This window comes from Typopeltis vanoorti, chromosome 3 (genome assembly GCF_054136105.1).
Source record: "Typopeltis vanoorti isolate ZY-2024b chromosome 3, IOZ_Tvanoo_1.0, whole genome shotgun sequence".
Lineage (NCBI taxonomy): Eukaryota > Metazoa > Arthropoda > Arachnida > Uropygi > Thelyphonidae > Typopeltis > Typopeltis vanoorti.
This window is the reverse complement of record NC_143551.1, coordinates 88,728,450-88,800,538: the sequence shown is the minus strand read 5'-3', so window position 1 is coordinate 88,800,538 and position 72,089 is coordinate 88,728,450. Positions and strand designations below refer to the sequence as shown.

General features: G+C 35.0%; 1 pseudogene; it reads right to left on the bottom strand.

Moving 5' to 3' along the window:
- Window positions 1-51,885: 51,885 nt before the first annotated feature.
- On the bottom strand, window positions 51,886-56,801 carry LOC150108363 (metabotropic glutamate receptor 3 pseudogene; annotated as a pseudogene).
- Between the last annotated feature and the right edge of the window lie 15,288 nt (window positions 56,802-72,089).

Below are 72,089 nucleotides of genomic sequence, written 5' to 3'. Positions count from 1 at the left end.
GGCGCTATTAAATAAAAATATTATTAATAAATATTAGCACTGCAGCAAAATATATTGGGGGTCATTTCTAAAGATTCGCAGGTTTGTGTCTTCCCACCGATCCTCTACCTGATATTCAACGTCAGTACCAATTTGTATAATCAGATCGCATAGTTAACGAAACTACCGTCAGGTGGCGCTAGCACCAAATCCCAAAATTCATCATCGCAAATAATTTACGGAAACCACGTCTATTAACAAATGCAGAGAGAGCAAAGTTCAAGGGTACCTCCACTGCTACACCGTCATCCAAATTTGCATCTTTAATCTCTCCGGCAGCTTTTCCATTTTCTGTGACGCATTTAACGTATGCCGTCCCTTATCGAAAGTCCCCCGAGTGAAAATTTCGTTAAAAGAAGAAAAACGATGCTCGCACAAGCGTAACACCAGGAGTCGCTAGTTAAGCTCTCACCAGGAATGTAATCTGGAAAACTCATTTTCGGTAAATTGTGGTGTGTGCTATCAGATCAGCTTCTTGGTGTTCACTGAAAAGGCCGTTACCGAAACTTAAGCGAGAAACAAGAGTCGGCATTAAACTGCGCTTTCGAATAGTTGCTCGGCAGGTGGTCCGTATGGAGTTGCACTGTCATTTAATCATAGAGAACTGAAATGGTGACGTCATTAAACTCTATCCTCTTCCCCTTAATCGCTTCAGAAATTTCTGGTGTCACAGACGCAGAAGTAGCTTATTAAAGACGGCAGAAATGGAAGTAACAAATGGAAGAATCACTGGGTGTAAAAAAAAAAGTATGGTGTTTTACCCAAATTATTTTGACACTAGGCTCTTAAAATAGTAAGACGACCACGTTTAGCAGCTATGCAAAATATCATGTTTCTAATGCACTAGAATTGACTTTCTATAAACAATTGCGAGACTTTCAAGTTAAAAAAATATTGTGTCATTGCATGAACTATGATGTAATCATAGTTCAACAATGATCCAACAATAAAAGTTGATTTTATATAAGTACATTGTTTAAAAAAAATGAAATGAACAACGAATGCGAGAAGTGGTCACGTGAACCATTGTTATCAAATGCATACTAAAAAGTCTATTTCAAACAAATAACATGCAACAGATTTACGTCAAACTTCATATCACACCTGCTCCCTCCAATTACGCTACTTTGTTAATTTTTTTTTATTATTATTCTACCGATAGAAATCCAATTACAAGAACGGTTTTAGAAATTTTTTTTATGAGGTACAAAATCTTACAACAATGCAGATGATTAAACGAACTTAATATCATATTTCAGCGTCATAGTAAAAAACATCGATCGACTTAATTAAAGAAAACTAACTAACGTACTACAGATATAAAAAAAAAAACGGTAGAAGTCGATTATCTGGAGTGTTTTTTTTATTGGTGCGATGTCTTTGACGCTGTCGAGTATCGAATATTTTTATACAGTTTGTTGCATCGATCCAAAAAAAAAAAAAAAAAAAAACGAAGAAGAGTGTCTGAAGTGGCAGAAGTTTTTCCTGCCTCTGATGAACATAAGTAGCACTTAGATCGTCTTGCAACTCATATCGAAGGAAGGGGGGGGGGGTTCCGCTTTCTATTATAAAGGTCAAAGCGAAAGAGAGAGACAGAGAGCTAAAGTATAATCAAGTGGTTTATCTCTGATAGTTTCGCATATTGATAGGAGTACCCGGATAAAATGACCCTTAAATTATTATCTACAGAACAATAATTCTTAACATATTATTCTGTAGATAATTCTGTGGATTAATCTACAGAATATGTAGTTAGATACCAGTTATGGTCTAAAATGAATAAAATGCTGTCAACAATATTTTGGTTAAATGTCAGTATGGTTAGAAGAAGTTCCTACGAAGCTTTCTTTATCTTTCACTCACTCTTTCTCTGCTCTCTGATCACTTATCTATATATAGATATACTTACACGTATAGAGAGAGAGAGAAAGAGAGAGCATCATAGCTCTGAGACAATTGGTAATATGCTCAATCTACCATTGACGTGCAAAAATCAGAGATGCGTGAAAAAAGTCGGAAAAAAGAAAGATGGCGCACCTCTCCATGCATTGTCTGTTCGGAGATAAAATCCTGTGATCACGCTTTGATGGAGAAAATCAATTGGTTGGATAATTCATATCCTGGTTTTTTTTTTTTTTTTTTGGTTCCAAAGATAGTCGAATTCATAGTATAAACGTTAATAATGAAAGGACATATTTAGTGATACAAGACGAAACATTTCTATTGATAAAACAAAATCAACAAATAGAAAAATAAAAGAAATTAGACTCAAAATACAACTCTTTTTTTATTGAGTTCACTTTCAGTTATCTAGGATTACGCTCAAGTGAGGATATTTTTGTTCAGAAAGGGAATACACGTAATATCTATTTTTATTATCGAAAAACTGCCTTAAGACAGACAGTGAGAGAGAGATTTCGATCCGCTTGGAGGCTCACACTCGTAGTTCTACGAGTATGAAGAGCAGTCCTTTATGCGGAGAATTAACTTTCACCAAGGACATAAGAGAAGTCAACCTACAAGAAAAATCCCGAGATGTCTTAGAATGTGAGAGTCAAGTAGTATTTACACTGAGGTAATTGGTGAAGTGAGAAGGAACATATCGCGTCACCTCGTCTCTCTCTCGTCAATGATTTATAGATTTAGGACCCTTTTTTTTCCTGCTCCCCCCCCCATAGCCTTTTGTCTCCTCTTTCATCCGTTATGAGCATGTCTGAATTCGGGCATGAGTGTGTGTGTGTGTGTGTGTGTGTGTGTGTGTGTGTGTGTGTGTGTGTGTGTGTGTGTGAGGGAGGGGGGGGGTGAAAAGATCAATGACTATAGACAGGAGCGCTACATAGCATAGATCACAGCGGTAAACACAATGTCCAAAGAAAGAGAATTCTGGAGATGGAACTCCGCAGTAAATCCATAACAAATGCCTAAGGTTACGTACATCGCCAAACCACATACATTACTTACCTATAGATCGATGCAAGTAAGGCAAAATCGAAAGTAATTTCTCCTTGCAATAGATATCGGTAATAATTGAGTGGAATGGTGGCAGTTATCACTGTAACGTTGTTTATCTCAGCGATAGTTTATCCTTATTAAATTACTAGTTACAAAACTAACCTTTTGTCGCCATGGGAACAATGGTTTGGTAATTCTGAATCAACGAAACGTATAATCTAGACCCTACAGGGGGGGGGGGACAATTTGAATATTTTGGGAGGCAATTAGAAAATGATGTTACATTCGTCACCTCATCACTGATACACTTAAAACATTCACCATTGTCGGCGAGAGGGGACATCAAAATCTTTGAGGTGGGACATGATCCAAAAAACGTTGGGAAATACTGGTCTAGACATTTTGTCCAAAATAAGTTTATATGTAAGTGAGGTAATTGTTCATAATTTTCAATGCTATAAATACGAGGGTGTGCAGTAAAGTTGTTGCTGATCAGCACGAAGGGTTCGAAGTAGAAACATGTTCTAGATTTTTATCCGAACTTTCTGACCCCCCCGCCATCTGATGCTTTAGCTCAACTTTACGTCAACACGTTCTCTACACTCTACTTGAAAAATCCACCTTGCTACTAGAATAGATAACAACAAATAAAGTTCTTAAAAGCACTAGGAGATGGACTGAGTCCTTGACTCTTTATCCCTTCATCTGAATGAAGAAGATCTGTCTGGATGGAGTGTTATTGAGCTAATAGCTGTAGTCATGGCTGGGTAACAGCAATAGCCGAGCCTCAGTTAAAACTTCATTGATAAACATGACGGGATAAAGAGTCAAGGGCTCTTTTTCAATGCTATTTAATTCCTAAAAAGATGCCTAAAAAGATAAGTCCTAAAAACGACATATCTTTCCCATATCACAACAAATAAACTTTCCAATGTGAAATCTATTAACCTGATCTTAATTTAAAATTAAAAGGTGTTTGAAGTAATTTTCTAGTTTAAAAATGAATTTTTGAAAAATTATACTTTTTTATCTATTTTTACGAATGAAATTAAATGTATAATATTTTTGTATAAGATAATTTAAAAGATAGAGCGAAATTTTTTTTCAATCAGATTTTGCTTTCATTTTTCACAGTCTATGAGAATGAGGTAGATATTCACATCTAGCATAGTAATATTCTAAAAAAAATTACTTACCAGAATAGTGTTTTCTTTTAATGTCTTTTATTAGAATTTGGATTTATCAAATAAAATTTGTCTTGATCAGAATGTGGATTTATTATTTTTTTACAGTGATTCCAAAAATTTATATTAAAAAAAATATATATATATATATATATATATGTATATATATATATTAGGTATATAATCGCAAGAGGAATTCTGCTCATCAATGCTTGTAACCATTTGGTCATAATGCAATGTTTTGCATCAATTAAAATGTTAGACAAGTCTTTAAATAAAGTTACATCACAGAAAAATTCTGTAACGTTCTTCATCTACATAAATTTTCCCGCATAATTTAAGTGACTTTTATTATACGTTCGACACTTCTTTTTTTTTTTTTTATGAAGAAAGATGCTTTAAAGGCATTTCTTTTAAAACACTTATCCATAACGCATTTCTAATGTTTTATAAAAACAGAATTTACAAACAAAATGGAAGGAAAACCATCTAATAAAAACTACAATGTCGATGTTATTTCAATACGCATGCGTAGTTACTCAATATGGTCAATAGTAAATGACAACATAATATCAAAAAGTTTGATTTTGATAAAAGTTTGATTGTCGATGTCGACTGAGCTATGCTGGTTGACATCGACAATGACCGATGTCGGACTTTAATTGGAAAGGTTTCGCTTCGAATCCCTTTTAAGATGCGAAGAACGTTTATTACGACTGTTCAACTGAAGGCAAGTCAGCTAATCTTACAAATGGAATGACAAGGTTTTTCCTCCAAGAAACTCCAGATTTTCATTCGGTTTTTTTTCACTTACTTCTAAGTATACTTAGGGGAGTATGAGGGAGATATTTTCAAAAGCATGCGGTTTTCTAAGGTATTAGAGAAGGTAATCTACGTATTCGTTTCTAATGAAATTAATATTGGTAACATTTGCTTCCATCTGGTGGTAGAATTGAAAAATTCAAATCAAGAGAAATTCAGATAGTAAACATGGTCAGTGGGACAAATGTTGAAAGACATTGTGATCCAAGTTTGCCTTAGAAGACTAGAAATTTATCAAGAAAGCTTCTACTCTTGCCCCCCCCCCCCTTCTCTCTCTCTCTCTCTCTCTCTCTCTCTCTCTCTCTCTCTCTCTCTCTCTCTCTCTCGTGGAACGTCCAGAGAAGAAAGAGGAAAAATGTGTTCAATATCTTTGGAAATGCTTGACGTATTTAGAATTACCTCTAACTGCAAAAAAAAAAAAGTTTTCCTGTAAGAGTTTATTTCAGATACTTCGTGTCATAGCTTATCCTCTGTAGTTGTGTAGGAAGTTCATCATGTTTGGTCGAAATATTTCGTTTTTTTTTTTTTTTAAGGCTTTTTTTTTTTTTAGTTCCATGTTAAATCTCTGTAATGCACCCATTTCTTGTAAGTATAACTGGAGGTCTTAGATGAAGCTCAAGTATCTCCAGGAGAATATCCGAAGTTTGTTATTCTGAAGAGAAATGAAGACCAGCAAGATCGGTTTTTGTAAGGACTAGTTCTTTCATTATTCCTAGAGAGAGAGAGAGAGGAAGGATAAAAGTATGCCTTGAAGAGATCTTTCTTTGCAACCTGCAAGATATCTTTAGAAATCTTGCTGGCTAAGAAATTTCAGTGAATAAAAAAATTCTCTTCGGAACTTCTTCCCCACACAAAAGTTAAATCTTTTTGTTGGATACGTGCAGACTTTTCTATATGAATTTAATAGAAGGAGCATTTTAAATAAAACATATTTTAAGTCATCGTTATTTTTACAAGGAATACATTGGTTTTAAATGGTATGCCTTTTAAGCGAATGATAGATTCATGAACTTAGAGCAAAAGTGGTTCCATCTTGCTTTACACAGTGATATACATAGGCAATGGCACTTTTAGGATCCGAGTATGTGCAGTTATGTATACAAGTAGTCAATATTTTTCTAGGTTCAGTCAGCATGCTTTGCAACGATAATGAAACCGTACGCGGAGAAAAATTCTGTATCACTACCACTTAAACCACTATTGTTGTTGGGAACCGAATAAATATTGGTCTAAACAATGCAAAACTCACTGAATTTTTTATCCATTGTTTAAATAAATGTATTTTTTTACAAAGATGATATCTAATGTCATTACGTTTGTTATCCAAATGTTTTTCTTTTTTTATTAACAATAAATCAAATGTAAATGCCGAGAGAAACTTGATCATAATTTTCTTATTATCCATGTTTTAATGTTAAGTATACAATCCGATTTTTTATTATTAAAATTTAGAATCCAAGTGTTTTAAGTTAAATCTGGGATCCAAGTTTTTAATGTTCAAATCTACAATCCAGGTTTTTTATGTTAAAATATAGAATCCAAGGTTTTAATGTTAAATCAAGAACTCAGTTTAGGTCTTTAGTGTTAAATCAAAGTTTTCATTGTACAGGAAAAGGAAGTTTATTAATTAATAGAAATATTTTGTCATCTTATCTTTTAATTTAAATTCTTCTATTAAATCAGTTAATGGAATAAATAAATTCAATTCCATTCATGTTTAGCCTTCATCAAGATGAAATTTTCATGTATTTCTTTTGATTTGTTCTAGTGGACCCTTATTTCTTTCCGTGGATGCTTAATGTCTTGTCTTTTTTTTTTTTTTGGTACATTCTGGTCAGGAAATGTCTCTGATTTTCTACTCACGTACTAAGTCTAAACGTTATCCAAAAGTTTGAAGTTAGTTAAACAATGAAAAAAAAAATCAAAGTTTTTTCGTTTGCTTCTCACGTGTTCATTGTTGATAAATCGAACAGACGAAATCCAGATAGAAAATTTAACATTAATTAAGCTCGAAGAAGGAAGTTTTTTAATACCCAACAAAAACAAGAGAAGGGAATTTTTACTTAATGTAGTAATAAAAAAAGAGTACTGATTAATGCACTAGACACGTAGATTAAATGAGAGCAAACAAGAAAAAAAATGAACAAAAATAATATGAGAAGATGGCAAAAAAAGTGAGATATTCATCAATGCTGAAACTAGAAAAGAAACATAATATTAGTTATAAAAAAACATGCAGATTAGCAAAACTACGCATTCTACAGTTAGCAGAAACAATTATGGGTTTTTGATGCAAACTAATCCTATCATAAGACGTCAACAATCAATGACGTACAGAAAAGACCTTTGACATTTTAACTTTTAACTCGTATTTTAAGGAAAGTAGTATATAAAAGCCCTTTTTTTTCGCAAAATTGAAAATCCACAAAAAGGGGAAAAACGAGAAGAATTCGGCACATGCGTGATACTTTTTTTTTTTTTTTTTTTTTTTTTGAATAGAGTGATCTTGGCCCCATTGTATGTAGCAATCGAATTCTCTGAGAATGTCGATCTCAAATATCCCGCAAAGTGGCTTCATTCTCTTCTTCCTGATGAAAAAGCTTCCACGAAAGCTGTAGATGAATTCAGCTTCTAATGTTACCAAAGGAATCGATTTCTTCTATGTTTTCAACAGAAAAGTAAGGTGAAATCGGTCGGATGGATGTGGAATATTGGCGGTGAGGAATTCTCGTAGAAGTGATACGGAAACAAAAAAAAAGGAACTTCATATAACTGGGTAGGAGGAAATGACACTAACGGTGAAGAATTTTGGTACTTTTTTATTTCATTTATTTATTTTTTTCTTTTGAGAGATAAAGAACAAGAACATAAAAAGGTTCTTTTTTGTTGTTTTTAATGATCTGTCATATCAAAGATGGTGTCATGCATCATCATCACTTATATAGGAAGTAGTTTTCTTGTATTAGTCTGTGATTCAATGGTCAAAACTTTCAAAAGATATTATGTTAAAATTTCTGAGCGTTTCGAGTCTAATGTACCTTTTACTATCTTATAACAGTAGCTGGAGAAAGGAAGAATGTGTGGATTCGTCTTCAAATTAGTCCAATTAGGTTCCCTATGTTCGGTGGCTTTTTTTTTTTGTTGTTGACTCACATCCAGGATAAAGACTGACGATATCCATCCAAAGCATAATTGGAAATTCGATGCATTAACCCAAGGGGGAATTGTGATAATAATTCAGTAATTTTTAAGCATTATTATTATATTATCTGTAGTACTTGCTTCTAAGAAATCGTATAGTGTCAGTAAAATATTTATTATTGATTTCCTAACTTATGTATTTTAGTAGTCTACACAAGTATTTTACTTTGTATCTGGATAAGTTAGTATGCCATGCATGAAAACATTGCATAACATTTTTATTTTTATTTATTTATTATTATTATTATTTTGAACACGAAAGTCACATGATATTTAAATAGCATGATCTTGTTAATCATTTTAAACAATATGCATTCCTTTCCTTTAATTTAATATTATATGCATTTTTCTTTAATTTTATGATATTTATTATAAAAATCAAGTGGATATTAAATTCAGCATTATTTCAAAGCCGAATGTAGAAACAATAAAAGTTTCGCATGAAATTTGACCCGAGAGGGTTACCGGAATACACACGCAGGTGTTTACGAGATGCCCTAACCGGACAATAGAGTAAGCACCGGCGAGTGTATTCCCTTAAGCTCCCTGGTCAAACTTCATACGAAACTTTTATAGTTTCTGTATTCGGCTTTGAAATAATGCTGGATTTAATATCCGCTTGACTTATATAATTTTGCATAGCCGAAGTGAAGCTTTTTGGCTCTTTATTTTAGTAAATTATTATTATTATTAAGAGAGACCTCCAGGGAGTCAGAGACTCATCGAGGGAGGCCACATATTACACACACACCAGCTATCATACTTATTCTTGAATTCATTCACACTGCTTGCACTCATAACATTCAAAGGCAACCCGTTCCAATCAGGCACCACCCTATGAGAGAAAAATCTAGCCCTCACCCCCTTCGTAGCGTTATTCTTTCTTAGTTTCCAAGGATGCCCTCTCGTCCTTTCCACACTCTCCATAAAATGAAAAACTCCATCAACTGAAATCCTGTATGACCCTTTCAGAAGTTTGTAAGGCTCAATCACATCACCCCCCCCATCTTTCTCCTGTTTTGCTAACGTCTGCATTCTACAAATTCTCAATCTTCATAATCAGTATTCCACAATCCTGATATCATTCATTTTTAACACTCTCCTTTGCACTCTCTCCACTGTATCAGAATCCCAACAGAAACCAGGAGATCACACTTGCGCACAATAGTCCAAGTGAGATATTATCAAGGCCGATAGTTGGATTCATCGGTCTTTACACCTTCCTTGTGCAATGGAATTACCATACATTCTTTCCCCTCCTGTGGAATCTTCCCTGTTCTGAGACTCATACTAAACAGCCTGGTCAAAAGAATGGCCAGTTCAACTGAATACTCTTTTAGAACATATGCTGATATCCTATTAGTCCCTATTGCCGAATTCTTATTCAGTTCCCTGAATAAGAATTCAGCAATAGGGAGTAACAGCTCTAATACTTCGTCCTCATACACCTGAGTTTCTTCATCCAGTGAAGAAGTAGCAGTGAGCTCAATTTCGAGCGAGTACACCAGATTGATAGCTTTTAACAAAATGGGCACTCATTAACAGGACAACCTCTTCTGCATCTGTAACACTCACACCATCTGCATTTAGAAGAGTTATTCTTTCATATTCATTCTTTCTTTTATTTATAATATATCGATAGAACTTGCCTATAACTTATAACGTTCATAACGGACGTCATCCTTATGCAAACTGTATTCCTTCCACATCGTCCTTTTCTTACGAATCTCTTGCTTAATAAGATTACACAGTCCTCTCCTACTCTATTTATTCTTCGAACTCTCGGGACGCATTCTGATTTCTCATCATTTAAGTATTGTTTATATGCTTCCCATGCACTGTCGATATTCTTTCCATCCAGCAACCGATCCCATTCCATTGGCCTCAGTATACTCCTCAGTTGGTCATAATTTCCTGCTTTGTAGTTCAGCATGTAACCTTTTCTGAATGGAACATTCATAAACTTAGTCACCTCCCAAGTGAGTACCGCATGATGATCACCATCACCAACCAGAGGTAGAATAGTTACATCTTTAACTGAAACTTCCTCTGACATTATAATCAAATCTAGCACTCTTTGATCTCGAGTTCCTTCTGTCACATGCTGCTTGTGGAAGTTGGCCCGCAACAGCTCAATAAATGCATTTTCATTCTTCTCATGAGATTCTACTGCTACCCATTCAATATTTGGATAATTAAAATATCCCATTATGATTACTCTTTTGGCGCTCATCTTTTCTAGCAACCGATCCGCCAGGTCTGTAACAACACCCCACTATGTAATTTTTCTTGTTAGATTCCACCTCACACCAGATGGCTTCCAACTCACTGCCACGTGAAATATTGTCAGTAGTATTACTACAATCATAGTCTCAACTCTAACTGGATTCAAGTCATTCGGTATCATTAGCAGTACACGTCTCCCTCCTCTCATGTTCTCTCTATCCTTCCTAAAAAATACTTGACACTCGATACCAGTTAGTAGGTCTGATTCTGATAGCCAGGTCTCAATAATGGCTACGATCTTAGGTCGCAACATTGACCAAGGCTATCCCTTTGTTTCTGATACTCCTAGCATTCTTCTACAGACATAATAATCTACCTGTTTGTTCTTTTGTATATTCTTGCCTGCAGTCTGCATGACACCGTTGGACAACTTGCAGATCTCTATTCTTCTCTAATGCCTTAGACATCTTTGCACACATTTGATGAGGATGAACAAAACCCGAAATAGTTCTCTCCTCATCCACATTTTCATGACAAAGCCTATTCCCGTCATTAATATTGTCGTTCTTATACTTACTTCTTATAATACAACTTCTTATGGTTGTATTATTATTATTATTATTATTATTAATACAACCAAAGTACTCTATATATAAAGCTATAAACTACAAAAATAGAAATTATTTTTTTAAAACAAACAAATAAAAGAGAACAACTGAAAAATGTTATAGATACAGCAAACATCCCTTTATTACTTTTTCATCATTGTTTTACTTTTTCCCATAGTTAATGAAATTAAAACAAAACAAACTTCTACGAAGCTTTTGGGAGTTTGTCCTCCTAGAAGCTTTCTTAATTATATTTAAATCTAGATTATCAATATCACTGATAGAGTAGTTCATATAATCACCAGCAGCATGACAATGTTTCGATTGGGCCATGCGCAGATTAACCCCCCCACACACACACACCAGTTTCCTCTAAACGGTACAACTGTTTAATGCTGTACCGTTCCATGCAAGTATAAAATCTGTAAGAGTTTTTCTATTTCTCTAATATTATATAATTAATTGAAATTAATTCCTCAGTCGGAAGAACAATATACATGAGCTTTACTATTATAAAGATGTTAGAGTGAACCCTGTGTGGGATTTAAGAAACTTTTATAAGTCCCTTAAAACACATCTCCTAGGAGATGTGTTTTACATTATGGGTAATACTACGAATAGTGATCAGAACTCACCACCTTTGCTACGAGTTGCCCTGGTATTGAACCATGTGTTTTAGCTTACGCTGCAATCCGCCGAAACTTTTATAGTTTGCTATATTGAAACTCTTTGATTCCTATCTTTGAGTTTCTTATTCGGCTTTGAAATAATGTGAGATTTAATATCCCCTTTATTTAAATAAAGAGACATAACATTCTCTGTTTCTGAGGTGGCGCTGTACCCAGGTTTAGGCAAGTAAATGCAGCGATTTCTTGAATGTTTCAATATTAGCCGCCTACTAATCACAAAAAAAAAGGGAAAAAAAAAAGAAAAAAATTGCCAAACACCTCTAAGACGCAATTTAAATTTAACTAATTGCCTTTTGGATTACAGCGTCAAACGAAATTGTAAAACGTAGATATGAACGTCATCGTCTTTAAGGTTGTTAAAATAATCTCTGTGCTTCTGCGTGCAAATGATTATGGCTTCGTGGGAATTGGAAAGGATTTATTCTTGTAACCATGGTAAAAATTAATTTGATTAACGTGAGTGCGCACCTTTTCTCCCCCCCCCCCACCACTTTTTTTTTTTTTTTTTTTTTTTTTAAAGTGGCAACAAACCTTAAATAATGTGCCTGTTTTGATAGTGTTTTTACTTGAAAAAAAAAAAAAGATTTTAAGGCTGACTCTTTTAGCACGGCAAACACATCCGGGCAATTTTAAACAGTACTTGAATAAGTAATCAGGAAGGAGAGAGTTGGAGACCTATTTAAAATAATTTGTTTTTATTTAAGCACGAAACAAATGAGGCAGTTGATGTAGGTGAGCGTGCGTGTTACGATAAGAATCAGAAGAAAGTAGATGGGTTTGTGGAAAGAACCGTTAATGGAAATCTCCTGTAACACTTTCGAAAAGTCCGAACAGCTTAACACTATGATTTTTGTTTCAACGTAATATATCGAAGAGCTCAGAACAAACCGATGCACAAAAACAACGTAATCCCAATGACAATTATTCCGACCGAATAACTAATCAACAGCATAACATTTGTATTATATTATATTACATTTTTTGGCTAGATGGATGAAGCAATGCTTTTCATAATCCCCGTTATCTGTAGAAGAAAATTTATGAATGGGTGTTATTGAGCTATAAGCTCTGGTCATGACAGGGTAACTATAGCAATAGCCGAGCCTCAGTTAAAACTTCACTGGCTACAGCATTGCCATCTGTTATCCTTTGGAATTTTAGTACTATAGTATATATTTATTTTAGTGTGTATATATATATATATATATATAGAAGGTACTATATATATATTATATGCATTATATATTACACGTCCTTATAATAAGGACTGGCTTAAAGGGGCGAAGCAAGAATGCTTTTCATCTTCCCCGTTATATGTAGAGGACAGTGTAGGGATAAGGTGTTATTGAGCTATTAAGGCTCTGATTATGGCAGGAGGATAACAGCAATATCCTAGCCTCAGTTAGAACTTCCTTGGCGATGTGTAAGTAAAGCCAATCTCTAAAAATTCGGACGATCCCCTAGACCACTCAATAGTGGTCGAAAGACCGTCCATCTCAGCGTTGGCTCCACTCAGTGATGGCCTTCCACCCAAACACCACCACCGAGCAGAACCGCTCATATTTATTTTCAGAAGAAAAGCATTCACCGACAAGGCCCCACAGCGGGCCGTGCCGGAGAGCACTTTCTCCGGAGACTCAAATTGCTCCCTTAAGGCAAAAACCCTAAGAGAGCGAACTCAAAACTCTCGAATCTCTGCGCCCCAAGGGGTAACAGCAACAGCCGAACCTCAGTTAAACTTCATTGGCTACAGCATTGCCATCATAAAAATATTTATGGTGTTTCATAAAAGAAATCCACTTTAAAAAAAAAATGAAAAGATATTTTAAGCGTTTTAATAATTGTTTCAAAGTTGAATCTTTCTAGAAATAAATTAAAATATATGATAAACTAACTAATTTACTTAAAATTACCTTATTTATTTGCTCTTTGTAAGGTAAAAATTAAAATTCCCGTGTAGAAAGAACTGTTAATGGAAATCTGTAAAACCTGTAGAGTTCCATTGTGAATGATTTTTTTTGTTACGACTGTCTAACTGACCAACCATGTGACGCATTGTACTGTCTTCTTTTTTTTTTTTTTTGGCTAGATGGGAGAAGCAAGAATGCTTTTCATATTCATATTCCTCGTTATCTGTAGAAGAGAATGTATGGATCGGGTAATATACAGAGCCATAAGCTCTGAAAATGGCAGGAGAGTAACAGCAATAGTTGAGCCTCAGTTAAAACTTCATTGGCTACAGCGTTGCCATCCATTATCCTCCCTGGGTAGCCATTTTAGTCACCTCGTACGACATGCATAGGCTGCAGTGGAGCTATTCTTATCCCGACCACCACACGGGGTTGCACTGTCATGAACTTTGAACTTAATTACTGATGGACCGAGTCCTTGACTCTTCATCCCTTCATCTGGATTTTAGTTTGTGGGTGACGGGATTATTGTGGGGAATTTACTCGCTCATTGTGAGCATTGAGGCTGTATAAGCTTTCTCTTGCGATGGAGGATTTCGGTTTTTTATGTTTGAAACGATCTGAGGGCTTGTAGTCCGCTGCCTGTAGAATTAGCTGATTTGGGTTATTATCTCCGTGATTGTGAAGGTTGTACTATCATTTTTTTTTTTCCTTATCCTTATAAGGACTGGCTTAAAGGGGCGAAGCAAGAATGCTTTTCATCTTCCCCGTTATCTGTAGAGGACAGTGTAGGGATAAGGTGTTATTGAGCTATTAAATTAAATTAAATTAAAGCTCTGATCATGGCAGGAGGTAACAGCAATAGCCGAGCCTCAGCTAGAACTTCATTGGCTACAGCATTGCCGTCCATTACACTCCAAGGGTATTGGAATGAATTTTTTCATCCACACCTTGTACTATCATGTGCACGAAGATGAAATTATTACATATCATTCTATAAAAATATTTATGGTGTCTTAATAAAATAAAGAGAATTAATAATAAAGTTCGTTTATTTTAATTTTTATTAAAAATTAATTATAGTTTTTAATATTTAAAAAACTATTTTAAAATATAAATTTTATTTCTTGAAATAAAATTAAAATAACCAAGGAAAAAACTTACAATTATCTTAAAACTACAGCGTTTATTTGCGCTCTTCAAGATACAAATGAAAATTAGATAACTATGAAATATTTTTATTCATAAGCATGACCTGGCAGCTTCCATATAGAATATCCAACAATTCATGACACATTATTTCATTAAATAATATTCCTTGAAACCAACGAATCAAGAGATTTATCAATTTGGCACTCAATAGGGCATTGAAGTTTCGCAATCCATGGTGGAGAATTAATTAAACGACCTTATCTTCAAGCCGTTCTACTTAATGTAATTAAGAATCCAATATCTTCTTTGCCTCTATTTCTCTGCAGCTCACGAATAAATTTCTTTTATTACTCTGCACTTTTCTTCTCCTGCTTACCAAGGGGAATCGTTGTGTGGCTCTATTTGAAGGTCTTTGAGAGCAAGACGGTGTAGAAAGTGAATGTTTTCTTGTCACCGAGTTCCACGTCGAGTGTCAAAGCGTTGTAACCCGCATATAAGTTGGAACTTTTGTTAGGGCAAAGTACTTTACTGTAACTTTGTTTGCAGTGCCTTAGCGACCATTGTCTAGGGTGTATGTAAGCGCAGTTGGAAGAGCTGAGATTGCAAACATCTTCTCTTCAACCGTTTATCTTTGACACAAATGACACCAGCTTTCTCCCCCCCTAAAGTTCCTTACGGATTAAGGAGAATGTGTTGAAATGTTTTTGTCTATACAAGATCTGACAGCTTAAGAACCTTCTTGAAGCTTTTGTTTCGAGTGTTGGGATAGGTTGTAAAAAGCAAACACTGTTCGAGTTGAAGACACTTTGGATAAAAGGGGAGTTGATGTTATTGAATACGGTTTTAACAAGCAAGCCAATTTATCAACGTGATTCTCTTCCATTTAGAATTTAATCATAAAAAAAAAATTAAAGGTGAAAGTCCTATAGAAACAACATTGGAAAGAGAGAGAGAGAGAGAGAGAGAGACCTTTGCTATCGAATTCTGTCTCCCTATCGCGCGTTCTTTATTTTTCTATGTTTTCTTTGTTAATTCTGTCTTCTCTGTCGCCTCGTTCGTATTTCGAAACAGTGCAGCGTAGTCGGAAGAACGACATCTATAGACATATACTCATCTTAATTGCGAACACTATAATTGGTTCTTTGACTCCGTTACAGTATGGGATCCCGTTTTTAATTATGATAGGTCAAAGATACGGACACTCTGGCGTACTAATTACAAATCTCCAACTTGGAGAAGCTAGTTAAGAAGAAAATGTATTTTTTTTCTCACGGCATCCTTTAGACCATGTGATCACTCTCGTATCTCGTATGGGTTTCAGAGTGAGTCTGTTAGAAGGGGATCGCAAATCCCTTTCTACACATCATTAGTAGGATAGTCACAAACCTCTGTGCCAAAGGTGGGAATCGAAGTGCAGTCTATTGGAAACAAGATCGAATTACACTAACCGCTCCACCAAACTGACAGGCACACACACACACACTAATATTTATAAACCTTGGTTTTTTCTTTTAACTTGATTTTAACATTCTTGTATTTTGTAATTTGCTCTTGTGTTTTCATTTGATGTTTTGCCATAGATAATACAGTTTTCATTGGATTCCGCGAAAACATCTCTGACAAAACAATAATAGAAAGATTTGCCATAATATTAACATAGTTTACCGGAACCTTATCAAAATTCTCATATACATAAGAATAAATGACTTCTGTATATATTTTTGAGGCCACTTACATACGTTCAATCTATTTGGATCCATTTATACTATGTTTAAATACAAATATATATTTGGACGGAACCGTATTTCAGAGAAACTTAAACTGCACACACCTCAATAGCGGATCTTTCGGCCTTGATCGAATTTTTCCATTAGTATTCGTATGATGATACAGCGGCCGTAAGGCCCCCTTTACGGGGAAGTACGGCACTGTCTCAATCCCGGCTCGGGACCGGCATAACTGACGAATCAGGCTTATGACTGTAATCCGTGCGTGTGTGTGTGTGTGTTCCGGTTTGCCTGTTCTGGGGGATAAAAACCCGAGTTTCCGGGTGAAAATACCCCTACCCCCGTATGAGACTGGCTAACTCACCTTTAGTCGAAAGAGGCCAGATAAAACGTTCCTCACGTCACTGACAGGAATCGAACCCAGGTCCTTCCGACCAAAGGGATTCGTTTATACCGACTGAGCTAAGAAGGCTCTGAATTTTTCCGAACTTTTACATACGTATACACAAAGGCACACTCTTCAATTGTGATAATACAAGTCAAGTGTTTTGAACCATCCTTCCTAGTTATATATTGTTATTGGAATCACTGGCCGCTCTCACTCATTTCCTCTCCTACGTGCTCAACCTCGTTTCCCATTTTTCTTTTATTATTTTATTTTATTCATTTCTTGCGTCATTCATTCTTTCTATTCATACATTTACTTTATCCTACCGATCTCTCTCTCCATCTCTTCTCCTCCTACTCGCTTACCTCTTTACATCGGTCGTCCAAACTTCCTCTTTCGATCTTTGTTTTACCTTCCAACCTTTCAGCACTTTGCTGCGATATCAGAGGAAAGTCTTCAACCCTCCCAACGAACTACTTGCGCAGTACTTTCCCTGATTAGATTATTGAAGATTCGCTGAACGCAGCTTTTCTCTATTAAATCTTTTAGTGATGGAGAGAAAGGAGCAGCTGCTGCTGCGATTCTAAGTTGCAAAAGATAGCAGAAAAGAACGAACATTACAGTTTCAAGCCTCCTTTTCTTCGGAATATGAATGTATTTAAGTGAAAAAAGCTTCTTGCGACTGATCGGAATAAATTCTCGGTGACCTGGTTAACGGACCGTTTTATCGCTCGTGCTATTGTAAAGGAGCTGATACAATGGATATACATAAAAGGAAAGAAGGAAAAAATAAAACGGTTAGAAAAATAAAATATCACATATCGATTTTGTTCTCTAAACGAATATCTCATTAGATGGAATATCCAACACGGATTCAGGTCTAAAAGAAGGATGGGTTTCAAAACAATATCCAGGAAATTTCAGTAATTAGGTTTTTATGATAATTGCATTTGATATTTTTCATTTGCATAATTGATTACTCTGCTGAGATTTGCCGTTGAAGAAAATATTGTTAGCATTACGCTTATTGTCGCTTTTCCCGAGTTCTCACTGACCGTTATAAATCTCCTTGTCAAAACTGTCATCTTCATTTCCCAATCCCTCCATCCACATGAACACTTCGGAATATTTGTTCCGTTCGGTTTGAAGCTTTGCGAGAAAATTAATTCTTATTCGTTTACGGTAGATGCTCTAAGATTGGTACGTTTTCGGAGTTTGCTCTTTCGCCAAAAGTCGGAGATGATGGTTTCAGTGTTCAGTGGAGGAAAACGATGATGAGTAAGAAATAAATAAGAAGGTTGTTTTCTGGGTTAATGATTGAAATAACGAAAGAAGAAGAGAAAAACAGAATAAAAGACAAATTAAGAGAGAAGAAATGATGATAAACAGAAAAAAAAAGGATAAGAAAATGACGGGAAGAGGGAAGAGGAAAGAAGATTTAAAGTGGAAAAAGAAATAAACGTCTGTCTGCGCGTGCCTGCGTGTGTGTGTGTGTGTGTGAGAGAGAGAGAGAGAGAGAGAGCTGTGATTGCAGAATGTGTGTTAAACAGGATGCCAGTAACGCATAAGTTTGTCAACATATTTAAACAAAGTTAATATCGTGTGTTACCCCCGAGGACATAAAGCGTCAAGTCTCTGACGAGCTGATGAACTGGTAATCCGAAGCATAAACATTGTGTTAGTAAGGAGACATCAAGATTGTGCTAAGATGAAATAAGAGTCGCTGACTTAAGTACACCAAATGCAGAGGCAGAACGACATATTGCATTAGAAGGGTCGTAAAAACAGCCGAAACCCGGGAAAAAAAATTGTGGAAGACGTGACTTCGCTTAGACATTGCTGGTCGTTTTTCTTGTACTGTATTTATTTTGTCACAATCTTGCAATATCGAACTCTTGCTACACAACGTAAAATTTAAGTTAGTTTCTGTGGATTGAAATGGATTGATTGTTCATTTCAAGAATAAAAACTGAGCAACAATGAAAAGCAAGAATTGATAAAATCTGCAATATTTTAACAGAGTTGCACTAGTTAAATATCGTGTTTCTTTAAACAAAGACAGAAAATTGAAAAAAAATGAAAAAATTGGATTTTCATTGTTTTAAAACACATGAATGAGTGAGTGGATTCTATCTTTGTTTACGGAGAAAAACTTCCATATTTCCCTCCTCACAAAAATATACACTTCATCCTATTTATTTGTGACTCATAATATTTCTTTATATTCCATTGTCTTTTCTTACACATAATTCTCTGACAGCTAATAATGGATCGCTGTGGTTGTCGTTTATAAATCTTTTTCAATCTTTTAGCAAAGTTAGTATCAGATAGCGACATGAATCAACTTGAAGTGTGACTAGAAAATATTGTGGAGACCCTCCAAGACGCCCTCAACTTGTTATAGTTGTCTGATGCCCTCGTATGAGACGACACAAATGAAAATATATGTTTTACTTCTTCCTTTGACAATTCTTCGAGTTCACGCGAGTTTCTCCCTAGCGGGAAAACGAGTCCAGTACACGTTCGTGTACAACGATATTATGGTTGGGATGTGTGATCGAGTTATGTTGGTTGTGTCTCACCATCTAATACTGTTAGTGTGAGTTTGATAAACCTGTTTTAGTTCTCCAAAATTCTGATCCTATTATTTACACTGAAGCTGGGAAACTCTTTGGGGGGGGGGATGGAGAGTAGGAGGATTAAAGTATTGAATATCCTCTCTTTTACAGGTTAACAAGCATACGCCGTAGTCAAAGGATCGATGTGTTTTGGTAGGCAAAAATATGCAAATGAAGTAAGCTTCTTCAAAATATCTCAAAAATAATCTAATATCTAATATAATTTTATTATTCATGTTCGTATTTATTATATAAATACCGCGTAGCTCGAAGTGACATCTTTGATAGGATAACATTTGAAACCAAATATGATATCGTGCATACAACCAAATAGAATTTTTACACGGAAACTAACTATACGGAGAAAAGAAAAAGAAAAAAAAAAACATTCTGACCAGTTACCAATCTTAAGAATTCAGAAGCTAAGGATGCTTCAAGATTTTAGTCAAAAAAAAAAAAAAAACAAATTCCAAGAATAAAGATTTTTCTATGTCAAATGGGGTCAAATATTGCTCCATGGAAACTAGGGCTTTGTAGACGGCTGGTTTCGGAACAATGACGCTATTAAATTATCCCTAATCCTTTAGACATATAGTAATAATACGTGCAAGGTGAACGAAAGTAACTAAGGCTATGTAGTACGTATATTATGTCTTCAAGTTCCGTGTGTTCCTTGCCAGTTTGTTTATTTAAGTCGCGCTAGTTAAAACTCAAGTTTTTAGGAGAGAAAAAATATCCTGCCAATTCTATACAAAATCAGATGTCACCTTCATTTGAAAAAAAAAAAAAGCCTTTATTGTTATTTTCAAAGTTTTTTGGGTCTTAGACGGGATTCTGACCCAGGTCTTTCCGTCCAAAGGGCACCTTGTTTCATCTGAATTCTGACAACCACAGGTGTTGGCATATTTTTGGAAGTGCGATGTAGTGTACGTAATTTTGTTATAAATCTATATGTTATCATTCTTGTGTTCCCCAATGATTTAAAAGCATTTATTAGATTTAATTTCCCGTCTATAAGCGTATAAGAAATTCGTTTGGCAATTCGACTAAAATTTGGTTTTAATCGGATCATGTTTTAATATCAAAATGAATCAAAACTTGATCTTCATAACTTAGACTCGTCTGAGTATTTTCGAAGAGTTTTCTTAAGAGACGTGTGTCTAGATTAAGTGTCGTGGATTGCTTTTTTTTTTCAAATTCCAAATTAGATTCAAATTCCTAAGTAGTTAAAATTAATAAAACACGAAATCAATATTATATTTCATAGCAGACGTTTTTATTCTTGTTTATTAATCGTGAATAATTAATTAATTATGAATAGTTAATAATTAAAATTTATATTGTTGTAATTTAAGTACTAAGTCATGACAGAAAGCTCTTCTTTTCTACTATTAATTTCTTGCAATGAAGAATGCTGTACTTGATATCAGTAGCAAATGTTGAAGATGGCTATTGACTTGCAGAGATCAAAGCTTGTTTGATTTACTCGATATACAATTGATTGAGTGTATTTTTCTTTTATTTAGTTTCTGAGCACTGCTTACGTTCATTAGAGGTACAACTCGAAACTCATCAGTGAGATTCACTGATTGATTTATTTAAACATAACATCGAACTAAGAGGTGTCAAAAAGAATATATGAAAAAAAGTTACAGTTCTGGAAAAATTCCAAAGTAAAATAATTACTTTATGTTCAAATTAGGACACATGTGTAGTCCAGTGGTAACTCCCACGATATTAAGATTTCCAAAAGAAAGAGAAATTACATTCTAATCACATACTAGTAGGAGCTCTTCTAAGATATTTTTTAAGAGGATAACTGAGTTAGTCAGTCAGTTACTGGAGATTTTTTTCCCATCAAGAACTCCCTCAGCATACCAAATTCTATGCACAAGGACACATCCGACTACATAAAAAATAAATACTGAGGATTAGGAACATCGCCTTTACTACCGCTCCGCAGAAATGCACTCGTCTACAGCAATGATAAAAGGTTAGTTACGATCAAAAAACGTCAGGTAAAACACAATGCTGCCTACTTCCTTTAGGAATAAAAATACGTTATAGAATTTATATATTATGGGGGACCGGCTCATCACCATTCCGAGGCAATCCTCGAATCCTATAAAACTGGATTCCCACAGAGAATCTCCACTTTTATAACCTTTCACAGTCCAAGAGGGTCGCAGTAAAGAATAAAATAACGGAGGTAAAACAGCTAAAATATTCACAGTTTACCATATTTGTTCCTTCTGTATTTTCATTTATGTATTTTTGTGAAAACGTATTATGAAATATGAATATAACAGTTAAAATATTGAGTCGTATTAACATCGCATTATAAAGAACAATGCTTGATATTGGATTTCAAGGATAATAAGGGTTAAGTATTAGAAATAGAAATATTATTTGTGATGTCGAAGTCATTTACATATATTGGGTTGGATTCCAGACCTACACCTCGCTATATTAGCAAAGTATACAAGATTTCCTAAAGGTCAGTGAAACTGATTTATTTATTGATCTATTTCTTCTGTTTACTATCAATATGCTGCTAACTAAAATAATAACAAAATTAATTTAATGGATATAATGGATGAAAATGTCTATAAAAGTCACTGATATGCCCGTAGGAAAATCTATGAACTGCGCATGCGTACTCATGTACTCTACTGTAGGCATGTGATTTCGGTTTTTTTTTTTCTCCCATATTACAACCCTGGCCAAATATTCAAATGAAAGAAAATATTTATTGGATTCATAAATACAGACGGAAAGATAGTAAATAGGAGGCACAGACGGACCGAGAGTGGAATTGTAACTAAATATCGCACAACGTTAAAATATTTCTTTGTTATGGTGCTCATGAGTTTGGCGCAACTCCAGGAGGGCACCCTTCCAAATACACGTTATAAATACAATAACATAAAATCACATCTGGTGCTTCACACAATTACTGAAAAAAAAAGCGTTATTTCGAAACTTTATAAGAATTTTTTGGAAAGTTCTTTGAATTCATTTATTTCAGTACTATTTTTTAAATGTCATCTAGGGGCAATATGTACAAAACATAATTCGGCTTTATGCCAGATGGATATATTTTGTATTTAATACTTAGCGTAATATATTCTTTCTGTAGATACAATAACGATCACATTATTTTTAGGGAGCGTATACTTATAAAAACAAGACATCTCATGGATGGCTTTAATGTCAATGCTTCGCCAACCTATTCCAATACTGTAATTAATATTCATTACAAAGCGAGATGAAAGAGAGAGAGAAGAGAGAACAAGTAAGCATTGCCATATACCATCTAAACGGGTATTTCGCACGCCTATCTTATAACCGAGTAAGTAAGAACATTAAGAACTTCAAGATCACTTCCAGTTGAAATGTGAATACACAATATTGGTCTTTGTCATGTGATATAAGTTTGTGAAGATTAATTGAAACGTAAAATACTTAAGCAAGAAAAATTATACTCATATTAAAGTGAAAGGATGGTGCTTAGTTATACAAGATATGAATGATACTCATAGAGGAGCAAACGCAGTAGATGTAAGTGTTGGACAAACTTAGATAACTAATATGTAACTTACTGATAAGTAAGATACTTTTCTGTATATCGTATCTGGCACAAGGCCCGCTTTTATAATCGGTGATAAAGGACGAATCTTTAAAACGATGTTATAAAGTGCAAGGGGTAAGGTTAACTGATATATCCGGCTTTGTTAATATTACAGTATCATGCGTTTCTGCTAAAGCTTGTGATATTCCACCTATCACGATAAGTTATAAACTGATAATACGTCAGTGCTGTTATTAGCTAATTGTTGGATGATCCGGGAACCTTACTGTAGAGACCATATATAGAGCAAGGTTCCCGGATCATCCAACGATTAGCTTGGGACTTTTTATTTCACTTAGAGTCACTGATATGAAGTTAGGTGGTGTTGTACCTGGAGATGAAAAAAATCGTTTACCACCTAAAGATGATCCATTTAGGGGCTAACCAGACAATCATATAGTTCAAATAATGCATTTAAAATTTTTGAGTCTGTAGTGTCAACCTGTCATTTGCACAGAAAAGACACCAAGGTTCAAACTCGTAGATGATAGGAGTAACACTAACAGGTCTGTTTATAGGCAGTGCCGAGTTAGTTGATTTTAAATGGAAACAACAGACTGTTCAGACAGGAATCCGATTTGTTTTATCTTCATAAAACAAGTAAACGTCTAGAAACAAATTATTATTATTATTATTATTATTATTATTATTATTATTATTATTATTATTATTATTATTATTATCTGAGACCTCCAGAGAGGCAAGGACTCATCGAAGGAGGCTATAAATCACCCAAACCTTCCCTAAAATTGATTCACAATAGATGCGCTCACTACCCCTAAAGGAAAACTATTCCACTCACTCACTCACTACTCTGTGAGAGAAAAACCTAGCTCTTACCCCTTTCTCGACTACGAACAAACTTAACTTCCATGGATGCTCCCGTTTTCTCTCCCCGCCTTCCATATAACGGAAAATTTCATCAATTGAAATGCTATAACACCTATTCAAACGTTTATAGGCCTCTATCATATCACCCTTCTTTTTTCTTGTTAACCAGAATCTGCAATCCACATACTCGCAATCTGTCATCATTATCTAAATCCCACAATCCTGATATAATCTTTGTAACTCTTCTTTGCATCCTTTCCACAGCTTCTGTATCCCCTTGGAACCTGGGAGACCAAATCTGCGCACAATAATCCAGGTGTGGTCTTATCCAGGCCTTATAAAGGGGCAAAATGACTTCCTTATTCTTACATGTCAAAGTTCGCTTCAACATCGCAATTATCCTCTGAGTTCTATTTGCAACTTTTGCTATGTGACCTTTGAACTTCAAATTCCTATCCACCATTACGCCAAGATCCCTTGTCTTATCAGTTTATTGTAGCATAAATCCACTAATATAATATGCCGCTGGACATCTCATCACACCAACTTTACACTTACTAGCATTAAACTGATAGCCATTTTCTTTCGCCCAAATTATCATCCTATTCAAATAATTTTGTAACAATATCAGTAGCATCCCCTTGTTGCCCTGTCTATCTTCGCATCATTGGCAAACAATTGCACATCTGATGTTAGATCCTGCCTGATGTCATTAAAGTATAGATTGAACAATAATGGCCCAAGGAACTGAACCCTGAGGTGCACCACTGGTCACCTTAAATCTCGCAGATTCACACCCACTGAATACCACTTTTTGATATCTGTCAACCATTCCCTGATCCAAGTCAAGAGTTTATATTCCACTCCCATATTCTCCAGTTTATGCAACAGCCCTTTCGTGTGGTATCCTATCAAATGGTTTAGAAAAAGTCAACATTACCATAGTGTATCGATTCCCTTTATCCAACTCGGCCGTAACATTGTTATGAAATATGAGCAAATTGCTAAAACATGACCTTCCTTTAGTAAACCCGTGCTGTTCCTTGCAGAGTATAGCATGTTTTCTACCCATTTCTGTATGCGAGTTCTTACCAACTTCTCTAAAATCTTCACTATCACACCAGAGATACTGATAAGTCAGTAGTTAAGACACACATCAGTTTTTTTCACCACTCTTGTACAATGGAACTATCATAAATTCCTGTTATGCAAACCTTTCAGAGGCCTAGCCAATTAGGCTGAATATTTATTTAGCATACGTGCTGATATTCCATTTGGCCCTATGGACAAATTCTTATCCAGGTTCTGCAACAGCTCTTCAACCTACCTCATACACCGTGTTAGTGCACCTAGTTGATATATCTTAGCAAAGTGAGCACTCATTAACTGAACAATCTCCTTAGCTTCCGACACTCGTTTACCATCTGCATTCAATAAAGTCATTCTTCCACATTCATTCTTTCTTTTTGCATGCGGTATAACGATAAAATTCTTTTGGATTGCCTTTAGCTTGCATGGCCAATTTCTTTTCATAATCCGATTTAGCTTTCCTCACAATATTCGTTACTTTTCTGGCCTGAGCTTTATATATTTCATAACTCCTCTCACTCTTATTCTCACGATATTCTTTCCACATCAACTTCTTCTTGCGAATCTCTAGCTTAATAAGGTTGCACATTCATTTCACTGCCAACCCATTTATTCTTCGAACACTAGTGATACATTCAGATACTGCCTCATTTAAGCACCTTTTCAAAGATTTCCATGCTTTGCTGACATTTTTCCCATTCAGTAACTGATACCATGGGTCCAAAGATAGTATTCTCCTAAGTAGATCATAATTTCTAGCTTTGTAGTTCAGCATGTAACATGTTTTAATCGGAACATCAATACAATTAGATGATTCCAAGAAATTACAGCATGATCACTGTCAGCAATTGGTGGTAAAATAGCCATGTTCTGGACAGAGACTTCTGACGCTATGAGCAAATCCGACAATCTTTTGACCTTGAGTTCCTTCTTTCACATGCTGCTTGAAAAAAGTTGTCTCCCAACAATTCAATAAATTCCTCGTCTTTCTTACCATGAGATTTCTCTTCTACCTAATCAATGTGTGGAAAATTAAAGCCATCCATAATGATCAACTCGTTTGGTACCCATAAGGCTAAATTGGCGATGCATTTCTTCGTTCCCTGCAACTGAGCCACCAGTTCTGTAGCAACACCCCACCATATATTTGATTCTGTTAATCTCCGCTTCACACCAGATACTCACCTCCACAGGGGATATTGTTACCAGCATTGTTTTCTTGTGTTTCTACCCTAACTGGACTTAAGTCATCTGATATCATTAGTAGCACTCCTCCTCCTCTCCTATCTCTTCTGTCATTCCTAAAAATAGTACATCCATCATACTCCATCCCATTAACCATATCTGATTCTGATAACCAAGTTTCACTAATGCCAACAATCTTAGGCTACATCGTATTCAATAAAGCAACAAACTCAACCCCTTTGTTTCTAGTGCTCTTGGCATTTGTGTATAGACATAATAAATTACGACCTAGCCTATTCTTATAATTAGATGTGCAATCTATTTGGTCTTGTTCTAGAATATTCTCTTTTCCCTCCCCCAAACATACTTAAAAGGTCCCAACCCATAGGATATTTTTCCACTCCTTCGCCACATACATAACCATGTTCGAAGACATTCATATCTTTATCACGTTTGAATACCATAGCTGAACTTTCACACACATTTTTCCTATTTCTCCCTCGATGATCTAGTTTCCCTGACTCTCTACATTAAGTCTCATACCAAGAAGTAATTTCTCCAGGCTTCTGATGCCAAATGAATTCAAGTACAGGCCATACTTCTTATAAAAGTTTTTTTCTGCCATCAAACACACTCTACACATCTAAAAACTCGCATCCATATCTTCTACACAGCCTGCGCGTGAAAGCATTTGCTATCATCGCCCTCCTTCGTAACTCAGTACTGTCATACTGGGTAGTAATCCTACAATTTTTACTCTCTCTCTCATTTCTTTTTCGCTTCTTCCAATAGAAGACGCGAGAAAGAAATGTGATACTCATACTATATTTGTCAGTACTTAAATTATTAGCATCTACCAGAACTACCATCTCTTTTATTTTTCGTTTTTCGTTTTCAATTACGTTTGTCATATTTTTAATTTTCGCTCATGGGAAACTAGAAGTGGTGACTCCCTCGGAAGACGCAAATTTTAAAATTGAGTCACCATATCATATCACCTCTTTATCATCACTAATAACACACACACACACACACACACACACACACACACACACACACACACACACACACACACACACACACACACACACACACACACACACACACACACACACACACACACACACACACACACACACACTGTTTTGTTGTTTTATTCTCCACTTATAAAAGTGTTTTATGGATGGTGAAATTTGAGTAATATTTCACTGATCCGGTCCTCTGCACATGCTCACTACAAAAAAGATCTCTGATGATAGATGGCAGGTTCGTCGCGAATGCTAACGTAAAAAAAAGGATACTTGCTTATGGATGCTTCTGTAGAAGTTTCTGTAGGCTTTCATCCGTAACTTCTATCAACACATCTTACTTCTGTCCCCTTGGGGAGTGATCAGGAAAGTCTGACAATTGGGGACTGGCATGAGTATGTTTATCAGGATGCCATTAAGCACTCACACTATGATATTTTCGTTGCAAAATATTTACTACGAATATATCATAGTGTGATATATTCGTAGTAGAATTATTCAGGAGGACGCATAGCATCTAGCCCTATTTTACAAAATTTTTAAAACGTTAAAGTACTGAATAGAAGGACTGGTTTATCTTCTAAAATTAAGCATAAGTTAGAGGAAGAAACATTTTGAATTTTAGGGAAAACATTTTAGATATTTATGTGGTTTATGGATCAAATTAATGTTAAGATAGGTTCAAAAATATCAAAAATATTATAGTTTTATTTATGCATCATTTTTCTCCCAAACGATGTTTAATGAGTTGTTAAAGAAAATAGTACTGAGTTAAATCAGGTCTTTATTTTACTGCAAATTACATAGATCAGTGAAGACGTCGGCTCTTATAGAGACACCTTCAACTATTCCATAACATTACACTGCAGTCATAATAGCGTTATATAAAAAAGCACTTTAGAAAATTTTACCTCTTCGTACAGCAAGAAATTCTATTATTCGCAGTAAGGATTCGATATAAATGCTATGAGCACTTAAAACAAGTGCTTATGATCTAACTATTCTGTCAAAAGTCTTTACACAGATCAACAACAGATTTTTCTGTTTAGTGCCAGGACTCTGATCTTGTGTTGAGTTTCCTGACATCCAACATATTTTCCGATACATTAAATGGGTCTCCGAGTCTGAGTTATTTTATAGTTAGCTTTAAGGTTTATTAGCTTTCTTAAGAGAAAAATATGTTCTTAAAGTTAGTAATATCTGAGAGAACGTGCCTACTTTTACTACTTTTAAAGAGAATTGATTTTAGAAATCTGTCGAATAGTAATGAATAGAAAACGTGGATTTGGGAAACAATATCTTCCCCTCTCAACATCATCCTTATTGGATCTCTGCTGCTTCTCTGAGAGAAAGAAAGATTTACGTTAATTTCTTTTGTCTTTAAACGTTCCTACCAGATTTAAGATTTTTAGACATCAAATTTGTTTATTATTTTAAATGGATTTGTAGTCCTTGGTAATTCTATAATTCCACCTGGAACTAGTGTAACTTTGATGAAGTAAGTAAATGGTACAAGGAGACACCGGTTACTTCAATTTGCCATCCAAAGTAAAAATACTTAATCAAACAGAACAAATAAATTTGTATATCAATTTATGGAGCTGAGCCTCCATAGCTCAGTCATTATAGACGATGCCCTAAAATTGGAAAGAACCGAGTTTGAATCCTGTCTAGGACGTAAATACCTTTATAAGGGATTTCCTCATCCACAGTTACCCATTTAGGTTGATATTTGGTGATTAAGCGGGCCAATCAAGTATGATAATTTCATCTCTCTTTCTTTCTCTCATTATGTCATTATATTATGGATACGGAGATAGCATTACCAGGATTATGATATATCCATATCAGTGATTAGGTCCGACTTATTGACTAGACGTATTCTGATTTTTATTGTTGTTGGATCCCTCTCAGTACATTCTAGACATTACTCATGTTATGCATGTTCATGCACAATAACAGGACAGAAGTTTCCATGATAGATGTCCAGCATGTCATTAACCGCTGTTTGCTTTTCGTGTGTAAATACATTATCCATCGCTGTCTTCCTACCTGCTTTATATAGCCTGGAACACCCAAACACCATCTCTGTCAAAGAGACAGGTTTCATAGATGAAGAGGAATGTACCTGATAAGTGGTTGTCTAGTGTATTTGCTGTTAGGCCATGTTTATACGCAGTTGAAGTCTAAGATGCACACTAGCAGTCTTCCGATAGAGATTTCTAGGTGTTGTTGATGAGTTAGCTCGGATTTTTTTAAAGCTGAAATTTAAGAAGAAAACTTTATAGAACCTTCTGCTTATCGTAAATAGACAGGGAGAGAAAAATAATGCATCTTCATACAGATTTCAAAGGAGCAAACTTTCGTATAAAATTATATTTCTCACGACTCGAACTGCTTTTTTTTTCCCTAAATGCAGATTTTATTTGTGCGTTAAGTGCCTGCCTTTCATTTGCTAGTATTTACGAGGTGTCTGCCTAGAGACTGCTTAGATAGGAAGAGATATATAGATGCATAAAGAGAGCAGATGATTTTTTTTCTTGATCTCACCGAAGTCACCTTGTGAAGTGATGGATGATGATAATCATGCGTTATCATCAGCCATCACTTCACAAGTGATGGCTGATGATAACGCATCACTTGTGGATTGAACAAGAAAATATCGATCCTTGTTTACTTCATGCATTTTTAGATCTTTCTTTCTGTCTTAAGACATTGACTGATTACTCCACTCACCCAAATTGGTTTTGACTTACGCAACTTCGTGGGTAGCTACAGTGATTCTAGTCTAAAGGTGACGAAAAGCCTTTTGTACGATGCCGCAGAAAAAAACATCGAACTCGGAAAGTAAAGTGTGTCTTGCGCAAGTACTGTGTGTGTGTGTGTGTGTGTGTGTGTGTGTGTGTGTGTGTGTGTGTGTGTGTGTGTGTGTGTGTGTGTGTGTGTGTGTGTGTGTGTGTGTGTGTGTGTGTGTGTGTGTGTGTGTGTGTGTGTGTGTGTGTGTGTGTGTGTGTGTAAGTTACTACCAGAGTAAAGTAAATTGGAATTTTCGAGAGAGAGAGAGAAAGGGATAGTGGTTATTGAAAACACATAGAAAACAAATGGACATGAGATTATAGAGGCCTGGAAGACAAACAGAAACACGTCTTCATCGGTTAACAACAAATTGAACACGGCCGCTGTAAATAAATGTGATTTATATGCATCTATATGCAATAGATAAAAGAGAAATATTATTCAAATATATTTAAACGGAATATCTCATAAAATATTCTTTAATACGAATAATCCAAAGGAACATGCGATGAAATGATGTTTGGGATTACATTCCCTGTGATTTTAGAGCTTTATTGACATTCGACTTCTTTATAATGCTACGTATAGATGGCAACGTATAGATGGCTATAGCGAAAATATCGTACTTATAAGGGATATCAGTTTTTATTTCTTTTATCTATTGCGTATAGTCACTTTCTTTCTTCGTTCTTAGTATGATATGATAACCAAATTATTTTACTTGGATGCTACACACAGTTAGGGACACCTAAAAGTGCGTTGATTGTTTTCGCTATTACTGAAAGCTTCTTGTCAAAATTTAATGGTTAGAGGCCGTTTAAAATTATATGTTATGTATTTAGAATTTCATAAAAATGTTTTAAAGGATTTCAAGTATTGAATTATAGATTTAAGTGCACATTTCGTTTCATGGTAACTTTCTATAACTTTAAAACAATGGAGAACCTGTTTTTCAACAAGTTCGCGAATTAACTTACTTTTCGCACAAGGTAAGAAGTTGAAATGTTTTTTTTTTTAATCTCACAACTCAGAATCAAACATGAAACACGATATACCTACACATACTACTACTAGTAGTTAGAATTAGGAACATAACATGGCTATGGTTCTCTTCCATATGCTTATCGTCTGTTTCTAGTGTAGTTTGCTCAGTGAAGCGATGGGTAAACGTTGGCGGCGTGCTGATTTAGAAGTTAAATTAGTTAAGTTAGAGATCAGAAGATTTTATTTTACAAGTAGATAATTAAAATATAAGTTACATTATTATTTTCAAGATAAATAGATATTCCTATAGTTAAAATCCATTTAGCAAAAGTAGTACGTATGTTAATCCCAAACAATGAAAAACAAATATTTAATTAGACATAATAGAATCATAACTGCAATAGAATCATACGAAATCAGTATTCAATAATAGTTTCAATACTGATTGGCTTGAACTCAAGTAGCAATCACTGCTAACCTTCAAATAGAGTAATTGATGCAAAGATAATTAAAACAATAAAATAATTTATTTCTTTTTAAGATGAGTTATTGTGTATTTATTTATCTTTATTTCTACGTTTAGTTGACTTTTTATGTTTTATGTATCTAGGTAAATTTAAAAAAGAGGGAAAAAAGCAATCTTATGGCGTCCGCAGTCCAAGACACCACAGTCTCTTACATGCTCATGTCCGTGTATTCGAGACGTACACACGATTCGCTCCATCCGCCACCACTTCACCCCACTCGTATAGTTCATGAGACTGTCGTAGCCAAGTGTCTACAGATTCAAAGCACGACGCCAACAAACATTCACACCATTGGCATCCAGTGTGTAGTTGGTATTTGATGGTAACAACAATAGCATGCAAGTATTACTTTATACGTTATAATGTCTGGTTACCATGCCAATACTGAAAGTTCCCTTGTTAATAGCAGAATTGAATGAATAGCTGTTATTTCCTACTTTGTACTAAAGCGATTTTTAAGGCTTCCCTTCACAATCGCTTTTGAAAACTGCCTTATATGGACACAAATACTGAAGGATAGCAGAGTCAACGAGGAGACCTGGCAAGAATAAAATGTTATGACGCGTGTGTAGTGACTACAGTTCGGGGTAATGATGTAGCAGAATTTCTGAACCAATCCATTTCGTGTAAATATATTTAGGTTAAAAAGGAGGCCGTTTAACAAGGTATGATATTTCTCCTCACGCGTTGGTGGTCTACCCCAAATTGGTTAGTTTACCATCGTTGGACCACGATTTATACCCTATCAATCCGAACTAAGTAATGTTATATAAATTATTTACAAACTGTATTAAAATAAGTTTTTTTTAGCAGTGTAAGAATGCCATTTTTTGAAAGACAGCGCACGCATGCAGACAATAACTTCGCCAAAGTCACGTCAATACCAATCAGTTATCTACAGATTTGAATAAGCACCTCTTAAGTTGTGTTTAAAGATATGAAAAGCAGAAAATTCAGTGATGAGACAAGAAAAAATAATTCTTTCTAGTCTATCTCTTATCTATTGCTAGATAAATAGATTTCTTTGCTGTGAACCGGGAAGTTCATGGTTGTTCCCATTCAACGAGTTAGTGATGGATGTAGACAAAGCTTTCATCCCTCCCAAAACACGGCTGGCATCTACTGCAGAATTCATCGAAGTGTTACCAGCACCCCAAATCACAGTGTGTGTGTGTGTGTGTGTGTTCGTTACCATGGCTTGCGTAATTCATCTTCTACGCTGCTATTTCTTCAAATGTCTTACAAATGACGTCATTATAGATTAAAACACGCACAAACAACATCCCAACTGTTGATTCATTACTGCGTTTCTGTCTACTAGTGTGCGTGTGTGTGTGTGTGTGTGTGTGTGTGTGTGTGTGTGTGTGTGTGTGTGTGTGTGTGTGTGTGTGTGTGTGTGTGTGTGTGTGTGTGTGTGTTACGTGTTTTTAATTTCCCCCTTTTCACTTTGCATGTTTTTCTTCAATTCAGTGTTAACATTTGTTCGGTTCTCAGCTTGCACGAGAACTTCGGAGTAGTCTTTCTTTATTTGTTTATTTATTTAATCCTTTTGTTGTTCTTTCTTGAGATCCTTGTAAAGTGGTATTTGCTATCTCCTTGCGTGCATTCACTCGGGTGACAAGGAGGAGCCTAAAGTATTGTAGGAGGAAGAGGAGGAAGAACAAAAGAATGGGATCGGAGGCTACTTGTAATAATAGTTTCAAGAGAGAGAGAGAGAGGGAGAACATGATACATAGATCTTTTTCACAACTTTGGCTTGGGAAAAGACGGATGTCGAAGATAGTTGGAAATGCAGTCCGTCTTCGCTGAGGACAGCTGTCAGAAGATGGATGGTTGGTAGAGAAGGGAGAAGGCCTGCTTTAAGTATACCAGATAGGACGATGCGAGCATGGACACAACTCAGTATTACCGCTGAGTAATAATAAACTCCGGAGATGGCATTCACAGAGCTCACGGTGAGTGATAAGGTGTTCTGAGACTCCTTCTTAAGCCTAAAGGTAAATATTATCGAGTAACACCTGCAATAAAGCAATGACGTCATTCTCAGATGAAGACGAAGACCGAAAGATGCACCATTAGCAGAGAGAGAGAGAGAGAGAAAATGAAAATTTAAAAAAATTTGAATATGACCAAATTTCATTATCTTTGAATCTAATTAGAGATTATAAAAGAACCAAGCAAAAACGATTGCAGTAAAATCTTAAATTCCAAATAATACCAAATACGATGTATTCAGTTGAATATGTAATCTTCTGAAGATGATAATGAAAGATGAAGATCTTTTATCATCATCAGATGAAGAAATATTCTTCATTTTTCATGAAGAATATTCATTCTTCATCTTTAAATGAAGAAATATTTTTCATCTTTCTTACATTTTATTCCTTTCTGTCTTTCTTTCTTTCTTTCTTTCTTTCCATTACTTTTTGTCTTCCTTCATTTTTCTGTCTTTCTTCTTTCCTTTTGTCTTTCTTTTTTTTACATTCCTTCATTTTATCTTTCTTTCTTCCATCCTCTTTTTTCCTCCGTCGATTTTTGAGTTAATTTTTTTTTTCACTTAATGCACCTCCACAATATCTTTTGTCATTCTCAAAATCCTATTCTAAAATATCCACTTAAAATTTTTTTGTTTGCATTTAAAAATCATTAAAAAAAATTTGAATTTGCAGTCACTCAGTGCTTATTAATAAATAGAAAAGTTCTGGTTTTTCCGATTGAGAAACAGATAGTAAAAACATAAAGCCTTTGAAGTCTGTCTTGAAGTTAGGGAGTTGAAGGAGGAAAAGGAAAAGGAGTATATTACCTCACAAAACAAGCCAAACTAACCTTAGAACACACACGCAATTAATAGACATTAGGGGTCCGAGCTATTTTAGTGACATCCGTAATAGAATATTAATACCATTATTAGCCTAATATTGAATTCTAAATATTGAATTTAGAATGAAATTCAATATTTAAAAATTAATTAAAAAACATTTTTTTTTAATTGGATGGGAAGTCAAAACTATTGATTTCATTTGAGTCCTAGACAACGTCGGGCTATTGAGGCTAACGACTTAATAAGGTTATTGAAAGAAGTGACGCAAACAATCCGCCTGTTACGTGTTAAGCAATAGAATTTCTTATAATAATTTAATTAACATAAAAGAAAGCTACCGCTTGCAGTGTTTTCCTTAAGTGCATGTGAGTGGATCCATTGAGTGATCGATCAAGCATTTCTTTCTATTCCCTACATCTCCAAGAGGGATTTTTCACTTTCCACTTAGTGGGGTGGGGGGGGAGATTATTCGATACTATCTGTTTTCCTTGAAACTCCTAATGGATCGTGTTTCGTTTTCTATAGAGTTTCGTGTATTGCTTCACTCTTAGCATTTAGTTTGTTCGTCTGGCACAAGATTAATTTACTTTCCATTGCAGTGTTTTATACGCCCGGGACATTCGCTGCATCTACATCAAAGTGTTCCGAGTTCGCTTGTTTAACGCTGTTTTTTTTTTTTTTTTGTTTGTTTATGTTTTTCCCCACCGTGGCTGATCATGCGTGTGCGAGAAAACGCGAGTCATTTATTAGGTGACACATGGTTCCGCGAAATATTTAGCAGACAACAGAGATTTATTATGATCACTCGTTGGTATTTCCCATTGTTGTGGCTTGCACGAGACACGCGCCAGGAATGTAATTGAAGTGATTTTCTCGCGTTTCATTCATTTCTTTCTCGCTTTAATATGTTTGACTAATAGTCACGTCTGGTGAATTGACGAATATTTCCTATTAGCTTTTTTTTAACATACCAAACTGCATTCTGCACGAGCTGATAAAGATACCTTTAAAAGGTTTTGGTCTCATTCATTATAAGCAATGAAGTTTTCAGTGACAGGAGCAGATGGATTTAGATAAAGTTAGTTAATAATAAGTTTGTGTAATACACCATTTATTAAAAATATTCTCATACGAATAAATAGTAGAGAATGCAGGGAAACTGTTGTGTCGATCGAACGAATTTAAGTTTGATGAATAAATTTCTTTCTCGTATCTTATTGCGAATATTTTTGCAGTTTTAAATTTTACATTTAAAGTTATTTTTAAAAGTGATTTCTATCTATTGATTATAAACGAAGCACGCGAAATATACGTTGCTATTCATTTCTGACTGATTTGGCAACGTAAAAGTAACTTTTAAGATGATATTAAAACCTTCTTAATCTTCTAATTCTAACATAAAAATCCAACGCAGAATTCTAGTTGCGTTTTCTTTCAGTTAATATCTACATACTGATTAATAAGGAAGATGGCAATTGGAATACTGCAAATCTACACGTATCGGCCACCGAATTAGAAACCTTTAAACAGATGTACGTTAATATCACCGGAAGTGAACCCCAGCGTATATACAAAAGCATGGTTAAAGCTATTTAAGAATGCTGTTGGTCAGTAATCGTCAATACTGTTGATCACAATGGGAAACACAAAGAATCTTTGGGAGTTCAATAAAGGACATTGTGGGTGGCCGTATGGCTGGATCCACGATTTTTAAAACAGCAGAGCTCACTGGTTTCTCAAAAGGTGAGAAATCCCGTGTGTTTGATCAGTGGAAAAAATAATCTACATTGCTTATCTAAGAGGCGTAACTGTGGTCCTAAGACAGTCTGTCGGGAAGGAGGCCACCATCATCTGAGAAAGCTTGTACGGACAAACAGAACTTCCTACCTGACCTGCAATTGACCGAAGCATTTCATGAAGACTGTTCCCGACCCATATCTGACCAGATTATGCTCAGGGAAATGAAGGGGATCGGTACTGGCAGTCACGTGTCTATGCGGAAGAACCGGAAAGTTCGTGTACATTGGTGTCAGGAACATCGTGACTAGACACTGAAACAGTCATATACTTTTGTGGTTCGACAAGTCACGGTAAATTTTGTTCTGTACCGACAGTAGGTAAAGAGTTTGGCGGGGGTCTCATAAAGAAATGAACGCAGTTTGCTTAGTAAACACAACTCAAGGTTCTGGAGGTGGTCTCATGGCGTGGGACATATTCTGTTGGTATGGAACGGGTTCCTTGATATCGCTGGAAGGTCGGATGTCCTCCAGGAATATCTGAATATTGTTGCTGATCAAATCCGTCCTGCAATGTTGACGTTTTATGCAGCAGGGGACGGTTATTTCATGCACGACAGTGCTGCTCTCCATCGCCCAAAAATTGTTCAGCAGTGGTTCAGCGAAGATGACAGCGACTTCTGTCGTCCTTCCTGGTCAACACAAAGCCCGGATCTGAATCCCATTGAGAATGTACGGGACATGTTAGAAAGAGAGAGACAGATCCGGGAGCAAATTCCTTGTCCGTCAAATCTGAGCGAGTTAAGGGACTGTCTGGTGAATGCCTTGTATGTTGTAGACGTCGATGCAATCCAACACATTAGGTAATCTATGTCAAACCGCAAGTGCTATAATTCGGACTAAAGGAGGTCCAACACGACATTAAATAAGTTTCTAATTCAGTGGCCGGTAGGTGTAGCTGATCTAAGTTAATTATACACTTTTTTTGCATCAAAATCCAGTATGGAATCAACACGGCTTAAGTTCATTCGATTTCGATGATGCCCTTTTGTTGAAAAAAACCTGCATTCCAATCCTCTCTAGGAGGCGAACAATCTTTATCAGAGATTTTTCGGCTGAAGGTGACTTAGACAGACTCATACGAGGGTAGCAGTATTTTTCATCCCGCGAAACGCGAATCAGCCATTAAAACTTGCACTTAACAGACATAATACACTACCCTCATAGTCTTAGATGTTTCGGTCGTAAATCTGAATCGACCAACCAATCGCTTAAGTTTAGTAGATTCTGATTCCTTCCTAGAGCATCTGGGAATAAAAATCATGATATAAATCTAAATAAAAACCCTAATAAAATTACGTTTGTGGTACTGAATATTACAATTGTACACACAATATTTGCAATTGTTTGGGTTATGTTTTAATCAACCCAAGCCTTGAGTTCCTCGATGCATGTTATGTTATCAATTAATAGATGCATAGGTATTAAAAATTCAGCTCACTCATGGGATTTTAACCAGTATAATTCGAATAAAGGGATTTGATTTATACCGAATGTTACTGAGGCATCTGCCCACATAAGTTGGATCATATTTATACAAGCATTGAGAACCACAGTCGGTAGATAAGGGCGAAAGTTTGGGAAAACAAACTATAAAAAAAAAAGGTTTTGAATATTCATTGAGTTACAGAAAGTGAATACCCACGGCCTTATTTCGCACACCATCAGATAATTTAGAGCGTATTTGATGCCTTTCATTTTATGCAAAATAATCACCACACACTTTTACTGTTAACTTCACATTGAGGAGAAAACAAACAACTGAACGAGGCTACCACAGGAGACAAAAAAGTCTTTTTTTTTTTCTTCTTTCTATGAGTTCTTCAGGGAAAATTCAGGTCATTAGGGCCGCCTTTGAATGAACCCAACTACCGCCATTAAATGCAATTGGAGAGTCGACTTGTGCTGCCTTTGAGTTATTTCTAGGTAATTGGGAGCTAAGTAGCTCTTTCTTATTCATCAGGCAAAAGTCTCAGAGCACCTATTAAGCAACAGTATATCCGCTATTAAGTATAGAGATAGACAGACGGAGTTTTTTTTTTTTTTTTTTTGAACGTTCGCATATGTCACAAGTGGGCATTATTAAAAGGGAGAGGGAAACTTAATTTATCATTTGCTTCCTGTAAGAGAAAAATATAAGAATAGGAGGGTCGTTTATAGATATGAATAAAGTTACTCTCTTTCTGTAGCATCAGTCTTCAATCCACTTACTATGAGTTCGTATTAAATTGAACTCGAAGGATTGTTATTAGTTCATTATCCATTCTGAACAGTTTTATTATACAATTTTTTTTTTCATGGAAGAATCAAAGGCTGAGAGTGTTTTTTTATATGTAATTATTCATATTTAATCTTTTGTGCCATTGATAATCTTCAAGGGCATCGCAAATTCTTTTTTTTTTAAAGTATATCTCAGCAAAATCTTTTAATTGAACGGGAAGTCTCTACAGTAGGCAAAAAAATTAAAATTAAATCAACTCTCGTAAATAACAATGAAGTTACATTTCTATACAAGACATTTCTTACCACGAAGACGATTTAATCATATTCCTTTCATGTTTGCTATTCTTTCTTATCCAACCGTTCTCATTGTTTTATCTCGGAAATAAAACTCTGTTGCAGATGAAAAACATTTTATTCAAGAGAACGTTTCGATACAAAATTTAATATTTGTGACCGGTTTCCATGGTTACACGATTAAGGCTTTCATTGTTTGTTATCTCCAATGTGAATTGCGAGCATTAGATGTTAAATTAAAATTTTGTTATTAAAATTTGAAAGACGTCACGTGCGAGTCCGTTGAAACTCTTATTATTCGGGAGATAATTTGCAAAAGCATCAAATTATGCTGAAAAAAACTTCTACATCTATCTAAATTCTAGTTTTCTTGTTTTATTAATTTATTTATTAGTATTTTTAAGCATTACGATACGGTATCTCCAGCGAAATGAATCCATTCTATTAACTGCGCGCAGTTATTTACTCCATCCGATTCTTTTTCCGTGGAATAAACTCACGTCGCCGAGAATAAAATACCCTACATTCACGTGTCAAAACTTGACGACTATTTCTAGCCTGTTTCCTGTCAATCAGACTGCAATGAGAGATACGGGACCAAGGAGCTCCCGTATTTCCGTGTTTTATTTTAACGTGCATTCACTGAATTGATTTGATAAAAAAATAATCGTACCGGAGGCTCAACCAGAGTATTGGTCGTCACTGTCTACAATACGGATGTACCTAGCGTTTCTTATGTGTTTTTATTGTTAAACAAAGTCAGTTACTGCAACCGTATGATTCTGTTTGCTAATTATAACCAATGTATAAGCAAAGCGGACTTTTTTTTTTTTTTTGAAAGAGTTTTCGAAACGTTATCGAAAGTTCAATGACCTTTGTTTTCGTAACACTATTATTTGTATTTCTAAGTGTGCGAATAATATGTCAAAACGTAACTTCCAAAATAACTTTTTTTTGTCTTGATCGAAAGTATCTGTGCAATTATAAAGTCTGATCCAATAACTTTCGACTAAGCCATAATGGAAGCAGCAATTCCGCATCCTTCTGTCTCTCTCTCTCTCTTTCTCTCTCTACACTCCTGCCATTAGTAACTGGATTTTTAGATGACGTTTAGCGCGTTTAGCTATTGTGTTCGAGTTCTTCTCTAATGGCGTGCAAATACTGTCTGCGCTTGACGGGGAGCTATTTTAGGAAATGGGAGACTTTTTGTCGACTGCTTTGAGTTTTAAATTGTGAATGAGAATCTTTGTTCGCCAGAGCGTTGTTGTACGAAAGGATTTTCTTGCACTGTACTCTTTTTCTCCACAAAATTAAGGCAAGGATTGACGTAGTTAAATAATGAGAACAATTGCTTAAAGTGAAGAATGAAAGAAAGTAAGTTGGGTGAAGTATCAACAGCCCTTTGTTTCTGCAATTCTAACGAAATGGTTAGTTCAGTGCGATGTAACTAATCTGACGAATTGTTAACGTGCATATGCCTATCTTGTCGTGATTGCAGAACATTCTTACACACTCGTTAGTTGCGGAATATCAAATCATCTTATTAGTTACAGAACTTTCCAGTACTGTGATTAGTTGCAAACTTTCATGAGTCATCATCAGAGAACTCCAAGGAATCGAGGAACTCATCGCTGCAGGTCGTAGATCACTCACACCAGCTGTCATACTTTCCTCTTAATCTCATTCATGCTAACAAACAAACTGCAACAATTTGACTGTAACGCTCATAAGGCAACAATCCATACTCTCATTCCATTGTTGGTCACTTTTTAAATATTTAGCACTGTGATCGTTAGTTACCTGCTGGTAGTTTAATTCTTTGTTTTATTCACTATTATCTACTGAAGATGCGAAACATCAGGAGACCAAATCAGATTACTCCAGGTGGAATCGTATCAAGGCCTTGTAAAGAGACAAAATAACTTCCATATTCTTACATGTCAAGGTTCGTTTCGACATTGCAATTATCCTTTGAGATGTATTTGTATTGTTGCTATGTGACCTTTGAACTTCAAATTACCATACTCCAAAAAACTAGTTATCCGTAATCGTATCAGTTTCTTCAGGCATAACTCCGCTAAGATAATATGCTGGCGAAATCTCATCACGTCAATGTGCGCAACTTGACGTTGTGCACAATGTCAACACTGAACTGATAGCCATTATCATTTGCCCGCAATTCCAGCCTATTCAAATCAATCATTCTGCCAGTGCTGTAGATTAGTAGCATCCCTGATTGCAACGGCCTATCTTTTCATCATCAGCAAGCAATTGAACCTCTCATGTCTGAGTCTTCCCAACGTCGTTAATTCCAAATTGAACAATAAAAGTCCAAGGACTTCCCCCCTCTAAATCTGGACGATTTTCACTCTCCATATATCCCTTTCTTATACCTGTCGTCAGCAAGTATCGTATGCAAGTGATTAGTTTATACTTCACTTCCCATATCCTCCCATTTATACAACATTCTTTCGCGTGGTATCATCTCATACGTCTTAGCACTCTAGTATCGCAGTATATTCATTCCCTTTATTCGTTTAGAATGTAACATTATTATATATGTAAAATATGACAAATTGCTGAGGCATGACTTCCCTTTAGTAAACTCTTGAAAGTGTAATCTAGTCAATCCCTTTTTGTACGTAAGTCCTTAACGACGTCTCTAAAATCTTCCCCGCGATGGAAGTCTTTCTGGTCTGTTTTGAAGGAATAAAACAGACCGGACAGCTTATGAAAATAAATAAACTCTTGCCGTCGGAGTTGCCTTGGCACAATTCTCCGGTCTATTTTCGAATCTAATTCTGTACATTGGGCTGTGAAAGAAAACTGGATTTATAATACGCCCTTTTTCTCTTCCAATAATTGAATATCTTTATGAATATCTTTACATGACCCCAGCTCATGAAAGGTTATAAACCTACAGTGGTGTGAATTGGCTAGAATCTTTCTTTTTTTTTTTTTAATTATTATTCATCTTATGATTTTTACCATGAGGCCTCCGTAGCTCAGTTGGTATAGACGATGAAAAGGCTGGAAAAAAGGCCTTTGGATGGAAATATGGGGAGAGAACACGGAGGCATCCATGGAAGTTAAGGTTGTTCTCAGCCAAGAAAGGGGTAAGAGCTAGGTTTTTCTCCCACAGAGCAATAAGTGAGTGGAATAATTTGCCCTTTGGGGTAGTGAGTGCATCTAGTGTAAATGAATTTAAGGGAAGGTATGATGGCTGGGGAGTTGGGTACATTACAGCTTCTCTCGATGAGTCATTGACTCCCTGGAGGTCTCAGGTAATAATAATAATAATAATAATAATAATAATAATAATAATAATAATAATAATAAGAAGAAGAAGAAGAAGAAGAAGAAGAAGATCCGGGTTCGAATTCCATCTATGACGTGAAGACCCTTTATCAAGCTAAGCAAATGGCAAGTTGCCGATCTCATGAGGAGAGGGAGGGCTTTCTCCCAGAAACTTAGGTTTTTTCATTCCCTCAAAACAGGAAAACCGGCCCCTTGAACATAAAGATCTATTGACATAAATACTTGCTCTTAGGGATATGCAGAAGAGGAATGGCAAATTAATTTGCTACAAACCTATAATTACAGGACTCAAAATTAATTTATTATTACTATTATTGTCAGGCTCAAGGGCCAGTCACTACCAAGTAATAATTTGGCTCCTTTGAAACTAATTAATGCGCTGATAGGACGATTAACCCTATGACGATAGGGTTAATCGTCCTATCAGATGTCCTGTGATGCAATGTATAATGATTGCATTCTCCTGGCGGTTTGCAGGATAAAAAGCCTGCACTTCCGTAAAGAAAGAAAGCTCTGTTTCCAATGTTTGAGACTGGCTAAATAATCCACTTGAATAGAAAAGCCATGACAAAAGGTTCTTCGCTTCCCATACGGAATTCGAACCTAGGTCTTTCTAGTCTATCTAGTCCATCCATTAGTTCATCAACTGAACACCCTGCCTACAGACCAAACATGGAACTTTATCAACCATTTCAGGCCTCCAGCAAGCACAGGTGCTGTCTCACACTGGGTAATGAAATTCATTTAGCCCAGTCGCAAACATTCATGCCCACAGCGAGATTCGAATCAGAAGCCTGTTGGTTAATGAGTGGATACGCTAACTATAAGAGACAGCATCTTATCTGCATCCCACCTGGGCAAACAAGCTAACGTATCATTTGATATAATACAATATAATAATAGAATATATTCAATGCTTTCATATTATAATATTGCAATTCATTACGACATTATTTATAAATAAAGGTATAATTTATTTATGATATATTATAATATATATATAAATATATATATATATATATATTTAATAAGAATAATACGAAAGAATAGTAATAAACATTGAAGTATCTAAACAAACTGGAAATTACAGGGAAAAAAATTGCTACGCGCATAATTTATACATAAAAAACGTTGTATTTTTTCAGGTTGTTCTAACAGGCGTGCCATTGTTTATTGCACGTGTGCGTGCAGGCTCACGTGAACGCCAATATTGAATAACTGCAGCATGGCTATCTGGGATGTTATAACTCAAATTGTTGTTTAAGTGGACAGGGTTCAGCAGGATTTCCCTTGATTCTACAATTTTTCTCTCAAACTCATCATCACAGCGAAAGATATTTTCTGATCTATTCCAGCAGACAGAGTGGCTTCGTTGGTCATCATTAGGATTATTTGAAAAAAGAACATGACTGGATAACGAAGTTGCATGAGATTTTTTGTAAGAGATGTCTCTCTTATGCTCTTCTATATGAACTGTCTCATTCATCAAAAGGATACACTCTTCCTAAAATCAATAGATTTGTTAGTTTTTCCAAAATAAGGGATATTGCAATCGCACCATAATTTATATACACCTGGATATTTTAGGTTGTGATGGGTAGGCTTTGGATGGCTGATTAGAGAACGTATTTTAGGAAGAGTGGTGAAGAACGTCCTGCTATTATATTTTTTAAGGACTTTAGCTAATTTTTAGAGACTGTGCTAATGTATGGAATGAAGATGCTACCTTTAAAATTAATAGTCTCTGTTGTGCACTGCCTAGGAGGATCCAGAAGAAATTTCTTAATCGTTGTTTCAGAGTATCTATTTTTTTTAAAGATAAGAGCGAGGCGATTTATTTCTTTTTGTAGTTCATCTGGTTCCTTCAAGAGAGAGAGCGTGCTCTGTGTCCTAAGGTAGATATAGTTCCAAGTTTTTGTGGTGGAAAATGATGAGAAATATTGTGCAGATATCTATTGGTATGAGTAGGTTTTCTGTTCATAGAGATTTTTAATCTTTCAGAGCATCGTGTAAGCATGACATCCAGGAAAATTTTTAAAATGTATCACAACAACCGAGTAAAAGCAGATTATCACATGAATAGCCTAAATAACGAGGCGTCTCTAATGAACATACAAAGGAATTTTAAAAAAACATTGAAGAAAATAGGATTGAAAATAAACAGGTTAGTGTTCCTCAAACGTTGTAAGTTCCATTCAGTTTTTCCCAATTTCATCTCTTTTCAAGAAAAGATAACAACGGAACGCGCTAAAAGAATTTACCATAAAGCTAAGATGGATCTCCTCAACGAAAGAATTTCAGACACAAAATGTTGTTTAGCTTTTTTGTTCAGCACAAAAAGTTCCTTAACTCAAAAACTTGAAGAAATTATGGATAAGGTTAACTTAGATGATTTTATCATTAGCAGTGAAGCACAAGCCACACGAATACAAAACAAGAATACATATACTCTTATCAGGAAATTTAACAATCTAAAAAGGATACAAAACAAATCTAGTCATAGTGAAGCCCGTATTATTCCTAAAAAGGTTGTAGTGAACAAATCTTCTCATATTTTAACGGATATTCTTAGCAAAGGTCTCAATTTCATTCCCTCACCAAAATTTATCCCTAAAGAATCTCTCCTTACAAAAATAGAAAAGGCAAGTTCACTCATTCGTAATCATTTGGCGAAACTTCTTCGTATTGAATCAATTTTCATTATAAATAATGCTAAACCTCCAACAGATAATATTTTTCTGGCTGAAAGACAAGCCCTAAAAAATCTAAAACAGAACAGTAACATTATTATTTTACCTGCAGATAAAGGCAATTCCACGGTCATCCTCAACTCCGATGATTACCACAACAAAATGCTTCAATTACTTGGAGATAGTTCGATATATTCAATTCTTCAGGAAGATCCTACAAGAGAATTACAAACCGTACAAACAACTTGTTAAAGACTGCGAGTGAACTTCCTCATAATGTTCGCTTTTTTTACGCTCTCTACATCCTCTTATCCCACGCACCTATGGAGTTTCCAAAAATACATAAAGAAAACATCCCTCTTCACCCAGTTGTAGAAGGAATTGACTCACCTACGTATAAACTTTCCAAATATCTAGCAAAGTACCTCAAGTGTTTCTCCAATAAATCTTCATCTTTCATCAAAAACACCACAGATTTTGTTTCGCATATAAAAGATATTCCCATCAATGAAAATGACATTCTAGCAAGTTTTGACATTATATCTTTGTTTACTAACGTTCCTACGGACGAGGTGCTTACATTACTAAAGGAAAAATTATCCAAAAAATTTTTACTTTATTAAACCAATTCATTCATTCTGGTTACTTCAGATATCAGGACTCCGTTTACCAACAAAAACAAGGCCTGGCCATGGGCAATCCTTTGTTCCCAGTTCTAGCTAACATCTTCCTTGAAGATTTTGAAACGAAAGCCATATCTTCCTTCTCATTTAAACAAACGTTTGGAAACGATATGTTGATAATATATTCATTACTTGGAATCACGGGCACACATCTCTCGCAGATTTTCTTCATCATCTAAACATCCAACATCCATATATAACATTTACTGCTGATCTAGAAAATAATAACTCTTTAGCTTTCCTGGATGTCATGCTTACACGATGCTCTGAAAGATTAAAAATTTCTATGTACAGAAAACCTACTCATACCAATAGATATCTGCATAATCTTTCTCATCATTTTTCACCACAAAAACTTGGAACTATATCTACCTTAGGATACAGAGCACGCTCTCTCTCTCTCTTGAATGAACCAGATGAACTACAAAAAGAAATAAATCACCTCACTCTTATCTTTAAACAAAATGGATACTCGGAAAAAACGATTAAGAAATTTCTTCTGGACCCTCCTAGGCAGTGCACAACAGAAACTATTAATTTTAAAGGTAGCATCTCCATTCCATACATTAGCACAGTCTCTAAAAAATTAGCTAAAGTCCTTAAGAAATATAATATCAGGACGTTCTTCACCACTCTTCCTAAAATACGTTCTCTAATCAGCCATCCAAAGCCTACCCATCACAACCTAAAATATCCAGGTGTGTATAAATTATGGTGCGATTGCAATATCCCTTATTTTGGACAAACTAACAAATCTATTGAACAACGTATAGAAGAGCATAAGAGAGACATCTCTTACAGAAGATCTCATGCAACTGCGTTATCCAGTCATGTTCTTTTTTCAAATAATCCTAATGATGATCAATAAAGCCACTCCATTTGCTGGGATAGATCAGAAAATATCTTTCGCTGTGATGATGATTTTGAAAGAAAAATTGTAGAATCAAGGGAAATCCTGCTGAACCCTGTCCACTTAAACAACAATTTGAGTTATAACATCCCAGATAGCCATGCTGCAGTTATTCAATATTGGCGTTCACGTGAGCCTGCACGCACACTTGCAATAAACAATGGCACGCCTGTTAGAACAACCTGAAAAAATACAACGTTTTTTATGTATCAATTATGCGTGTAGCAATTTTTTTCCCTGTAATTTCCAGTTTGTTTAGATACTTCAATGTTTATTACTATTCTCTTCCTTTATGAATACCTGAGAAAGACTGTTATAAGCCGAAACTAGTCGTATTATTCTTATTAAAATCTTTATAGGTTATCTCGGTTTTTAGTGATTAAATCTATGTTTTTTTTAAAATATATATATATATATATATATAATATTAAAAATACTGAAATATATGATATTATATTGCATTAATGGAAATGAATAAATATTAAATTATATTATATTATCTGTAGAAGTGAGGCTATGAAGTAGTGTATTATGCTTGTACCAACATGTTAGATTCTATTATAGACGCAACTCCCTTTGGTAAATAGCGCCCAGAATTACGATCTATACTCCCTGCCTCTTTCTATGATGTATCTCTCCACTCCTCTAATATCTGGGCATTACAGCGTAACCCTCGGCAGTCAGAACTTTTAGCAACGCAAGCAGGACTCCTCATATATCCCATTTAGGTATGACAATTGGATGGTATGGCGCACTGCACACACACACACACACACACACACACACACACACACACACACACACACACACACACACACACACACACACACACACACACACACACACACACACACACACACACACACACACACACACACACTTCAATATCAGTCACGTGACCAAGTTGCTACATATCGGATGGTGTTTTCACTTTCGGCTCACTACCCATGCTGAATATACGTTTCGCTTGGAAGACTCTTCTGGTGGTGCTAAGTTAGTGAATATTACTCTCGTTGGCAGAACAGAGGGGAAAAGGAAACGTAAGAAAAATGCAATAATAGAATTTTCTATATTTTCACCATAGGAATGACAATTCAATTTTATTGTCATAAGCTAACTCCTATTTCAAATAAGCAAGGCGGCCCGATAAATTTTATTCTATGCTTTCTCTCTCTCTCTCTCTCTCTCTGTCTGTCTTTTTGTCTCTAACACACACACACACACACACACACACACACACACACACACACACACACACACACACACACACACACACACACACACACACACACACACACACACACACACACACACACACACACACACACACACACACACACACACACACACTCTCTCTCTCTCTCTCTCTCTCGTCTCTCTCTCTCTCTCTGTCTGTCTGTCTTATTGTCTCTAACACACACACACACACACATACTCTCTCTCTCTTTCTCTCTCTCTCTCTGTCTTTTTGTCTCTAACGCATACACACACACATGCATGGTTTAAAAACAACAACAAAAACGTTTTTATGCATTGCCTCAAATGTAACAAAAAAAAGAGTGTAGGATATCATAAGCAGTTAATTATGATGAATATGCCAATTAATTAGCTATAATTTATCGCTTTCATCGTTAATTACAGAAATCCGGAAAAATGACATAACCGATTTCTGTAATCCGAAGCCAATTAAACACAAAATCTGAAACATGTCGCCGGTTTTGTATGCTAATCACCATTTTAAAAATGGATCACTAGTTTAGCTAAGCATACTAGTTGATTACCAATAAGGATGACGAGAAAACTATTTTTTTTATATAAAAAATCTGGCAAGTAACAGATTAAATGTTTGTCAAGAATGTAAACAATATTGAGATGGGAGAACATATCTGATTATATGCATTCGAGTAAGAAAATGCGACTTTCGCAGGCAGTACACAAACAACGAATTGCTTCTTGAATTCATAGCACATGTATCAGGTTATAATGAGAGAAAATTGAGCTTCTGTAGTCAGTCGATTTCAAGGATTCCCTTTTCAGGCAAAGACCTAGGTTCGAATCCTATCTAAGATGATATCAGGGAGAGGAAGAGTTTACTCCCGGAAACTCGGATGATTCGTACTACAATCAGGAAAAACGGACAAGATAACGATGCAGTTTACAGAAAAAAATACGCTTCGACTAATAGTATTATTGTATTGGTTTCATAAGACGGTTATGTACCTACCTGTGTGGTAACTGACGTTGGCTTAAAAAATAGCTGAATAACTTGAAAGCTGTATCCAAAGGACGCGTGAGTTAAGCTAAACAGATAAACTGCACTTTCCAGACTTGAACACGTGGAGTGCGATGTGTTCAAGTCTGAATTTTTTTAAATATTATTATACCCTACTTGGAAACAATATTACAGAGCACTGCCATTTATAGAGGATTCTTCTTCTTCGTTCCGTTTTTTCAATGCCTGTTCACCAATAGAACAGTTCATTCAGAATATTTTATGGTAAAATGTTACGTATCAAGTTGTAGCACCCTTCATGCTAGATCGCCCCACAAAATACTTATAGGTGTTCGATACAGCACGCAAATTAATTTAGGAAATTTTGTTGTGTAATTTCTTGGCCTATTCTAGAATTAATAAATTGTTTTATGTGAATCCCATCTACGAAAAATTGTCCAACTCATGTACGATAGCTTTCATGGGCGTGTGTTAAGCCTACCCTTCTATAGGTGATTAAGGTTTAGATAATCGGGAAATTTGTTTAGGGTAAGAATATGAAATTCATTCCAACCACTTCAGAACTCTAATAAGTCGGATGTTGGTATAATAAATCACATGTGACAGAAATAAGCAAGTCCCCCTGGCGGGAAAAAAAATCCGGATTTTTAACTTGCAGATGAACAAAAGCATTCGTAGAAAGCACGAGTACGTACAAATAAATACTGATTACGATACAAGATTGCGAATGCCCGCTGTTTATTTATCCCCTTATCACTTTCCGTCTATCCACACCAGCTGGTTAACACTTTTTTTTTTTTTTTTTTTTTTTTAAACGGGGAACAAACAAGTTTTTGGATTTTATGTTACCTATCCAAATGTAGCAAGTTTTTGTTCGTGCAGCTTTACATTCCCGACCTCAGATTATCTGGAATTCTCAACGAGGCAGTTCGAATTTTCACTTCTGAGAAATTTTAATTATCGGTTTAATTAAAATTTATCCGGACAACTTTTTTTTAAGGAATATATCCTTTTTTTCTTGTGATTCCAAAGGTACACGCAGTTTGTTTACACATCCGTTAATAAACAGCATCTCGAAAATGATCTTTCTTTATAGTCTAACAACCCTTGTGCATCCCTACAGAATCTCATGACGTGGATTAATTCCCTGTAAAGTCATAATGGTTTTATTTTCGGGAATTTTGATTTATTGGCAGAGGCGTTAAACTACTTATTAACTACTTGATGAAAGACGTATATTTATAGTCTTAATACTATACTATACTCTATCCAAAAAAAAAAAGTCCTACCGGAGATGGATTAAAAACACATTTACCCTGTTTATGAGTTAGTCTAATGCTAAGATAACTTTGATGAAGAAAGTAAAAAAAAATCCTTCCTGGTTTCCGAATAAGAAACGCATGCGCAGTCATCGATGTCAATTGTGTCTCTCTTTTACTCCAAACAAAGCTAGAAACTATAAATTTATATATATATAAATTTATATATATATATATATATATAAATTTATATATATATATATATATATAAATTTATATATATATATATATATATAAATTTATATATATATATATATATATATATATAAATTTATATATATATATATATATATATAAATAAATAAATAAATAAATATATATATATATATATATATATATATATATACATATATATATATATATATATATATATATATATATATATATACTTTTGCGTTCACATTGTGGAATCCTGCATTATTTATTTACAATGTTGCAGAAGATAAAATTTAAATTATTGGGATTTTGGATTAGATGCGTACACAGTTGAGAAAAAATATATATATGTCGATTGTTGTCAAGTGTTGCTGTTCTTGTATCGGACATTTCTTGGACAAAAATGATTGAAAATACAACAATAAGTTAACTATTGCAAACTTGCGAACAGTGCGCGCACGAAATTAAGTTATCACCGCTAACTAGACTAGTCCTAGGACTATGTTTAGTGAGTTTTTCCATTTTAATATAATTATTCAAGTCATTGGTGTATTTCAAAGTTATAATTTTTTTTATTAATAATGCAAAGATAAATTCTATAGCTAGAAATTCCAAAAACAAACAAACGGAAAAAATAGGGGAGTTAATAAATAATTACAATCTGAAAACTTAATCTTTTTTTATGTGAATCTCACAATCCAAAAAAGATTGTGAATTTATGGTACATTGTAGTCATCAAGGGTTAGATCGTTATCCACAGGCCAGCTGCTAGTTAGATTGTTGGTTTAAAGTTTGGTTAACCAAAAAAAAAAAAAAAAAACTCGCATGTAGGGGAGAAAATGGTTTAAAATTCTTGTCTACTTAAGACTATTACTTTTTTTAGAAAAAGCGATCACCTAATTTTGGTTTTATTATTTAGAAATTATCCTACAAATAATAAAAACTACAGAGTGCTTTATTTGGAATCGGTTTAATTCACCAAATAATTTCTTATATGTACTAGAATCAGAGCAGTGGTCTAGAATGAAATTTTCCTTCTAGACCACTGCTTTCCCTGTTTTCCTGTTTTCCTGTTCTGAGGGACGAAAAATCTGAGTTTCCCAGTGGAACCCCCCCTCCCACATACCTCCGTTTGAAATCGGCTAACTCACCTTTAATCGAAAGAGACCAGATAAAGGTTCCTGACGTCTTGGACGGGAATCGAACCCAGGTCTTCTTCGTCTATGCCGACTTAGCTACGGAGGCGCCATTGTACGGAATGGTACAATTATGTACTATTGTCAACCATTCAGAACATTGGAAGGCTTCACTCTCTCTCTCGGGGTGATTTTTTGCAAACACATACACGCTCACCCATTGATCCACCCATACGATAGCTTCCGGCTATTTACGCTCATCAACCAGTAGATTTACCGAAGATTTATGCAACATACTGGAAAACGTTTGTTTGCAGCACACATTCGCAATTAAGAATTAAAACAGTCTTATTGCGAGGTGGTCTCTTTCTCCATCTCAGTATAATATAAAGCAGTGCTGTTTGTTCGACCATCATGACGTGTGAAGTAATTCTACCGTGTTGTTTCTATGGCAATAGGTTTTGCATACGTATATCGCATGTCAATATGTGGTCTTGTCCTTTTTCGGACTTTTGTCAATTGAATATCATCGAGGAATAACATAGTTCGAAACTTGTGTCCGTATGTAAAGGACGTACGTAGTCAGTGAACCAACTATGCGCTAGAGATGCAATTTTCTTAACAGCCTTTTCTCTTTCTTTCCTTCACTTGGTAATTGCTTATTACAGCTGATGCAACAAACATCTAGTCTATGACGATGAAAATATCATCTTACATATTCATAAGTGTCTTGGACTGCTTTCTCGAAATTCTAACTTTTGCTTTTCAAGGATACGAAAATGTGCAAGAGAATTGCCATCAGCAATTATTATATCGGTGAAATCTAATTTAATGATCAGTGGATATACTGTTTCCTATGTAAGAACACAGCAATAATTGCATAAGCAAAGCAAATTATGAGATTTTTTTTGGAACATCAAAAATTTAGAAAATTGTAATAAATAATATATAGAAATTTATAAAGTGTTATTTAAATTTCAAAAATTATTTCTAAATTAAATTTTTTGAAATATTTTTAAAATTTTATAAAAATTTGAAAAACACCATTTATTAATTTAAAATTAAATAAATAAAGGAACGGAAAAGTTTTGGCCTCGAAATCACCAGAAATTGTCATCAAAGGAATTGGTGATTCTTTTTACCCTTGGAGGGTAATGGATGGCAGTGCTGTAGCCAATGAAGTTCTATCTGAGGCACGGCTATTGCTGTTACAGTCCTGCCATGATCAGAGCTTTAATAGCTCAATAGTACCTTATCCCTACACTGTCCTCTACAGATAACGGGGAAGATGAAAAGCATTCTTGCTTCGCCCCTTTAGCCAGTCCTTATAAGGGCCTCGAAATCAGGAATATTTCATGACAGTTATATATATATATAAAATTTAAGATGACTAAATATATTTCGTGACAGTTTTATAATTTAAGATGGTGACTAAATTTGCTGGCTCTTCTCAATTTTGATTTTAGTCAGATCATTTTAGTAGCACAAAGATAGAGAATGTGCTATTGATAACAATAAATGACTTATCCACAGTATTTAAGCCAAAACGGTTCTATGTTAATTACAATAACGAACTAATTATTGTAGTCTCGAATAATTTCTATCATTGTTGGAATATCTGTGTAATATCTAGTTTCCTCCGATTGTTGATACAATAAATAAAAGAATTCAAACGTAGACATTTACTATTATTTCTAAGTAAAGAAATGGAGGCGCTTTTCAAAAAAAAAAATTGATGAAAACATTGTGCATATGCAGCTATGAAATCACACATCACATTTCATCGACTTCTTCCAAAAAAAAGAATAACATCTTCTAGGAAAGGATGGCTGACGTAAGAATGAAGTTCTACAGTGTGAAGAAATAAAATGAACAAGAAAAAAGAAGAAAAGGGTAAAGAGGAACACAGCATTTTTTTTTTTTCAGCGCTGAACAATTTAAATCACAACACGCTATAAAGGATTGAAATGGACGTGGGTTTATGTGACAAACGAAACACATTCGAACATCACAATAAAAACTGGCTAAAACAACTGGAACTCTCAGACCAGAACAATTACTTTTGTAGCGAAATTCTGTCAGATACGGTGCCTTAAGATATACAGCAATGTAGCACGGAGCCTATGGAGTATTTTTTTTTTTCTTTTTGAATTGGTTGCGAAAAAAAAATCAGAAATTGGCAATGCGCCTCGTATAATGTTGGCAGAGTGTTTGGAAATCGAAAAAAAAAAAAAAGGAATGATATACATGACTCAGAAGTGGCTTTGACTGGAGATGTAGCCATGTCGACAATATTTTCTTGACGCGTTAAAATATTTGCTGACCAACACATCGTTATAAGTTCATTTACAGATATTCGATAACAGAACACGATATCAATACTGCTATTCCATCTTTGATTTAATATAAATAACGTCTATAAGAATATTTAATTCTTGCGTCAAACGTAAATCTTTGATTTTTAATAATGTCAAAGGTTATACACACGAGCCTGTTTTTAGGTTCGATTATAATCTTTCTATGACTAGTAATCTTTTTTTTTTTTTTTTTTTGACATTACATGACTATATAAAAATACAATATCTGAATAATCTAAAGGGAATTATTGTTGTTTGTTTTAACCTTCTACAGTTTCTCTTAAAGCAGACGACATTTATGACGTCACGAAAGCTGAATGCACTATTGGTAAAAAAAAAAAAAAACGACAATGGACTGAATTCCCGCATGCACAACAATAAAACAATTCTGTTTATCGAAGGCATTCGAAAAAACAGATTGTTAAGATTGTTTGTTATTTTCTATCTTTTAAAATGTGCTTTACAATCGTTCTATTCTTTACAAATAAGAAAATTAATAGCTAGCCTTTCACTATAAAAATGAAAAAAAAAAAAAAAAAGCTAGAAAACACACAATCAGACCCCGGATTTTATTAGATTTGATAAAATTAAAATTGACACCACGTCGCTGCTCTCGTTTGCACAATGACAATAAACCGCCAACAAAAGAATAGAACTCTACGCACTTATCCAACGGGACTTAAAAGACCTAGACGACGTCATTAGAGTTTGCAGGTTGCTCTGTTGAATAAAAAAAATTAATAACACTTGTTGGGATGCTCGCGTATTCAACATTTTTTTTTCCTTTTCTGAATATCAACCTGTACGTTGCACAAACAAATCCCTAGGACTCTTGCTTTGAATTACTAAATAATTATTTTGGGAGCGTTTTTCGTAAGAAATACAAAGAGAATAGATTGAGGAGAAAATATGCAATTTAACGAACATTCAAATGTCGTTTCTTACAGTGAAATATTCTGCTATGTTTCAATTATACTAATTGCTGTTTAACTATGTTGAGTTTATGGGATCTTCGCAGATAGAACCCGCTTGGAGAATCAAAAGGAAAGAGTCCAATTATTTCATTTGTGTGCAACTGTTTTTTTTTTTTTAAATTTAATATCAGGATATTTTTCTACGATAGAGTATCTTTCCTCCTTTTTCATATACTTTTTTCTCTATCAAACTATTAAAACGAATCATCTCTTTCCGGTCCGATCAGCTCCTTCTGGTTATATACTCATTGAAGCCCCCATAATTGCAGAATGTCTTCTCCTCCCTCCACATGGAATTAGGCAGGAATTTGGAGACAATCTCATTCAGGAATCTGAAGTGAAAAGATCCTCGATAAAAGTTGCCAGCAGAAAACTTAAAATATTAAGCAAAACTTAGCATTCATAAAAGCCTTTCTTTTATGAATGCTAAAATTTCTACAAATGCGAAATCTTTAATCCAGAACTCTTGAATTTTGAACCACATATATTCTGACCCACCAGACTACTTATCAAGAACATTTTATTAGTTATATTTTGAATACTGCGTCTATTTTCGAACAAACACACAGTCTGCATCTACTCTCCACAGAGATTAGAAATGACAGAGTTAGAATTGCTGTTTCATTATCTACAATTTACACGTAAAACACAACAGAAAACATGCAGCCTACGCAGGAAACTCCACAGCAAACCATTCATTGAATAGTATCACCACAGTGGGCGAGGAAGCCTACTCGATGTAGTTTCAAGAAATACGTGAAGCTATTTCTTAGCTTCATGTAGCTAAGAAAGCAAACACGAAAATGATTTCCAAAATACATATTGTTGTTTATCTGTTATGTATTTCAGAAATATTTACGGAGATAGTTTGCTTTGTTACGTAATAGGAATGTAGTAATATGAACACATTAATAAGTAATCTTAGTATTCTAGCCGTTTACTGTTGAATATGTGCTATTATTAGTATAATAACAGTATGATAATACTTCGTAATAATAACGTCTACAGTGCAAATAACGTCTGCAAATAAAAAAAAAGTGTTTAAACACACTTCTACCATCATTTTTTTCTTTTTGTTTTGTTTTCTCAGCAAAAGCGATCCTTATTGTCATCACGTGTAAAGTAGATAAGTAAGCTTATCATCATGTAAACGTCATGATGCATAACTACTTGTATTTCGACATATCCACGTACACGGTATTATTCAAACCTGAAATGAGCAACCGATGAAAACTAATTTATATGAAATACAATGTTTAACACGAGTAATAAGAGCGTCTTGAATTATATTCAAGATAAAAATATCCGATTGCACAATATAGAACAAAACGAACGATGAATATATTGAGGGTGATTTATGTCACGCTCCTAATATACATCGGGACAACCGTGAGAGGAAACAAAAAGGCAAATGATACTAAATATTTCCGAGATCAAGCATGCATAAAATACGGTATTGTCATTATTAGATTTTTTCCATTGTTGCGAAACAACCAGTAGAACGAAACAGACGTGCGAAATAGAATAGAATATAGTAGTTAGATTATTTTTTTCATTGTTAATAAACAATCAATAGAATGAAAGCCAACAGACGATATCAATTCTTTTTTTTTTTTAATAAAATATTTTCTCTAACTCTTTTCAATAACAAAGAATTATTTAAAGCTAATAAACCACTAATACACTTCAACTCAAACAGTTGAAGTGTATTAGTGGTTTTGGAATTTTCTTTTCATAAGATGAAGTTACGACACATAATTAAAAATTCGAGTTAAAATCAACCGTTTGTTATTTACTTAAACCAGATACTGATGAGATAAATCAATTATTACTGGATCAACTATCAATCGCGTAACTTTCATTCAGTGAATGTATTTCAGAATAACAGGATTTTAATGTTATCGATTGCCTTTCGTGAATTAAATACATCATAAAAATACCACCTACCCGAAAAAGTCGAAGTATATTGGCTACCATGATAGACTCGGAACTAGAAGATGAACCAATGACACCAACCACGGGTTTTCTGGGAGTATAAATAGGGGCTTTTCCATCTTGACAACGATATTCCGAATTATCCATAGTAGTTAGAGATGCTTTGACAAATTCCATGCTTTGTTCTAACGCATAAGTGTCCCTCGAACATGTATCTAAGATGAAGCTTCCCAGTGTCACATTGGGAAGGAGGTTGATGGTGTCTCTGTTGATACGGTCCACTGCGAACATCATTGCTTCCATACGTTGAATACCTTTTTCTTCTTTAATTGGCCCACATTGACCCGTTCCTTCTCCGGCTTCGTGCATGGGAAATAGACCACCAAAGATCAACTCTCCGTCGGACTTTAAATGATAAGATTTCGTCTTGACTGTTGCTGGAGTGATGATAAGAAGTATTAAGGAAATCACGTGTAGGTGTTTTTTCGACACCCATTTCACAAAGTCAGATCGTATTAGGATAGCGGATTTCTTCATTGCAGCACCTTCTGGTTACAAATAAACCGCTGGTCGCAATATTCAGTGGTGTGGTTGTTATAGCAACATGTTTCTAAGCCAGTTTTGCAGGATCTGTGCGACTCTATCCGAAGTAAAAAATAATTAGACCTTCCAACTTACACATAGCAGTCTCATTAAAAGGGTTTCCTTGAATTGTGAAGGCAGGCAGTGCAACTAGTAGCTCTAGCGTTGCTCGCCCCCCTTTTGAACGCGCGACCTTGTTACTACGGCATCTCGTAAGCATCCCTTCAATTAACACAAACCGCCATTATTTCGTGGAGTGAAGGAGTTCGAAGAAAAATCCGACATTTGTCCGAACCGTTCAAAATAATCTTAAAGAGTGTCATACTGATGCAAAAAGGGGGGAACCTCCGTTTGCACACACACACACACACACGCGGAAGCTCAGGAGTGGTACATACACACACTCAGCGTCTTTTCTCTCTCTTCGACTGGATGCTCCTGTATGCACCCGGCGAATAGTCACGCATGCGCACTGTCGTTGTTGACAGGAAACTGAAAAGATGTGACTTTGCTTTTCGTATCATTAGGCATGTTTGGTAGAGTTTGATATACCTGAGGGGGTAGAAATTATTACCAGTGGATAGGAGAGGGAATTCTTGATAAGTATGTCTGGGAAGTTCACACACAAAGTCCAAACACAACACACTCACGAACATACTCATATACAGAGCGATATCCCCCATCTGGTTATCTATTGTAAACAACTTAACAGCTGGGGAATCTCAATGCTCTAGAAAATTAATAGGAACTAATTTTTGAATAGGATGCAAAAATAAAATCATTAACTACGTTTGAATTAAGAGACGGTACTGCAAAGATAGTTTCTCCATATTAATCATTAAATAATTTTCTGTGCATAAATGATTTTTTAGACTTGGATAACAGCATAATTATCATTTAACAATGATCAAGGAAGTGGACTTTACCAATAGCTTGATACAGTAGCGCACTCAGGATTTAGTCTTGGGGGGAGGCCTGAGTTGAGTAGACGATTTGAGAATACACACTAAGCATCGCATACGACCTATGACTGAGCATCTGCAACGATCGCTAATTCATAAGTAGTGTAGAAATAGAAGACACGACACAATATAAATAATAAAAAAAATTTTAATTAGGAAAAGAGTTTTGGAAAATTTTCTAGTGTTTTTTTCCTTTTTCTTTGGAGGGGGGGGGGGCAAGACCCCTTGGCCCTCTCTCTGGGTGCGCCACTGGCGTGATAGTTGGAGTAATTTAAACAATGGGATGATTGTTGGAGCAATTTAAACAATAAAATAATTTATTTAAAATAAAGAGCCAATAGGCTTCATTTCGGCGATGTAAACATTATTTAAATTAAGGGGATATTAAATCCCACATTGTTTCAAAACCCAATAAGAAACTCAAGATCGGAATCAAAGAGTTTCATATCTTTTATAGTTACTATATTCGGCATGAAACTCTTTGATTCCGATCTTTGAGTTTCTTATTCAGTTTTAAAACAATGTGGGATCTAATATCCCCTTAATTTAAATAATAAAATAATTGTTGGGATAACTAAAACAGTGGCATGATAGTTGGAGAGATTACAATAATGGAATAATAGTAGTTGAACAATTTAAACAATGGAATCATAGTTGGAAAAATAAAAACTATGAAATCATAGTTTCAGCGATTAAAACAACAGAATGGTAGTTGTTTGAATAATTTAAACAATGGAATGAAAGTTGAGGAAAGTACAACAATGGAATTATAGTTGGGGCTACTAAAATGGGGAAATGATAGTCGGAAAAAATTAAACAATGGAATAATCATCATCAGTGGTTCCAAGAGTCACTTAAGCGACCATGGTCTTCCATGTATCCTTGGACTTCGTAACCGTAATTCAACGATAAGGTGGTTAATCATATGCCTTTAAATATCCTTTTGACTATACATTGCGTGTTCTACTGGCTGGTTTAGTCTGGTTGAAGGACGAAAAAACCCGAATTTCCGTATGAGACCGGCTAACTCATACAACCATTCGAAAAACTCTGATAAATATTCTTTGCTTCCTATACGGGATTCAATCCGAAGTTTTTTCAACCAAACAGCTTCTTCTGTACCGAGCTACAGAGGCTCTTACAATGGAAGGATAGTTGTTGGAAAAATTTAAACAATAGCATAAAATGATTATTGGAGAAATTTAAACAAAGGTGAAATGATTGTTGATGACAACGGTAATCTCTCTGAGTCAGTATCAAGTAATGGAAAAAAGTTAAACAATGGTATCATCGCTGAAGAAATCTTTAAAATAATACACCTGCAGATGACACCAATGTCATGATCATTGGAGGCTTTCATACTCAGTATTAGTCATTCATAAATCAGACGCTATAATTTCTAGTGAAAACGAATTGTTTAAATTTATTTTGTTTTTTTTAATGAAATCTATTATACAATTTATTCTTTTTCAAGAAGAACTGAAGGCTGTTATCATGATGTTCTTCATAGAGTACCAGGAAAAGAATAAATCAGTGGATAAATGCAAACAAATTTTAAAATTGCGACGACAGAAGGCGCTGCTATACAAAGCTTCACTTAATTACGTTTTTATGTGAATTTTGAATGAATATTGCGCAGGAAAAACACACAAATTTGTCACCAGTTTACGTCATTCAAAGAGTCCTAGTTACGGATGGGCAGTGGACCATATGACATCCCGTCTCTTCCCTCTAAGCCTTCCATTACGCTGATGGATTGCTCTTATATGTCTGTCATGCAGAAAGATTAACTGAAGCTTCTGCTGAGTCTTAATAAGCTTTTCTTATTTTCTCCTCGTAATCCGGATCACATCCTACAGGTAAGTTTGATCTGGAAGAACTTAGCAGGAAGAGAATTGGAGACTTCTTCTTCTTAAGCTCTTGACCACACAAGAAACTGGTTAATTGTCTTAGTTAAAAGTTTAAGGTTGTTTGTAAGAAGTGCAGAAAAGATATCAATCAACAAAATGGAAGAACCCTTTTTTACGTTGTTACGTATTTCTCCCATAATTCCTTTTTTAGTATGCGGCTATCATTGTTGTTGTTTCCTACTGTTCGGATCGCCAACACCCATAAAGTGTGGAAAGGTTCGTGTAACAGAGTAAAGGAGCTCAAAATTAATGTCCCGTAACAACTCCATGCATCATCTCATATCTTAGGAAAGTTTTGATCTTTATTTATTGTTAAATGTTTCTGGATAATTTGCAGTCTTGTTTCACTCTAAAATGAAAATTTAAAAAAATATATATTAATTCTCGTCTATTAATCAAGCTAACGGAAAACAGAATTTTGAAAGCAATAAAAATTCTATTGGAATTAATATTTTACTCAACTCAACATTCGGGATTTGTCTTCCATACGATTACTGGACTCATTTTCTAAGCTAGTTATTCAGTATTTTTTTTTGGGGGGGGGGGGGAGTCAACCAGTGTCCTCTAACGAGAAGAAACTGATGTTCAGAAGAGTCCACAAAGCGTTTCGGTATTCACCAATCCTTTTATTTTAAAATTGCAAATTTCTTTAATGATTAATTTAAAGATTTAAATATGTGTATTCGTAGATATTTTAACTAATTTTGGTTTCTTTATCCTTGGATATTCTGACTACTTGTGAGCGTAGTTGTTTCGAAATATATTACTAAACTGAATTTAATATGACAAGTGGAAACAGAATGGAATTCGTTTTGTGGTATTTCACATATGACGTTTTTTGTTTATTTATTTTTAACTAAACTAGATCAAAAATCAGTAATAGGAGCAAGCAGGTTTAAGGCAGGGATTTGAAGCAAATGCTACCTAATATAACTTCACATTTTTTAAGGTTAACTCGAATTTAAGTTATTTTCACTTATTATGTAAAGCCTGTGTAAATGACGTATGCATCCATAGCGCTAGGTCACCCGAAGGAATACCGTTGTAAGTTCGATTCTAGTCGCCGATTAGAGGAAACGTTTAAGCGTTTCTTTGATCGGTTCTCCGGGTTAGTTGATCTCTAAGACAGAGAAGTGTTCCCTTCACTCCACGATAAGCTCGGAATTTTCATCCCCGCAGCTCAAGAAAATAGATCATAGAACCCACACCGTTTCAAAGAATAACATATTGTGTTAGAGTTAGGAATCCCGAGATGGTGGGAGTTGTCTACTATACTCCTCTCACCTGATACCGTTTAAAGGCATTGATATCCTTGGGCCAGCCATCTCAGATTGGCAATGGTGAAGATCGACTACTCCTCAGTCTCCAAACGTTAGATAGGGGTGAAACAACCTCATCAACTCTCTTTGGAGATCAAAAGGCGTGAGAAGATTTAATTTTTTTTTACTTATTATGTAAATTATAAAATATATTTAGTTTTTTTCAGAAATAAGTTTATTTAATAAACAACCTATAAATAGTGTAAAACATATACTAAAAACTGAAAACATAGGACGTGATTTTATACAGTCCACATCATAATATTACAGCTGCATTATAAAAATGAACTCCCAGAACCACCTCAACTATTAGCGCATCGTGCTCGCGTCGAAGAGTCTGGTCGGTGATAATCAAGTACGTTAAACCCAACTAAGTGCATTTTTTTTGTTTGTTTTTAGAGATTTGAAGGAAATATTCTTTTTAAAACACTTAGTGCTTTCTTGGTCATTTTAGCAAGAACATTAGGGATGACTAAGAAACAAAATCATCTAACAGCAGTTTATATTGTCTTATGAAATTACAGTATATTTTTCTTGCTTTGAAGGTCATGAATGAATCCACTCGTAAAGTTCATTATTAGTGGGGAAAACAAAATCTTTCAACAAATTATTTCAAGCATGGCCATTCCTTGTGAAACAGTTCTCTCTTTGGATATTTAATTTATTTTTTTAATCACGTGTCGTTTCTATCAATGACAATCTCTTGTTTATCTTCGGTTGAACGAATATAATGTTTATACCATTCGTTAGTTTTCAAATCTCGTCATTTATATTTAATGCCAACTGCGTAACTGTCATTGAATTACAAAATTTTGTAAGAGAAAATTATACATAATTTCTGTTAACAAAAAATCACTCAAATAATTCCACTTAATAGAAGGAAAGTTATCTTGAATTACTGATATTGGCTCAAACCTATCATACAATAATTCCTTACGTAGACAAGGAGTTAGAAAAAAAATTGTTTAATGTATTTCTTGAAGTAGAGGTTGTAGTCTTTGAAGTGGGAGTTGATGGTGGCCATTCTTTCATTTCCGGTCGAGACTCTTCCTTGAAAATACTTCTAGAAAACACAACGCAGAAACAGAGTCCCCTGTGAGAAAGTGTTTGCAGGGAGTTTGGATGAGAATATAAAGGGATAACGCATTAAGAAGATTATCCTTTTCTGGATAGAGTTGTGCATTCTTGGAGAGTTTTATGTGATTATGACTGGAGATTGAAAATGAAATTCACTAGATGAGCATCTTTCCACTGGATGAAGAGAGAGAGAGAGAGAGAGAGAGAGAGAGAGAGAGAGAGATTTATTGGAGAAGTGAAGTGAGTTTAAAATATTCCATGTTTGGTCTGTAAAGCAGGGTTTCCAGACTATATAAAAATACCAATCAATAAATGCAGTGTAGATGTCATCGCCTTGTCGTTGTTTGGAACTACGGTCGAAGCAATTAAAGCTATGAGGCTGTTGTATTTTGTTGTAAATTGCATTTGTTCTTCTGATCACTTGGACTGTATTGTCAGCGCAACGACCACCACAGTATAAGACCGATAAATTTATTTTTAAATGAAAACTCCTTAAAGCAGTTCGCCGCGTGGTAGACGAGGATCGAACTCAGGCCTTTCCAAGCAGTGGGTATCGTCAATTCAGAGAATTTACTAAGGTCGACTATCGTTGGTAATCAGTAATGAATTTTTTGAGGTCAGGGAGAGAAAGTCGCTACTATACATGAGGAAGAGCGTGGGTAAAAAGGTACAGTGTCCTTGGATACTCCAGCATGGATAGAAAATCTGACTAGAGAAACTATCTATTATAAGGCAGTGAACAAATCGAAAGGAATTTAACAACTTACTTGTAAAGGGCTGAAGGCAAACTAATAGTTTGATAAAGAGTCCACTCTGGTAGATTTGATCAGATGTTCTCCAAATGTCAAGAGCACCCAAAATAGTTTCTGTAAATTTTTCCGTGGTCAATATCCAACGCTAGATAAGTCAGGTTAGGAGATTTGCTGTGGAACAAGATTGGCAATATTCATATTTGTAATAATTAACAGCCAACGTTTTTTCATGTAGTGAAGAAGTTGGTTATTGATGACCTTCTCCCTTGTTTTCGAGAAGATTGAGGTAAGGACACTGGGACAATAATTTGATGGCTGACTTTTATCTCTTTTATCAGAGTTAGGTTGGAATAAAATACCTCCTTTTATGCTGTTGAGTAGATGCCAGGTAGGACAACTTGTATACTAGATACACGATTCATTCTCGTATACAAATTATAATCACATACGGTAAGATTTCATTTCGACGAGGAGCCTCATCGGTATCCAGACCAATAATATTTTTTCGAATTTCTTTCCGGCAAATGATCAGAGAAGGTATGCAACCCATTGTTCGTAATATAGCGGGTGGGATTTTCGTTGAGCATCTATTCAAGAGGTAGAAAAGAAGACAGATGGTGTCAGTCCTCTCTTTGGGGTACATTACAATGGCATCAAATGGATGCAATATCGGAAAAAGGGCGGAAGAGTATACGCTTTTTTGTGTGCGATTTTAACACACACACACACACACACACACACACACACACACACACACACACACACACACACACACACACACACACACACACACACACACACACACACACACACACTTAGGTTGCCTATGTATCAACGACATCGTTAGCTTACAATAAAATACATGCTGAATTATACACACAATTATTTGCCAACATAGTTGGTTTTAAAGAGAGAATTTTGCTTCCGTTAGTGTTGCTATTTAGAGACAAACACCATCAGTTAGTGATGCGTCACTGTCACGCTGACAAATCAACTATTTAGAGAAAGATTGTTGACAAAACATTACTCAACATTTTATAGACGGTAGTGTAATGAATTAATTACGGTAATGCTGTCTGTGACGAAATAAAATTGCGTGCGAGCAATTGTGGAGAGGAAAAAAAAAAGAAACATGAAAAGGAAATCATTTGAAAGTCTATTCAAGGTAAAAGGATCAGGTGGTACCCGAAGTTTATCTTCGATAGGGAAAAAAAAAACTTCGATACTGTTTCGAAAGAAAAAACTGCTACAAAGCATTTGGCAGTGAGACACACAATGATGAATGTAGAAGTATCTGTTAGGACGAAGATGGCAAGTGGAGAGAAGTGCGAGTGGAATTAATGAGATCGTTCCAATAAATGACAAATGCTTATGTGAAACTATTCAAAACCGGGTGGTCCATTTGCTTTTGTATGGAAAACATCCAGGGAAATCTGGGGAGCATTCTGCGCATTCGGACAAGAAAGTGATTTTGTGCTAGACGGAGATGATACAGATTTAAACTCGGAAAGGAAAGCTAAGCGTGTGCAGAATGCAACGATCCAACAACCTAATGCAAAAATATACACAGATAATCATAAAGCGGCATCAGAAAGATAAAGTGTAAGACATACAGGAAGAGTAAAGGAAAGAAAGTGTAAAAATACATGAAAATAGAAAGAAGAAGATAAAAAGAATATTGAAAGGGATAAAAGAATGAAAATACAAAAAAAAAAAAGAAGAAGAAAAAAAGAGAAAAAGGAAAAGAAATATAAATAAAGAAAAAAAAGCATAGAGAAGTAAATAAATATAGAGAATAATAAAGGATGAAGAAGATAGAAATGAGAGAGAGAGAGAGAAGTTGTATTTTGTTCTGTTTATTTTCAACCGCAGGAGTTTTCGGTAACGCATCCACTTCACAATGGACTCCGGCCGAACGGAAAGAGGTCACATGACCTAGAAGACAAACACCAACCCTTAATTAAACTTCCTACTGAAGGCGTTCTAATTTAAGCTCTATCACCGCGTGTCATGGAGATTCATAATTATTTGAAAGGGGGTATTAAAAGGGGATTTCCGTATAGAAGTTCCTGTGCTTAAAACTGGAGAGAGAGAGAGAGAGAGAGATCCGTTACACAAATTTGGGATATTAATTCCAAATTCATTTATGTGAACCCAACAATACTACTGGGCATCTAAACGAAATAAAAATTAGGTATTGCAAACAATACGTTAGTGTTTACTCAGCTGTGTTTTCATTGAACACCCCTATGTGCAAGCGCATCTCTTACTTTATTTATGTACCTCACTAAAAGGAAGTTGATTGATACTCTACATCCGGTGTCAATATCACCGCGTCTGGTGTCCGTCTGTCTTCCCAATTACCACTTACTGTGACAAACGTAAAATATTTAAAGATATGATCTAGCCGCCAAGATCCCATTTTGGTGATAATTCCGATAAGGGACACAAACTTGTGAATGTTCCACGCGACTTACGATCACTTAGAGACCTCTTTCGGCAAGTGATAATTAAGCACTCACTCAGTATCGGTTGGATTAGGGAGGCGAGCGCGAGGGGAGATATCTATCTCATTTACTGCCAGAATGATGAGTGGGGGAACAGAGAAGGGGGGGGGGGTTAGGAGACGATAAGAAGCCTGCACCACTGTCTGCGTTCAGAATGCCTCTGTTGACACTAGGACGTGTTGCGGAAACTGTTTCATCGGATAACGGGTGAGAACTTCGTAATTTCACGAAGGTCTGACATCGCAGAAGGAAATTCTTAATTCGATTTGTCCGAGGACGCTTTATAACCATACCGAATCTTAAAGAAGAAATCTGGTTATCAAAATGCAAGCTAGAAACCTTCCCTCTGTGGATTTCTCTAGACATTTGGAAACGTCAAACATCTCGCGCGAGCGTGCGTGTGTGTGTGTGTGTGTATGTGTTAGTAACTGGTAATTCGGTGACTTCTGCACTTTTAAAATTTTAGAGAATGAAATGTCGGGATAATGAATATGGTTTAAATCAATCATTGAAATGCTACTTGAAATATAATAAGCGAAATAGTAAATATTCGGAATCATATTATTATCCACTGATCTCGCAGTTGTCAACAAATGAAAAATATTTTATTGCTTGTTTTTAATTCAATCTTCACTTAAATTTAATTAATCTTGACTCAACTAGATATAAACAAGCTTTGATATTTGCAGTATAACGTAAATAATCATAATTAGTGCTTATAATTAATCTTGACTCAACTAGATATAAATATAAACAGACTAAAAACAAGCTTTGATATTTGCAGCATAACGTAAATAATCACAATTAGTGCTTATAGTCCTTATAAAGACTGGCTTAATCATAATTATGAATCAATCGACAGACCTTCGTTAATCATAATCATAATTATTAAGAATAATTCTTAATCATAATTAAGTCCTTATAAGGACTGGCTTAAAGGGGCGAAGCAAGAATGCTTTTCATAATCCCCGTTATCTGTAGAGGACAGTGTAGGGATAAGGTGTTATTGAGCTATTATTAAAGCTCTGATCATGGCAGGAGAGTAACAGCAATAGCCGAGCCTCAGTTAGAACTTCATTGACTACAGCATTGCAATCCATTACCCTCCAAGGGTATTGGATCCTATATTCAATCATAATTAAGAATAATTCTGATCTAAATCAATATTATTCATCATTACTATAAATAGGTGTTTTTGAATTATTTACACTATTTTGTAAAAAATCAAAATTTCTTTAAAAATATATAAGATTTTTCACATATTCTTAAGATTGAAGACTTTATATATACAAATTTAGCTTTTTTATTGGAAAAACAAAAGGATAAGAATAATTCCTTACCATCTTTAAAAAAGTTTAACTATAGACAAATACAGTTTATGGACCTTTCGGATATCGCATTTTTAAAGCTTGGATGTGAAAGCGACTTAGGCCGAAGATCATATTTTCAGGCAAGAATTAATATTTTTTATTAATCGTCGGAATCTTTACACTATCTGATTCCTTGGAAATATATGAACTTAGCGCTGAATATGTCTCGTAGCATTTAGTATCCGAAATGTCTTACTAAACCTTAAACTACTTGGAATAAAACATAACCTAATGCTATTAATCAGTGCACACTGTACGTGGCACACCTCTTCATCCTGGACCATTAACTAGGAAGCAGGGAGTCTGTATAACGGCGTAACCTAATCTACATACGGAATAGCAAAGTGAGATTAACCTTTGAACACGCAAATGATTATTTGGACCAATTTCTCATGATTAGCTGAGAACTCTCTTCCGAACTTAATTTAGACGTGATTTATATCCACTGTCTTTGAAAGCAAATCAAATATATTACCGTTCACAGATTGGATTCTTAACCATAGGTCTTATATCTGCACTAACGCCAATATACCAGCAATTTCTTTTAGGGAAGTATGACGTCAAACAAGCTTTGTATTTTTATCAAAAGGCGTGACATTATCTGCTTTACTGACAATCCATGAAGAGTTTGTGTGTAGTTCCCTATAGTGAATCTGTTTTCAATGGTGTTTACGATGTTCTAAGTGGTGTTGTGTAAAAGATACTAAACGTAACAATACCTTATAATAAGGTTAGGATGTTAAATAACTAATTCTTACAATTTCAGTAAAATTATGCATGTCATTAAATTAAATTAAAATTAAATAATCAAATAACCTACAATTCCATACACGGCATTGATTTCCTATAGGCTCTGCGACTTTTCGCTCGTTGTAGTAATATGTATATAAAAATAATATTAATAAATATAAAATATAAATAAAATATAATATAATAATAAAAATAATATATATAAAATATAAAATATATACAGTTTAAATGGATATACAGATGCAATATTTATTTATTATTAAATAATAATGTTAGGTATGTTTTACTTTTCGAAATATAAAACAAAATGATACCTTATTATATATATATATATATATATATATATATATATATATATATATATATATATATATATATATATATATATATATATCATAAATTTATGATATATTTAATAAGGTATCATTTTAGATATATATTTAAATGGATAGTACATCTACAACTTTTCAGTATCCTACAAAACAATTGTAATATGAATATCCTACAACAATCGTAACATATAAATTTAAATTCAATGAGATATTATTAAATTATTAAAGCTCTGATCATGGCAGGAGGGTAACAGCAATAGCCGAGCCTCAGTTAGAACTTCATTGGCTACAGCATTGCCATCCATTACCCTCCAAAGGTATGGTGGTCCAGAGTCGTAATCTTAAATTCAATCTTCACATTGATATTATTAAATATTTCAGTATATAAAAAATAAAATGGTGTTTTATTATATTCTAAATAAAAACCAAAGTCTATAATATTTTTAAAACTTTTTCTCTTTTCAATAGTTTATTATAAAAATATTTTTATTTATTTAGATTTTCTTTTATTTAATTCTAAAAATCAAGTCACAGACTGCAGATTATTTATTTTTTCGTTGTTCATTTAGAATTTCTGCGTATTGGTGTCTCTACCTATCTGATTAATCCAAACAGCGAAGACCTCACAGCCGCCTGCAGGTTGCAAGGTCTACTTATAAGGGTAGTCTGGAAACTGCGACATCAACCTTACTACCAAACTATCCAGGATGAATCGAAGGAAGAGTGATTGGCCATTATTAGTAATTCCCCTAAAGGGATGCTAAGTAGGCGACACTTTGCAAGAACAATCCCGAAACAGTTCATAGCACACCGGGCATTGAGATGCGATGTAACAGACAGACTGATTGTCAGTTGGCTTCATAGAAATGTTTCGCATCACGGAATGTTGTCACACTAAATGTCGTGCTATCTACCCAATTAATACATTTCAGCTAAGAGCATTCAGTGGCCAATTGGATACACAACATAATTAGATAGTTCCATAGTGTCTATAATTTAGTTAAATTCACTTCGGTAACACACTCCAAATTGTCAGAATCTTAGGGCTTTATTTCGTCGCTTCTTATTGCATTCATCTAGGTGCGTTCTCTATTAGTTCTAAGAGGTCATTAGTCTCGTAGCATTTACTATTCCTCGAGCCTTCGTGTCGGAATAAGGTCGTCTTTGCACTCTAAGAACGTACCTTTCTCCGTAAAGCAACATAAAAGGTTACACCCACACTTATTTTATCGGACGTCACCACTACATTATTCCACGGCTAATGAAACTGGGCTACGTTCGCCTTCTATTTGCAATAACAGCCTTTCGTTTTAATTAAAGTTCTCTCAAAGAGAGGAGTAAAATGTAAACACTTTTCCGGTGACTTTAAAGTTCAGCTCTTTACGAGGATACCTCAGAGATTTGACGATAAAACGGAATCGCTGACATCGAAATGTTCTGGTTTGACTTAGTAGCGAATATCTCTTCGTGTGAGTTTCCTACAGAAGTGCTTTTATATAAGGGAGGGTGGTTCTGTATGGAAAGGGGGGGGCGGTGAGGAAGGTCGCGTAATGAATTGTTTAATTAACTTAACTTTTGATTGACAGCTGAATTGATGTAAACGCCTGTAAGATGTCGAATGGTGTGAACGTGACGTTTTGTGTAAATAATTAGCAAATCACGTGGGAATTTTACCCAAGTGGAACTTTTTTTAATGCAATTTAAGAAGATACGAAGATTGATTGATTTGTATTAATAAAAATTAAACCATTTTGATAAGTTTCTGGACATTAATCAAGTATCGTCTACTTTTTCATAAGTATTCCGGGCATCATGATTAACGAATTGGTGGCAAATATTTTGAGCCAACTCAAAAATTTGGAGAATGATGGATCATAAAAAAATCTTCACTTTCTTCTCGTCTAAGTAAGGTCCCTATCAATTTGTTACAATGGGAGTCAAATAACTTGAACCAATCTTTCTTCGCCATCATCATCATCGTGCATATAGCGTTACATCTTTTATGTTAATCCCACGTATGAAATGTTAAAAAACCTATACAACATTTATTATAATTAGTTAATGGTTAGATAATTCAGAATATTTTCTCTGGTGATCAAATACTGAATGTTTTGAAGCCATGGATAAGAACTGTCAAGCAATGGGTGATAAAATTCATCTACCACCTAAATATATTCGAAAAGAACATCGCCTAGAAGTTTCATATAGCTACGGATAGTGTCTCTGGTTAGTGACCACTGTCCACTCTGATCTTCAAAGGTAGTAAGAATAGCACATTATCGTGTAGAAAGAGACGGGATCTGTTCTATAAATTTGTTGCAATATAGGAGGTATTGCATACGCGTTCGGTGTTCATCACTTGGAGCTATAACGGAAGTTCAAAGTCCTTAACAGGAGAAAAAACTCTGGACAATTATATCACGTGATCATGCACTCAGCTATACGATGTTCCCCCAGACATCCTATCATATATTTACTGACCAACTGAATTCTTATTTTACGATAAACAATGGACGTGACCATTGTTCTTACCACCAGGGTATTCTGCACTGTTGATTGCCTTGGATGATGTATGACCCGGTTTTTCAGTAAAAATAGAGTCGGCAACTTTTTTTATGCAGTATCCGATTACAAAATTGAACCACTGTAGACGTTTTGGACTCTTGAATGATAGTTTCCACATCGGACAGCAGAGATTTTACGACACTCCCGAAAATCATATGATCTTGGAAAGGTCATACACGAATCTCAGAAGTCTAATGTAGAAACAACATCAGCGAAAAAATCATATTTTTTATGCTTTTTTCGGTTTAAAGGCATTTCTATCACGTACTCGAGCTACTTCATTCCACATCAATAAGCAAAAGCACTCGTAGACGAGTGGGGTTTAGTTGAAGTCAGTTTTGTGAAGTTACTATTCATAGCACGGACGCATTGATATGATTTCGTTTCGTTCTAATGTGGCATTTTCTTTTGCTTCTCGCTTAATTAAAAATAAGGGATATTATATTTGCTTCTTAACTGTTTCATATTCAAATATAATATTACAATATTCTCTTTTAGTTTTAAAAATTGTTTCTTAAACCATAATATTTTTTCTATGCAAAAATGTGACTTTCCAAATGAAAATGAATTCGTGATTTGGGTATGGATTGATTCATTCAATCGTGAATGAATGAATCAAAAAAAATCGTGACTCTTTAAGCGTTTGAATAAAATATCGAAAAAAGAAAGCATAGTTTTACTTTCCTTATAAAGATAAAGAGGAGTTTTCATTACCAAAAATCATAAAATAACATTTGTTGGGAATTACACATTGACAGAACTTTGATTTGTGCTTAATGTTTTGAATGTTTACGTTGTTTGCATTTAGGCTCCCAGCAAAACTCAGAAATATTCAACATCACTATGATTTTTTATTTGATATGCAGAAAATACAAGTGTCCTAGAAATATTTCAGACCTATCGATAACATAACATTGGAATAAATGTTTTTATTCACAAACAAGAAAAGGAAAGCTTAACGAGTTACCAAAGTACTTGACAATTACTTATAAGAGATGTTGTTATGAACAGGGAAACTATTTTACGTTAAGAGGAGTCAAGTGTTGTGACAGCTTCAGGAACTTCTCATGAGAGTGGCTAAGAATACAGCAAATAAAGTCATAAAAGAATCCACTGTCGAAATATATATTCCATTAAATGCAACGTACCATTCAGAATTTTTACTTTTAAGAGATCCGGCACTCTTACAAGTACATTTTCTGTACATCCATCAGTATTAATATTTAATCCGGTTGAAGGACGCAAAAAATTTGCAGCAGTGACCTTGAAAATAACTGTACACTACACAGTCCCTTTCATTATTTGTTTATTGGTAGTTTTGCGAAATACTGCAAATATTACTTAGGACTACATCACAAAACATAATTATAGTCAATACTAAACTTTAGCGTTTCTCTGAATTCGTTCTAGGTATGCACTACTATCATATCTCCGGACAGTATACTGCAAATAATTGACTACTTTCTAATGCAAGACTATCTCATGAAATTTAACTTTATGCACATATTGATCTGCAGTTGTTTAAATGGGT